Raw genomic sequence first — 72,089 nt, forward strand, 5'->3', positions numbered from 1 at the left:
AATAAGTAAGCAACATTAAAAACTATGTTTATTTGATTTTTGTTTTTATTTCAATTTTGTCATAAATACGTCTGAAAATTGTAGTAAAAGTAATAACTATGCATTAGACCCTAGAAATTTCATAACTTGTAGTTTTTCATTCATTATAAATTAGAATACATTTCCAAAATGTTCCAAGTTACATAATACTTTACTGACATTGAAGCAACTATTAAAAAATACAAAGCTATCAGAAACTGTAGTTAAAATTAATTACATCAAACTAATAATATGTATTGTTGACACGGAATCGATAGATGTTAAAAATTGTATATTTTAATAATGGTTTTTCTAAAACATTTATTAAGAATTAATTACTCATCCCCATATTTAATAATAAACATATAATAATAATTGATATACACTAAGTAAAATAAATGCCACTTGAATATGTATAAGCTTGCTGCCTAAAAATAATGATAAAAAAAAAATAATGACTATATTATTAAAAATACACCATTAATTAATGCTGACATAAATGTTAACTAATATTAATGTTAATTACTGTAAGACAATAATAATAATATTATTTAATATTACATATTATAATATATAGTATTAAGGTCATCTTGTGTGAATGGAAAGTAAAAAGAAATTAACGTTACGAAATATTTAGACAAACATCTTAATTAATTTATTAGTAATAATAATTGTAAATATATAATATTATATAACCAAAGTTCCACTATGAAATGGATATAATTTTATATAATTTTGATTACATAGAAAAAAATACGAATTTTGTCTTAGTTTTATCTTTACAAAGAATAATATTCAGTCTTAACTATCAAGAAATTATAAGAATCTTAATTTTTTTTTTGGTCTGTCTTGTTTTTCCATAAAATTCTTTTCTTTCGCAATACCTATTCATGAATTTATTTTATTGTCTACCAGAAATGCATAAGTGTAAACATAATCTGATGATAATACTTGTTTTTTGTAATAATTATATGATTTAATATTATTTGATATTATATTTTATATAACAGTGACGATAGGTGAGGTCGGTTGTTAAGATCCGACATAAATAGTGCACACTAAACTTTGTCAGTCATACTTATTTGTTTTCATTCATGCAGAGCACTAGTTAGTTTTTAAATTCCAATAAAACTCTGCCACAAACAATAATATTTTAGGTATGCTATGGGCGATCTGACAAAAACAGTGCAAACTTAAACCCACGTTAATTTCTTTTAGTAGAATTTAGAATACGTGTTACAGATGATGGTGTTTGTTAATTTTTTTTTAAATTCTTAAAGCCCTGCCTAAAACAAAACCATAATAGATAATATATTCATTTTATCTATAAAATATTTTTTAATTATTATCTATTATGGCTTGGTTACGTAGGGTTTATTTGAATTTTACCAGCAATATTTGCAATTTGTATTCTTAGTTCAATGAAAACAAATACGTACAATTAACAAAGTTTAGTGTGCACTATTTATTGTGGGATCTTGACAGTCTACCTCCACCCTTTGCCACTGATTTATGATTGTAATAATATATAAAATCACGATTTTTGTTTCAAGAGGATTATAATATTGTATATAAGTAGCTTGACAGACAAAAAGTAAGTATATATATATATATTTGATTACAGGGAAGAAAGCACTTTATTTCTATTAACAATTAATATTTCCTTTTACAATGATAATAGTTAATTGGATAAAGTAAGCTGGGGAGAAGACCATAATGGTGGTATAGTAAGTCCAGAATGAGATGAATACCGGAATTGGCAATAAAGAGTTTTAAATTAATTGTCCATTCATGGATGGTTATAAATTACAGAAAGAGAGATAAAACTTTTGGACTGGTAATAATTTGGTATTATTCTGGATGACTAATTTGACGGCTACAATCAAATATGAAGAAACACGCAGCCGTATTGGTGACAATAATACAATGCGAAATTGAATGCAAAAAAGATTTCTACACAGTACGACAGTGTCAGAAAATACCACAGTATCAGTACCAACGATAATAATAACATTAGAAAATTCTTTGATGAAGTTAAAATATATTTTTCCAATAAAAATACTTGAAAGAGAATTTCTTTATATTTTTTTGAATTTTGTGCATTTGATTATTACAGTGAAAGATGCTGACGAGAGAATGATTGTGTTCGACAATGTTGCCAACACTAATAATAATTAAAATTGCTATAAAAACTGTATTACAAAATGTAATCTGGCAAACACTATACCACCTTACTTACAGCGTTTTCACGAGAAGAATTCATATATAATTTTGACTTATTTAACACAACATCGAAAAATCATAAGAGTTAATATTTATTATTTGGTCTTTCCCCTTCCGACGATAAACCTTCAGTCGCCGCAAGCGATAAAATTAATCTAACATTCATGAATGTAAATTATATTTTATATTGTTCTCCGATGATTTGAGAAAATTTCCATACACTTCGAAAGGATTATACTACCTACACCACAACTTATATTTAATTCATCCATAAACGGATTATTAAAACAAATGAGATTCAAAATACGTTTATATTTTTTAATTTAGTTGATACTAAGAACAATAAAGCGTTAACTGTCATTGAAGGTATCCTTTAAAAAAGGGTCTAACTATAATGACACCAGTGTATTAAAATTGATTTATTATTATGTTGAACGCATCTATATTTATAGCATTTAATGTAAGTCGGATAACGTGAAATAGGAGCCTGTATATGTTTTGACAGGTTCAAAATACCTATACCTAGTGGAAAACCAAAATTTTATTATAGTAGTGGTGGAAGTTTTAAAGGAACCAAGTGTCAATTTTTTTGAAATGTATATTTTGATGTAGATAGAAGCTTCACAATTCTACTTATACAAGTAACCCTCGATTTTGTTATTTCAAAATCGATTTTTGATAATATTTCTTGTCCTGGACTTGTTTTGACATGTACCACGTGCCAGAAATTGTAATTGTTAAAATTATGCGCCTACAATCTGTCTTCCTCACTCAAAATAATGAAGTTACGAATGACAGTGAAATAAATGAAAGCCGAAAGACAAAACATTGAAAACTAGATTTGTTTTTGCAACACAAATTATTTTGGTAATGACTACTTTTTTTAAAAATCCCTCATTGATCACAAAATTTTGCTTATTGAGATATAGGTAAATATATTTTATAATTTCACCCGAACATTTATTTTTTGACATATATTTCTTTGTAATTATGCCACACTTTCTACATTGTTTGGTCTCAAAAGACAGCTAACATGCAATAGGGGTCTATATATTTATACAGCTCCAAAATGGTGTAGAGTCAAGTTACTATTTATGCTCAAAACTACATTGAAAGCATTAAACCCATGGCTATTATATGAAATAAAATAATAAATGATTGAATTTCATAACATTTTTCGAGTTCATAATTTACTAATAGACATCTTTCTATAGGATACTTTCAATTTAGATTTAAATATTGCAATGTTGAAATATAAATATGGCATATGTAAAATATTTTCGATATAAGCAAAACAATGTCATGGCACATTGGAAATTTTCTCAATACAATTTGCACAATAATATATGGATTAATTAATTAATAGAGTAGGTCGTATTATATTTGGCACAGGAAATAAACGTCTTGTGCACGCATTTTGTAACTATATTCATACTGTAAATGTTTTTTATCCGCTTTGATCGCTTCAGTTACGAGGTTAAGTAAGCTTAAACAATGTCGGCTACGATCCATTGAACGGCGGAATTCACACTGCGGAGTTCTTGCCGATGATGTCACCGGTTTTGGCGTGGACTCTTCTGCCGTCGAATTCCACCGAGGTGTTGCGCATCATCGAGTTGTCGATCATGGTTCTGTCGTTGCAGTCCTTCAGGGGCTCCTTCTCGTCTCTGCCGGGAGCAATCAAAACTTTCATCAGTTATATAATCGGTTTAATGATATTAAGCGTTACCATGCTTTTATTATTGAATGTAGCAAAACAGCAAACAAAAATTGTCAATCAAATGTCTTTTTAAGCACAAACACACAATACTTACAACAATTATTTTGATGAAGTAACAGTTATAAAAGAAGCTCGGGATCTCTAAAAGTCGTGTGGTAGTATTATTAAATATTGTCGCTTATTAAGTTTACATTCTTATTGAAAAATATTAAGACTAGAAAGAGAATGAGGGAATAAAAGAAAAGAATATTCCTACACCTATTTAAAATAGAACATATTTACAGCATTTAAAAACTCCATAAAATTCTGATAAAATTAATAGTCTAAATGTTTTTACAGAGACTTCCTAGATTATATTTGTAAACATATGTTTTAAGTATGCTAGAATCATAGACATAACATGCTACACAAGCTAAGAAGACGTAAATATAGGAAACTTACATTGTTTCAAAGATATTCAGTTGAGCCCTTTTCCAGAAAAAGAGCGTTATCATGATAAGGTTTTCAGTAACATAAATAGTGCAGTCAGATAGACTTTTATTTGTCGTCATTGAGCTAAGAACACGAATATAAAATGGTGGTGTTTAGTTTTTAAAATTCAATTAAGCCTTGTCTAAACCAAACCATCATAGTGGAGGTAGGCTGTGGAGATCCGACAAAAATAGTGAACACTTTGTCAGTCATATTTAATTGTTTTTTATTGATTAAAGAGTACAAACTGCGGATGGTGTTGGTTACTTTTTTAAAAATCGTGTTAAATTCATTACATTCATGCCTAAACCATAATAGATAAAAACTATTCTTCTATCTATAAAATATATAAAATTATATTATGATTTAATGGCATAATTTTAGATATTCTATAGATAGATGAATATTTTTTGACTATTATCTATTATAGCTTGATTTACACAGGGTTTAATTGAATTTAAAAAAATAACCAACACCATCTGCAATAATTATTTCTAGTCTTATTTCAATGAAAACAAATATGTATGAGTGACAAAATTTAGTGTGCACTATTTATGTCAGATCTTAACAGCCTGCCTTCATACTTCGCCACTGGTGACTTTAGATTAGCTAAAATTCATTATTTCATCTCAATAATAGATGACAGTGGAAGTTTAAAAATGGTGACACGTATTACACGCGCATTACATGATTTGCACTATCAATTTCAAGATAACGCAACTTTTACGAGGACGTGGTTAGTAGTTTTCTATCTCCAATGTTTCTATAAACTAAGTTAAGGTAATGGAAAGAAATGCTACTAAAATGGATTGAAATAATTTTATAGAGATTGTCTATTAAGACAAAAATAATTATAGTGTTGAAAATGACACAAGATAATGTTCATTTCTTATTGTATTCTGGTATCTACAGGATTAAGAAATAACATATTACTGTTTACTAAGTGAAATGAATATCATTTAATTCGTAATGAAAACAGATAAAGCACTCTTTTTAACAGGCAGGTCTAAAATATATGAAAAAGCAAGCCATTAGTTCATTCATAGAACAAATGCATTGAGAACACATTAAAATTTGAAAAATCATGCCTAAACACACAAAAAACTGAAAAATCTCAAGTACAGTATAAAACAAATTATGAACATCGACAGTAAAAATATTGTGTTAATAGAATAAATGCATTTGAAAAAGAAAATGGATATCGAGATATTGTGTTAGTTTCTTACATTGGCGTGGTGGGTACATAACTATTGGATGAGGTGGCGTGACACGTTGGAGGAAGCATAAAAGGGGAAGAGACAATAAAATACCAAATGAGTTTTAACATTGCAGATTGTACAGAAGAAATGTGTTATTAACGATTGAAGGTTATTGGGATTAATATACTTTGCTGGTTCATAATATACGGATAATCCACTCGTAATTCAAAATTTATTGTAATTCGAATTTTCAATAATTTTTAAATGCATCATACAATATGCAATTCGAATTTCGACATTTGTTTTTTATTCAATAAAATTGAATTTATTTTTAGTAAATAAAACCGAAATCTACCATCACTGTCCATTGTTTTACATTATTATAATTTTTGTATTACTAAATCAAACATTTTTTTAAATTTCTTATTTGCATGCACTGATCTAATTGATAGGGTTTTACTATATAAACAACTATCAAATTATAAACTTGATATAATTATTATCTGTTGCCTTGCATTTATTAAGAGAATAAATAGTATAGTGAAATGATCATTACGATCTTTACATGAAGAATAAAAAGTAAGGTTTCTTTTCTCTGATAATTATAAAGATTGTTGGAAATATGTGAATTAAATCATAATACTAAAAAATTTATTTCTGTTTGAACACCAAAGTTAAATTTTCAAATTCACAGATAGCTTGTCTAAAATTAAATAATCAAATAAGTTAATTTTTTGAAGGTTTAAAATACTGCCAAGAGAGTCCTGAAAAATTAAAATATCTTCGGGTAATAAACAAGGTTTCAATAATTGGCTTTACCTACTTAAATCATAGGCATGGTTATAAAAACTATGTTTTTTGTAGTCAAAATCATATGTGCAAAACCAATATATCATTAAAAAAAAATCAGAAGGCAAAACTAAAAGTCAAAAGCATGCTAAAAAGTAAAAACCATTCGCTGAATCTAACAGAGCAGTCTTCAAAGTATTACAGGCGTGCTTATACTTATGAATGATCGAAACGTATCAAAACACTGTCAATGGCATTTAAAAAATAACAAAATCTATAAATAATTTTCAATAAATATATGACATTCCGTTATTAATTTTACAGTTAATAAAATACCATTGATATGAAGTGTTTTAATATTCAATGAATGATCCGTTATTTCATGTGGCTTTCACAAAATCATTTTGTTTATTAACTAATATAACTTCAAAAATAAACAATTTAAAAAATTCTTGTAGGCATAAACGATTTCAAAGGGAGTTTTAAAAATTACGTCAAATTATGCACTACGAATGACTTATAATATTGGTTATCTAGGCAAGTCGAATGACTGAAGCGTAAATCAATCAAATTTTAGAAATTAGTATGTGCGTACAGAAGTTGAACCTTCACTGCTATTTTTTTTCCCGGTTCAGCGTCATTAAATGCGTACTGTTTGATGGCCGAGCGGCTTAAAATATCGTGGGTCCCAGGTTCAAATCCTGGGTCTGGCAAATAGACATATTGTTTTTCAATGTGTGTTTGGCTAACATCCATTTCTTGTAAAAAAATCTGTTTATATAAACCTCTACTCTGTGGAGGCCCATGTGATCTTCTTAGGATCGGACTAGGGTCATACGTAGCTTAAACCCATTCATAATTGGCTTCGTTTGTTTCTTTAGCTTGCGGAATGAAACCACATTTGTTTAATTAAATTAAATTAAAACAAAAAATTAACAAAAACAAATTAAACAAATAACAAATGATTTCAAGCAGATTTTAAAATAACATATAAAATATTTATATAATTTTAAATAAAATTGACGTAGCAAATTAAAAGTATGTCAATTTTTGCATAGCATTTCTAGTATATAAAATGAATATGCCGATACAAAATGTTAATGTAAGAGACAGCGAATGATTTTGGTGAAAGATAACATAAAACAGCAGCCATTTTGTGATTTTGTTAGTCTTACGTTGGCGTGGTGGCGAGCTTGACGGGGGGTGGCAGGGGGGCGGGCGAGGGGGGCGCCACTGGCTCCTTATTACTGCAATAAGGGAGCGGGAAGCGCCAACCGTATAGACTGAGACAAATATTTTACATTTACAAGTCATTCACGCACCCCAGATTTATTTGATGTAGCTAATTGGTACACAGTATGTATTAGTATTCAATAATAAGACAATAACGGAGGGTTTCGTAAAATTTTATATGTTTTACTATAAATCATTGAAAGTATTAAAAACATGGATATGACGGATCGATTTCATACACTTTCTGGCAAGCATGTACGTCTAAACTCAGCGATAAATTTTCTACTGTTTCAAGAATGGCATATTTTGGGGCAAAAGCAATTTTAGGCCATTAAAACGTTGAGACAACTGTAATTTTGGGGGGAATTATAATTATGAGACAAATGTTACATATCGCTTAACCTCAATTATTGAAGGGTATTGGGAGAAAATAATGATGGTCACATTTGTTTTTGTTTTGAGTTAAGTATGCAATGTGTTAGCCAAATATGTATATTTTCATTGTGCATTAACAGACTTATTGAAAACCATAAGAGTTCCAAGTAAATGTTGATATAAAAATTACTAGTATGGGAGAAAACAATAATTATTAATGTCCAAGCCAGTATGGGAGAGAACAGTGTATGTCCATCAATGCATGTTCTTCTCAACACTTTTTTATTTTTATCTCACACACTTACAAATGATATCTGTTAGAATTTGTAATAAAATATTACAATCTATAGTTAATATACAAGAGAAAGTAAGGCACTATTTTATCAACGCATTTTGTGGCAACTATAATATAATATTATGTAGTAAGATTTGCTTATATAAGAGAAATAATTGGTTTTATGCCTTCTATGTTATGACTATTTTCTTTTTTTTTGCTTTCTAGGTAAGTCCCAGACAGTTTGTCCTGAATACTTCCTGTGAGAAATGTGTATAAACTTGATATTTCGCTGTTATATGGAGCATGATATTGTGCCTGCCAGAAAGTTTCTAAATATCCAACCGAATAGTTACACGTCATGTACCTACACACACTGCACGGTTTTGATGTCACTGCTATATCAAGTAATGCAGTTTACCTCTATAATGAAATAATGCTTTTAAAACAATTCCCGTTGAAGAGTTAACTGCTTTACCGAAGGAAAAAGGATAGGATTGTAAACATATGGAATAAGTGATTTTGTATGACAGCTCTGGTATTTGTATAACTAAAACCTATATAAACCACTATTATAAACTAAAAACAAATAGAAAAACATGTAGAAGAAATCGACATCAATAAGAAGTGCCTAAATTATTGACATAATTCATGAAAAATGACAAAATGTAAAAAAAACGATGGTGTGCTAAAATCTAACCATCAAACATTCTATATTGAAATCTAACGATTACATGCTACGTATAGAGTTTTAAAATGTTAAAAAACACATTGAATTTGTGGGAAGAAATGCGGAGAAAATGGTTATTATAACAGAATGATAAGCCATTTAATAATGGTGACTGTTAAAAATACGTAACATGACACATTGCTTTAATAATATGGGTACAAAAAATTGAATTTAGAAGTGAAGAAAAAAATATTTCAAATGTGGAAAATTGTAATATAAAAACAATTGAATATAACAAAATTATTGCTATTCAATGAATGATATGGCAATATTAAATAATATTTATTTACTTTTAATGGTAGGTACATACAACTAAAACTGATTAATTGAATACATAATAAAATACTTGTTACGCAATATATTGTAGCATATATTTCTATTTCTGTAATATTTTAATTATTATTTATTTGGAAAGGTTTCTAGCAGAACCATAGACCCAAAAAAGCATGAACACTACAATAATATTCAGTAGCTTTTAATATTTATATGGCTAGAAAAAAAATAGGGGCTGGAAGGATCTATAGACTATAGAAAAATTAGTGAGTTATACAATGTTTACAATATTTTACAGTAGTTACTTGGTAGAACGGCAATAATAATAAGGAATAATATACATATTATTTATTGTTAGGATTGATACACTATCTGAAACTGTGGTTATAGCTGTTACAGAAATATTTGTAATAAGCTACACATAGCTAGTACCTACATTATCAATAATTGAACTAGCATTTACGTAGCAGAATGCCGTTATAATTTATCAAATTTTGAAACAAAGTATTTGTTAATTCTACGAGATTTTATATAAAGTAAAAATAAATAAATAATTATACTATTTCCATACGTAAGAGGTGTGCGGAGGCATTGCATTAAAAAAATGCTTCTTATACATGAGAGGTTGGAAAATAAAATGGCAATTTCCATTTTTGTTAAATGTTGGGTTGGCATGTTATTTTATGAAAACAATATTTTTTAATATTGTTTGTATATCTACTATGTAATAATATATAACATTTTATAAACCTTGTTTTAGAAATTAATCCTACAAGTTGGCCGCGCGGCTTAAGCGTCGGCCTATAGAGTCGTCGATCCCAGGTTCGAATCCTTGGTCTGACAAGTACACATATTGTTTTTCAATTTGTGTATGAGTCAGAATATGGACCTGATAGGTTGAGCAAGTGGCTGACATCCATTTCTCGTAAAAACAAAATCCGTTAATACAAACCATCACTCTGTGGAGGCCCATATGATCCTATTAGGATCGAACATGGTCGAAGAAGAAGAGAGAAATTAGAAAGTTTTATTGACTTTCCAACATTTTTCAAAAATGGAAACTGCAGTTTTTGTTTCTAGAGATGTCATATTTCAATAGTTTTACTTTTAATTATGCTTAAAAGGTTCTGATGATGGCTACAGAATTAACGAAAACTTTGTTTCAAAAGATTAAAAATATGTACATTATTCCTAACTATTCGTGAAAAACAACAAAAGAGAGGTAGTGATAATGATAATAAAATTTGAACTGACCTTCCCAACTTAGCTTCGTCTTCCTCGTGCTGTTTGGATTTCCTGTGACACAGCGTCGCTATGACTCCCTGTCTCCGGCAGCAGCAAAGCAGAAGGTCTACCACAATTAGCATGATTAGGACTCCGGCGATTACTATGCCAATGATGGCGGCGCTGGAGAGAGCTGGGCCATCGTGCCGCGGTACCATCGAATCCAGCCCTTGAAAAACACACAGTGTCAGTTGGATCGCAAAATAACAAACGTATCAAGGTTAATAATATTTTTGTGAAAATGTACAGTTTAAATGTGGCATAAAAAATAATTTGATTCATGACAATTTCGAAAACTTTCATAAAGCCATTAATTTACAATTAATTGAAGAAAGGTTTTTAAAAAATAATCAATAAGAAACATAACACCTAATGTAAAATCACAGAAAATCCAATGAATTATTTTATCAATAATAAATTGTTCTGTAATCAAAAATATTTTCTGCAGATAAATTACAATAAAAAATAATGTCTGAACAATCAATCTCTTACAAAAAGAAAGTACTATTAGGTATGTTCTAAATTTATTATTATTACGATTGTAATTTTTGATTATTTCATAATGAAAAGTAATGATATGAAAATAAGTTGTAAATTTAATATGCCAATTATTATTGAGATCAGTTATAAAGCTGTGTTAGTCATGATTATGAGAATTAATTAATGCTTGTGAAACTTTTGTGCCATTAATAAGGTGCATTCAAAATTAATAACAGTTTATTGCACTTTTGATTAATTTATGATTTATTTTTGAATTTGGAAAAGATAGTAATTAAAAATAAATAAATTATAGCCCTACCATCACCTTTCCTCATTTATTATAAAAATAAAATTAATATAATACAAAGAGAATGAGAACAAAAAAAATACATTATACATTAATTAATTAACATGTACTTTCATTAGTGAATGATAATAATTAATAAGTAAATAAACTTGGGTTTATTCATTTGGATGATTAACGCTCACGATGAAAGCTCATTAACGAAAGCTTCCGTAGTTAATACAGAAAGTTATAGAATCGAATTTAATAAATTGTGGTCAGTATAATTTGTAATCATTCTCTTTGCAAGTATAATCAATGTTTTATCAAGTATATATGACGCTGAAGTATGCAGTACTATCATAGTAAAGTGATAAGATCAGTTCAAAGAGGGATGATATCGATAAGAAGATATTAGCATATTATTTATTAACTGATTTGCATCTGATTCTTAAAGGTACACCATGTGAAGATTTGTTATTTATTTATTTTAATTAATAATGTGTATGGGTTCGAGAAATGTGAATTGAGTGAGGTACATAAATAACATATTGTGTGCTATATAGTATTCACTACATTATTGTCGAGCCCTTTTTTTGGTGCGTCAAATACATCTGGTGGTGGAATCAATACAAATATACTATTATTAAATTTTGTTATGATGACACGTTTGATAAAGCATTAATTATTATTGCGCAATGACAAGAAAAAGGGAGACAAGTCAAAAAAAACAACAGTTCTTTTTTTCTGAGAAATACAGATGAATAAATAATGTATAATTCCTTCGCCTTCTGCTCTATGTTGTTCTAACTAATAAATTGGTATCAGAAAATGCTATTTTTTTCAATATATTAACATTTAAATAAGGAATCGTTGAATAAATAAATATTTTAAATAAAAATGCAAGATTGATTCAATAAATAATAATTTTACCATGAATGACATCGACTGTCCCTATGTAAACTCCGACTTCTACAAAAAAGCAATTTTACTGGAGAGCTATTTGAAGTAGGAATTCTTAAAATGTTTTTATTACTAGCCACATGAAATTCAGTGAGTATTATAGATACTATTTACGCATTATTACGTTCTTTCTAAATTATATACTTTTGGCAGAATCAAACATTCATTAATAAGACAACTACCACATGTCTCACTTTACGTGGGAAGAAGTCATACCGATTATTAGCAACTTTAATTATTACTATTGAAATCATCATAATTCAAACTGTTTAGAGGAATATAATATCCAAAATAATACGCTTGTATCTCTAACGTTCGCTAACTGCTACCAGTACGGAGTACATAAAGACAACTGGTAGTTATCTGTTGATGCGACTGTCTGGTGCCCAAAGTAAAGATGGACATATTAACATATCCAAATTTACACACCACACAAAGATTAAGGTAGTATTTTTTTGAAATACGCCATTTCTATTGGCATTTTCCAGTGGTTAAGCTACAACATACAGAAATAGCCGTAAATTGACAAACAATAAATGAAGTAGGGAGCAAGAACATGTTAACGCGCGTGTTTGAACATATACCTAACCGAAAAAAAATCATTTTTTTGAAAACAGTACATGTTCAAACACGCGCATTAACATGATCATACTCCCCATTTATCGTTTGCCAATTTATGGCTACGGCCGTATGTTGTAGCTTAATCACTGGGAAATGCCAATAAAAATGGCGTATTTCAAAAACATACTACCTTATTCTTGGTCAATAATTATTATAAAACAATCATTATTCGTAGGATGTTTATAACGTTTAAATGGTCAAAGACATAGCTTATAATCAGTATCTTTAGAATTATCTTCAAATGTGTTAATTGTGCCCATTTTTTGAATAATAAAATGCCTAATTCTTGTCAAATTTGGGATCACAGAGATTATAAAATATAATTTTTTATCGTAAATATTTCACTATATAATGTTAACATTAATTTTACTAATGGTTTTCAAAATGCGTTCAAAAATTAATAAATCCAAAAAATCTTAACACCACTGCACATGGATGTACTGAAATATGACTATATTCTAAAACATTATATCGAGAGGTTTAAAAGAATACTATTTTATGTAATAAAAATACTTTATGCAGTCATCAAAATGAATAAATATAAAGGATAATAAGGCTTCAAAATTATATAAATAGATTATCTACAACGTTTAAGGAATGTACAGGATTATGTTCTGAAAATACCATAAAATCTCCATTTTGACCTACGTAGCGCACGTGGGCCTGTAAGTGTTTTGGCAGAAAAGTGTAAAAAATGCATTTTTGGTAATGTTCCGAGTTTACATAGGGACCGTCGATATGTACGAATCGATTGCAAGATGAAAAATTCAATCCTGACAGTTTTAGTAGGTACAAACTAATCTCAAGATTCATACTGTAAATTGGGCCGGTAGCGGGTATAGTTTTGACTTATTATACTATTTCTTAATTAAAAACAGAGATACCAGTGTTTACGTGTTTTTTTGACATGCCTCCTTTTCCTTTTGACGCAACAGAAATTTACATCGATTTAGATAATACAATGCTAAGTGAAAAACCATGTAACCGTAAAGAAATACATTTCACTAATGTCGAGTGTGAAAAATCTAAAAAGTGACCATGCTGAAAAATAATAGATAAAGGGGACCACTATGCCTGGAAAACAGTGTAGCAGAGAAAAACACCATAATGTTAAAGAGATAGTATGCCATGACAGGAATATAAAATACGTATCGAATAGTTACATTGTAATATTGTATGATAAAAAAAATGTGTAACACCAACGTGCATGTCTAAATATTATGAGGCGTTTCATATCAAAGACAAAAATATCCCATATATGTATGGGATAGTTCCGTCTTTGATTCCAAACGACACATATAATCGCTCATCATTCACATTCAAAATATTGCAAGATTTAATCAGTGAGTAGCATACAATTTAACCATAATAAATTATGAAATGAATGAAGGAAATTAAATAATAATTTGTATTAAAAGAAAATAAATTCATACATTGATTAATAATCCATAATATAGAGAACAAATAAAGCAACACCTTCAAGTGATTTTTTTATGTATTTATATTGCTTAGAACCTACATATTCCGTAAATATTTAAATAATTCTATTCCATGTCAAATTGGTTTTCACAAACACCTAAATAAGACAAGTCATGAAATATAACTGAGGAGCATTCTTGGCATGCTGTGTACTCTAAAAATAATATTAAAACCGCTAATTTTCTATAATAAAACACATTCAAAGGGAAATAATAAACATCTAAGTTTTAGTAGAAATTGTTAACATACGTTAATAAATATATTTGTTATGTTAAATTTGGTTAATATAGACAGGCCCTGCGATTCGATTAAAAGCGTAAAGATTTATTCTAATACAGTTATGAATATGTTGTTAATTTTCATTTAATTTATGAGTTATTAATTATTAAGCAACATTTACTAGATTGCATGACATGCTAAAGGTTAAATTAAATGATTTTTAATACTTTCAAACATATTATATATTACCTTTTTATTGACGTTTGGACATTTTAATAAGGGGGGGGTGTTGATTCTTGCAGTTAGTGGACACACAAGTTGTAGTTTTTTTCAAGATAGTTAGGTGTAAAATTATCTTTAAACATACTATAATCATCAAAAATATTGCAAATTACAATTTAATATTGCCATTTTTTGTGTTGACATATAATATTATATCCAACTCATACAAATAAATTACACAAAACTTTCACAGCCATTTGTGATCGATTTTGTATTTGGCTCGTGTATACATCCTTCTTCCTTCTTCAACGTTTCAGGCTTATTGAAAATGTCATTCTCAAGAAATGATGTAGTAAAGTGTATTGTTAGGTGTACGAATTACATATTACTGTTCATTACACTGTTTAATTAAATATGTTTGTTGAAAAATGTTAGAGTGAGCCGATGGCAATATCTTCTGTCGATTACAACCAAAGGAAGAGGAAGTACACTAGTGACAGTCCAAATACAAAGAATGACACACAAATGAACTTCTGTTTATTTAAACAAACAAAATAAATTAACACTAAAGTACCTATATTTAGTAATGAAACCTTCCTAATTAAGACATGAAATATAATAATAAATTAAAATTAAATTATTGTTTGACAAAGCGGATAATTTAATGGTTGTGTGCACATAGCATTAGAAAACCACAATTTGACTTCACCCCATGTGAATCACATTTTGAGGTTGTATCAACTACACAATTTTGCTGAAAATGAAAGCTCTGGAAACAAACACGGCAGTTTCCATTCTGGGAAAATGTTGGCAAACCAATCAAAATAATATTATTTCATTTCACTGAATTTCACTTCAACTTCTGAAAAAAGTATTCTTAAATGTCAATTATTATTATAAGAATACAAATAACATTTTATAAGAATTTTCTTCAAAAAATACACCTATTATAAGAATAAAACATTTTTATTGGTTTGCCAACATTTTTTCAGAATGGAATCCGCTGTTTTTGTTTCCAGAGCCTCCAAATATGTTGCAACTAGTATTATTCGACAAAACATGGAAGTTTAAGGGTTGTGTGCACATAGCATTATATTCGCCTCATGTGGACTGTATTTTAGGGTGGTATCAACTATATTGTCAATGAAATAGGTACCAGTAAATATGCTTAGAAAAAATAAAAGCCAAATAGAGTACATTGAAACAGGATTGCATTGTACAATCAACTGTAAATTGTGGCTTGTATGGGGTAGAAATTATACGAATATATGAAATTTAAATATATATATATAAACAACGAGATTTCAATAAAGCCAATCAAATTTTGTAGTGTCTAATAATAAAATATAAAAATTAAATTCTCCTATGAAAATAATATGTCTAAATTATTTTTGGAATTAGAAATAAAACTTGGGTAATTCAAATTTATTCCATCTTTTTATTCAATGCGCATTTCAATTGACTATTTACATTTGACATTGAAGTGAGAAAAATAAAAATAGTAGATAATGGATAGATATTATATTTCAAAATAATTTTAGATAACAATGTATATTATAATTATATCAACGATACAACTAAATTTAATATCAAAGCAAAGAACATTCTTCACTACCTACTATTTTGTACCAACATAAAATTGTGTAACATTTAAAAACCATTTTAAGGGTAAATATGGGTTTTTAAGTATAAAAATTTTGTAATCAAAATAAAGTTATTATTATATTGTATATACGCGAGACATTAAAAAAATAACATTGAATTTGAGGAATTATAAAATAAAGCTATCTAATATTAAGTAGATATTACATGGATGAATACGTAAATTGATTCATTCTAATGACGGGTGCACACTGGCAACATGTCGCCGGCAACCTCATTAAATTTTACGATAAGTATGATACGAGGTTGCCGGTGACATGTTGCCAGTGTGGACCCGGCATAATGTTTATGAATATCAGTTTAAGGACAAGGTATAAAATGAACTTGATTGCTGTTGAAAAAATCAAATAAAATAACCGTAGATACAATAAATATATATTTTTAAGTAATTACTTGTAAAGGACATTCAATTTTAATATTAAAGACAAACAGTTTTATAAAATCTTAAAGATATGATTACAACAGTGATACTATTATACGAGTCGTATAGAATCAAAAGAAGAAATATCCATCGTTCAATATTTGGATCTGTGAAACAAAAACGTTGTGTTTAATGGTTCATTGAGGTACTGAGAATTAAAATAAGTAACTGCTTCAGGTAAGTATTTTATATCCGTATTGAAGTATATTTCATAGATATGGTGTATAAAACGTCATTAGTATGTTTTGCCTCGACTCGTCCTCATTTGAAATTGAAGACATTATAAAACTTAGGTAAAGAAATATATTTAACTTTGATGTTGATTTACTCAAGTTTGTTACCAGTGCACTTGTATTAGTTTTATAATATTTTTCACATTTACAAAATAACCTTAACCTAAACATGCGTGCAGAAAGTTGAAAGATGGATAGTTCCATATTTGATTCGATTCAATTCATATGATCGATAAGAACATTAAAGTGATTCTTAATAATATTATATTGTATTCAAGTCGATACTAACCGATGTATGTAATACATAATACATTATATATCTATATAAAACACACTCAAGCGACATGATATTATAATTGTTGTATTAATTTGATTAATAGACAGTGGTCCATTACTAAATATATCAATGTAATAAACACTAAGTGACAATAATATTGAATAACGTGTTTTAATATTAATTTTATTATACGTTTTAACAAATAATTTTTTTTTAATGAAGTAACTCTATATTTACATTTGAATAAAATATATATATATAAAAAAAATATTATATTATACAGTGAGAAATAATTAATATCAATGCTTTCGAAGCGATTTTTTTTACTATGTTATTTATTTAAACTATTGATAAATCCTTAATTCGTTTACGTTTTCTAAACAGTGCAGTTTCGAGCGAATTTACTCACGATATATTAATAATTACATATATATAACAATTTAATGTATCTTAGTTAAAACATATGCCGATGACTTTAATGTATAAACGCCTATCTAACATGCTTATTGTCAATTTTTATTTATAATTGATACATTTATGTACTTTGAATACATTTGGTGGCATTTGTGTCGTAAATAGGCCATTGTAAAAAATAAATAAATTGGAGTCGATTAGCCGATAAAAATAAAATAATATGTTCCATATTATATCTGTCACAATATGAATGGTATATTTTCAATATCTGCCAACTACACATATCTGTCATAATAATATAAATGTTATATTTTCAATATCTGCTAACTGCACATTCAATCAATTTTGGCATATTTATAGCCAATGTATGAGCAAATAAGGTTTTCAATCAATTTCATGAAGAATAACATCAAAATATTACCAATTTTTTTTTCAATTGGCTCTACAATTCAGTGTGGATCTTGTCGACATCATGAAGAGGTTTCATAACATTTTATTTTACGAGAAACGTTAGCCACTTGCATAACTTATTAGATCAATTGGATTCAAACTATGACAAGAAACAATCGACCTCGACTTCAATTCAAGTGTATACATTACTATTCGGCTATCGTGGATGCCACATAATCAGTAATGAAATAGATAAATATGCCGAATTGTTGCTTACGTGTATAAACACACAATGTGGTAGATATTGGAAATATATTAAATATAACTCAGACATATTATATTTATTGATAGACTCATAGGCACTCAATATAAATTTGTATATTAAAGCAGAATATTCCATCAAATAAGAGAGAAAAACTCTTTACGTGGTATTACTAACATAAAACCACATATTATTTGAAAGAATTTTTAATGGTGGAGGTATTATATTATATTGACATATTGAATAATTGGGTACCTAGGCATAAATTTTGAAAAAAAAAACATTGTGCTCATTAGAATGTGAGCGAATTAGTATTTCTCATTTCTAGCCACCAATTACTAATGCTACTACACATGCACTATATTCAAAATAAACAGAGTCAAAAATATAAAGGCACTCCCCCAAATGATGCAATTTGAATTGTACAAACTTTCAAAGAGAATTTGTTAGGTGAGGACACTATGCATTCAAGTAGATTAAGCTGCACCAATTTAAATTCTACTTCATGAAAATACGTATGAATCAATGCATCATCAGCTGATGGCTGAATCAGAATAGAGTATATTATTGTAATACATATTTCCAACAAGCCAATACATTGACTGTTCCCTGTCTAAGTAGCTTAAAATTTCAGCCAATCATAGTTTGTTAATTGAGAGCATTTAGTTCATATAATTACATTTTACAACCGCAAAAACCACACAAATGGAATAGTACAAAACTTAAATCCATTAGAATTTAAATTCAAATTCCATCAAGTACCTTCAGTCGATAGTATTAATATTTTAACGTAATTATTAGACACAGATGATATAAAAAGATTTTAAGATATCATACTATTTTTACGACAGTTCCGTTTTGTTAAGGTCTAGAGATGACATGGCATCTTACTAAGCTTCAAGAGTCACGGCTTTTGAGCTTTGAGAATCGATGTCTCCGCAGAATCTTAGGGGTACATTGGTACGACCGCGTTACAAATATCCGAGTTCGTGAGCAGACACAACAGCCTTCGGTGATTGAAGTTATCACGAAGAGACGATTCACGTGGCTGGGACATGTATTCCGGATGCCGCCAAAGAGTGCGGCACTTCGTACCCTTGTGGCACAGCCTCAAGGGTTCCGTCGCCGTGGCCGGCCCTCCCTCACCCTGCAGCGATGCTACAAAAGCGACCTACGTGCTGCAGGTCTGACATGGCGGGAGGCACAGGAGTTGGCGATGGACCGAGGGAAGTGGCGCCAACTTGTGCTTGCCCTATGCCCCAATGTTGGGACGTGACAGGGTGAAAGAAGAAGAAGAAGAGATGATCAAGTAAGGAGTATCCACAAGGCGATGATCTATCGTGATAAAAGAAAAATAGCGGTTTATGTAGTCGCAAAAATGACTCAAATGGAATAGTACAAAACTTAAATCCATTAGACAAAATATTGAATTTTTTTTGACTGCCTGTTCCTTTAAACCCAAAAAACTACAGCACCAATATTGATGAAGCTGACACAACTTATTGGTACCAATGAAGTAAATTTTTAAGTAGACTTTTGGGATTCTCGGTCTTAGTTCAATTAATTAATAAATTAATAAATTATTCTTTGACACCTATATTATCGATTGTCGGTACTTATGTTTGACAAGATTGCTGCAGACCAAAACTGTCATGGAGAACATTTTTGCGTCTGAATAGTATCATCTAAAGTGACCTCCCGCTATACCTAAAGCACAGTATTAACCGTTGTGTGCTACCAGTGCTCACGTATGCATGTTAAACGTGGACCCTTTCTGTAAGAAAAATCCAAAAAGAGCGAGAAGCATAACGTAGTATGGAGAACCTTACGTTATGAATAACACAAAAATACCACAATAATATAAGCCAATATATAAGGAAGCTGACGGTATGCGATGTGATAGAGGGGACAAAGGGGCCATAAACGACCGCAGAGCTGCTATAAAACCCGCTGGATCGACGAAGTTACATTATAACACTGTATGGAAAGATGCATGCTGGGTATAAAGCGCATGTATCAAAAATAAATATAAATGACTAATAGCTCAAACAAATGACACCAATCCAATTTATTTGTAAAGACATTGAAGTAAAGATAGGCTGGCTAAATCGTTAAGCAGGTCATCGTTGGGAAAATCACATTTTACATTGGTGCTCAAGATATATTAAAATATGCAAACTGCGTCCAAGAGCCAGATAGATCGATGAGGTTATCAAGTACATGGCAACAATTGACAGAGGGTAAAGAAGAATGTTACAACGTAATGTATTTTTTATAACATTTTCCAAATAATAAAAGTAATTATGGTTAAGTACCTAAATATTAATGACAACTAAACGTATATATTTGAAATGTAAAAGCATTAATATGAAACAACTGAAAAACTAGTAAAAATATTGAAGGGAAAAGGTAATATAAGTACGTAACGTTTCTAGAATTTATCTGACATGAGAAAATAGATAAACTGATCGTCTTGGTAACGGAATAACAAATTCTATTATGGCAACTGAAATTATTTTTATATGGCCAGTTGGGGTTTTGGGGCCAGTTTTTAATTTAGCTTAAATATTTGAAATAACCAATAAACAAATTGAATATTGGTGTTATGTAGTTATTAAAAAAAATGTATTAATTTTATAAAGTATACCCGATATTTTAAAAGAATGTTAAGTACTATATTGTTAATAAATGGATTTGCGTACGTTCAATGTTGTATTTTTTTTTGTTAAAATTGCAATGCAATTGAACGAGAAAGAGAATATTTTCTATCATATTAGCAAGGATAAAAGATATGCAAAATTAGCCTTGTGCACATCTATTCCCTCAATAAACAAACGAACGAGTGCCGAGCGACGACAAGAGATTCTTGGAGAAGCCGTGTGGTGTCCATATGGAGGAGCAGGCTTGAGCAAAGAAGAAGAAGAAAGAAATGCAAGAACTTCCACCTCATGAAAAAATATTTTTTGAATAACACACGCAAAAGATTTAATATTAAAATAAAAGAATTTTATAGATCAAAAAATTCGATGTATCAATTACTGCTAAATAGTTTTGTAAAGGAAATTGAATTATGTTTCAACAATTAAAGTGCCTCAATAATCATTTTCCACTCTAATGTCATAAAATATAAAATACCCATTACCACCAAAAGCTACCAACAAAATTTATTTACAAACAAGTTATTTTTGTGTTAATTTGAATAATATGTAATAAGAAACAAATTGCAGTAACTATGTACCTATATATAATAAATTGGCTATTAATAATACAAAATTAGTAGTCGTAACATAAAGTGTAAAGAAGAATGACAGAATGTGGTCAAAATATTATTATAAATGCATAAACAAAAGAGTTGTTCATTTATTACTTCACAGATTTAATGTATTTTATAATTAATATAAAAAAACATCAATTTAAAAAAATTGTGTCTTTATAAGTTAAAATCGAATGGTGATTCAGTATACTCATATTATACTGATAAAAAGAAAAAAATCTATGTTTTCTATAGAAATATGTATTAGTATTATGCAGTGGCAAGGGCGGAGGGAGGTATGCTGTTAAGATACGACATAAACAAAGTGCACACTAAACTTTGTCAGACAAACGTATTTGTTTTCATTGAACTTAGACTACAATATTATGTAGATAGTGTTTGTAAGTTTTAAAAATTCAATTAAACCCTGCCTAATCAAAATCATAATAGATAAGAGTCAAAAAATATTCATTTACTTATAAAATATCGTCACCGTTTTAGCAAAACCATCTATGTGCACTTTCTCAAATTGTGCAGGAGAAGGATAAAACTGAATAAAAAAATAATGTTACATTTAAACATTAAAATTATGAAAAATGCTTTATTATAATCAGAAAATGGTCTAAGATTATTATTTTGTTTACAAAAATCTTTTATTTTTAATACAAAAATAATAAAAATACAGTTTGTGATGTCACATAAGTTGTTTTGACCGTTTTGTAAATACACATAGTTTAATTTATTCATCAAAATGTGAATAATAATAAACTCATGAAAAACTGTTACTTACATAAATAATAGTTGAAATATACATAGTGCGTTAGTGATAAATTGCAATATCATTTTATTAATTATTAATGCAATAGTGAGATGATATTATATTTATAAGTTCGTTTACTTTCTATTAGCAGGTTTAAATGTTAGGTTATCGTAGAAATAGTGGTGATTTTTCTCTATTACACTTTTTAATTCCTGAAGATGTATGTATTTCGACTGCGATATTGGCAATGATTCATTATATATATTACAAAGGCAGTCAAACGGTTGCACTGATAAAGTTGAGTTTGTAAAAGATTGTTCCATCTGGTAGATACTGTAACATTTTAATATCATATACAACAGGATCTCCGATTCGTTTTCCTGGTCTGATTGAACTTAATCCAGATTTAATCTTATCCATAATTCTTAAAAATTAAAAATCAATGACATTAATTTTATAAGGTTGTTTTGGTCTTGCTAGCCGCATACGTGCTATATAATCAGATGGTGAATATATTGGAGGCTTAAAATACTTTTCTTAGGTGGTTTGTGCACTATCGGCCTCTATCATGGTGTGGCCTTTTTCAAGAAAAAGCTGTTGAATCTCGATGTTTTTTCTCTCTAAAGATATAACTTAGAGCAGTAGCGAATAATTTATTTCGGTTTTGATATCCACACCCATCCGATATTAGAATTATTTCATTGTATTGTCCTGCTTTCGATGAGATGAGACAAATTCATTAGAAGATACATTATGAAGAATGTATATGGTGAAATTGTGTAGTTGCAGCTTTTGTTTATAATACATTTGTGCCTGTGTTTTGGATATAGCAACACACTTTGGAGATCCATTGTGATTACTAACCGTCCAGTAATACTTCTGGTACTCTCCTTCATTTCATTTTTGGTCTTCTTGCATCTTTTTTTTTTTTTTAATAATGTGGCTATTGTATTCCATTTCTGAAACATTCTTCATTTTATAACTACAGCAGATGGCAGTGATGGCACACTGATCTTTACGTGGTTGGTGGATACTGATTTTTTGATGGTAAATATACTGGAGTATATTCTGCTGCTTTATGACCATTTTCCAGAGACCATTTTTTATATTCATCATGCATTTGTATTTTGGATCGGAAACACGATTCCACATACACCCTGGAGGTATTTTCTCTGCAATAATGGCTGGGAACTTTGGAATTAGATCCAACCATAATGTAACATTTTTCCACAAATCTCTCCGTTTTGATTTTTGGTTGCACTACCAATTATTTATCTTCAGTCAGATTCTTATTACCTGTCATTGTTGCTTTCAATTGGCCACTGCCATCGAGACGTTTGTAGTTGTTTATACAACTTTTAAATTAATTCTCGCTTATACCCTATTGACCATGTAGGCATCTTCCAGAAATTATTGAATATTTCCTGTCTCTCTTTTTGGGAAAGCATCTTTCAAACCGTCGTGCAAGACCATAATGCATAGCATATAACATAGAAACAAACTATGTGTAGCCAGACTGTAAAAAAACATTACACTCTCGATATCGAAATACCATATATATGTTACTATAATATACACATAGTTGTTTTTGTGAACCGTGGTTTTTGAACCTTACACATAGCTGTTTTTTATTTTTTGAAATAACTTCGGAGCGAGTTTACCCAACACATAGATCATTTTACTGGCCTATAGAGAAAAAAATAAGGAATGAGTTGGTATTTAAAAGACATTTTTGATAAAAGTGACACATAGATGGTTTTGCTAAAACGGTGACGATATGTAAAATTATGTAATTAAAACGTACATAATTTTAGATATTTTATAGTTAAGAATATTTTTTATCGATTATGGTTTGGTTTAAGTACGGCTGAATTTGAAAAACCATCCAACACCATATTATTACGTATTCTTAATTCAACGAAAACAAATATGTATGACTGCAAAGTATTCGCTCATAGCATACCTAAACTTTACAGTTTGATTTAGGCAGTGTTTAATTGAATTTTAAGAACTAACCAGCACCATCTGCAAATTGTATTCTTAGCTCAATGAAAACAAATATGTATGACCGACAAAGTTTAATATGCACTATTTATGTTGAATCTACCTCCACCCCGCGCCCCTGTTATTATGTCATTGAATAAGTAATTATTGTAATATTGTGTTAAAGATATTTTCTTCTTGATGTCCTGTAAATCTGTCACTAGATGTCACTAGCAATTATTACACTCAAACTTAATCAGCAAAATTAAAAATAATTACATACTTAATACATTTTTATGCATGTCGATGATAATATAAATATGTACATATTTTTTATCAATATTAAATATTCAGAATTGTTTCATCAAATTTTTAAGTATTCCCTATAATTATCTTTAATACTTAGGAATACAGAGCTACTAATAATTGGGTTACGATTCGTTATTAAAATTATTCATAGCCAATGATGATTATTTAACATCGAAACGGTGAATTTTCCACACTTATTAATTACGACTAATCTATATTCGTAAACTTAAATATTGAAATGAAAAGTTTCGTAAAGAAATATTTAATTAACGACAACTTTTGACATTTGGTTGTCATTGTTGTGAAAGTCCAAAAATATTACCAAATCATTCATTTCAATAAAAGTTGCCACGGTTTAATATTCTGTATCATAATAATAATATTATATTTTACGAAATGACATTTATTTAATATAAACGTTGAAATACGTTGGATATTTTTTCGATAGAAATCTTATAACAATACTTAGAATTTATTTCAGGCTCGCCATTGCTTTTTAGACATCTAATAATGATTAATGAATAACAATAATTTTTACTATTTTTAGTAATTTATATCTGAATTATACAAGTAGTATTAATTTAAAAAACAATGAATGTAGTTTACGATTGATACGAAGATACTAATCAGTTGACAACATTCCTCCTCTAGTATAAACAACGTCGAATTGTTTTTTGCAATTATTTTACATTGATTAATTATTCATTACGAAAGCTTTGCACATTTGCTAACTAAAAAAAATCTATTTTTAATATCTGCTAAATCTACAGGCAATGTTTTGGCAAATGTCCATTTTAAATAAATTAATATTTTTGGTTTATACTTTAAAAACTCAAGACCCTCTCCACCCGTTTATTGGGCATGACGTCATATATAGACGACCGCTTAAGTGGATTTAGAATTGAAATAAATATGCAATACTGCTTGGATGTCCATGAACACGAATATTAAGAATATGATTTTTTTGCATTCATGGAATTAGCCTATTATATTCTGTAGATATTATATAATATGAAATCTGTAATTCTGAAATTCTGTAAAAAAAATAATATAATTAACAATTATAATATTGTAAAAACTTACAACAACCAAAATATATAATATATATGCGTTTATTTTAAATTTCATTTAGGAAGGAAATTAGTGTTTAAAATTATTAGATGGTCAAATATACCAAGTTGTATTATTATGCCAACGACTTGTATACATATATCCATACAGAAGGCTTAGTGAGCGAATTGGAAAGTGGTGGCTTTTGTAACTACGAGAAAGATACGCACTCCATTTCCATCCTCGGATATGTATATGAATGAGACATCTACTTTCATAAACTGAAAAATCCACGTTTAGTCAAAATTTAATAAAAAATACATCTGCTAAGTCTGTCGGAGAAAGGAAGAGTCAAAAGGATAAGTCAAATAAACACCTCTGAACTACTAAAATCCATACAGAAATATTGGAGTTCCCATACAAAGTGGTCTAAAAATTAATCTTCTTTTGGCTGTCCTGAAAAGTAGCAATTTAAGACTTAACGCCTTCTTCCTTTCACACACAGAATTATTCTATGTGTATTCACACAATATGTAAAAAACTTTCTAAATCTATGAAAAGCAAAAAAAGAATATACTCAAAAACTTAACGATTAGGTACAAATATCAATTCTGTGTGCAAAAGGAAGAAGGCAGTAAGTCTAAAATCGTTATTATTCAGGAGAGCCAAAAGAAGATTGATTTTTGTACCACTCTGTATGGGAACTCCAATGTTTCTGTGTGGAATTTAGTAACTCATGAGGCATTGATTCGACTCATCCTTTGTTCGTTTGTATTAACCCAATGCTTACGGGCCCTTTTAATTAATTTTGTAATTAACGTGTTAATTTGCATTTGAAAAGCAATTAGCAAAAACACAATTTTGTGCGGCCCGTAAGCATTGGGTTAAGAATTATCATTTGTCGATTTTTTGCTGTTGATGTGGCGAATTGTATTTTGCTTGTGTTTACTACAATAAAAGGTTGAAAAAAATGGGCATATTGATCTAGCTAAAAAAAGAAACGTTAAAATCAACCACTTTTGCTTGAAATGCGAAAACTTCACAAAAATATTCAATTGTGGATTTATCAGTATTTGAAAATTGATATATCTTAAAAAAACTGTATAAAACAATATTTCTGTATTTGGAAAAATCATAATATCAGAATACGACAATATTTAAAAACTTCAGCCGAGTTGATGAATGATTTATCGATGATTCTTTATACATTTGAATAAACCTATCGAGAATTTTGGAAGCATACCCATTGAGTTATGAACACAATATGTTTTCAATGAGAGTTATTTTTTTATCTACATTACGACAGCACAGTAGAATTTATTAAACCGTTGTGTAGATAATGTTATTCTTAAGATATCGTAAATTGTTGATAATGATTCCCACCACCAATGTAGATGCCGTCCTCGTTATGGTTGCACCTCCATAGTAACCACCTGAATAGGAAGACGTTTATATATATTTTACAAAAGAGATAGATACATAAATACAGAGGGAAGCAGGAAAATAATAATGGTAATATATTAAAAGATTGAGGCTTTTTTATATGCTTATAATAAAAATATTATATATATTATAAATATATATGTGGGGTCAGCTGTCATTAAAGTAGTATTGTTATCAGAGATGGAATAACATTCTTTATTCAAAACTAGTTTTAGTTATGAACGATGAAAAAGTTGTAATATATAAAATAAAATATTCATAAGTTTAAAAACATACAAATATGTACAGGTGTGCTAAAATGAATTTAAAGTGTGTAGTACAGTGATGCTAACCGTACTAATAATTATAGTACAATACTATAATTTTAAAGGATTCAAGATGAAAAATGTTCCTGCACTATATATTTTTCAGAAATACTATAATTTTTACGCCTCTGTACAATAATCAGCATAGAAAAAGATGGCAACACTGGTGTAGTACGTAACTTTATTTCAAAACAATTTATTAGATATTATTTAGGTAGGTACACATTGTAATATAAACATTACAACATTTAAACTGTTTGATTTAAGTTTTGTAATTTTCCATTAAAACTGTTTTTTTTTCCAACTTCGGTTTCGGCTTTTGGCATCTTCAAGCATTATGCACGCTCATCAAAGGTAAACAAACAACTGACATAGGTTATAATTACTTATATGCTTAATAAACATATTGACTACTTAATCTGCAAACCAGCTAACTGCCCTTTTCACCAAAAATGAGATTTTGATGATAATCTGTTATAAAGCATATTTTCTATGCTCACACAGAATTTCAAACTCCTAAGCCTATGAATTAATGCGTTATCGTTCTTCACACAAAACAGCCAACTGCAGGGCCAAATTTCCAATATCATAAATGAAGCAACCCCGGTCTTTATATATTTTTTTTATATATATAAAAGGGAAGCTAAATTAGTGTATTAATTCATAGTGTAGCTTATTTGTAAAAATATTTTTTTTTCTCCTTCCTGAACTGGAGTTAGCCAGTTTGATGATTAAGCAGTCGATATGTAAAAAAAAATATCCAGGCACGGGCAGTGTTGGTTAAATTAAATGTTACTTATGAATAAAAATGCGTGTGTTTATTCAATATCTAATTTAGTATAGGTATTAATAGTAAGTAACTATATCTTGCGTCTTGCACCTGTTGTACGTTTGTCATTGATGAGTGCTCATAGTGTCTGAAAATATGCCGAAAGGCGAAACTTCACAAAAAACAATTTAAAAATACAAAACTTAAACCAAATAGAATTTAAATTCAAATTCCACGCTGATAAATTTTCCATCTTTGATTGGCTAATGAACATATTATTATAATATTTATGTTTGGATTTCTAAATACGAACGTTTTGCAAAAAGCTATAGTAACAAAACACAGAAATTATAAACTGCATTCAATCTTACATTGAAGATATTAAGTTTTGAAAATTAATATGAATTATAAGAATGAGTACCTAGTTCCTCCTTTTAGAGTCGGAAATATTTATTGAATTTGACAGATTTTATAATACTATAGAAGTCTTCGTAATCACTAATATTGGATAATTGCTTAACTTGAATCTGCGAAGCTATCTATACAGAAGGCAGCTATCGACGGTAGTTTATCATATTTATGTAGTGATAATTGTTACAATATATTAACCGTCTAAACTGTCAAAAAGTGCTATGTTTTAACAGCCCCTCTCTAGGCTGTGTTACCTTTTAGAATGTGATATAAAGTTTTGACAATTTAGACGGCTATCTTATTGCAACAATTATAATACCTCAATATATAAATATGATAAACTACCACCACAATTAATGGGTTTATCCCCCTCTTAAAGGATGAACTGTAAAAAAATCGTGATAAGTGTGGAGATGATAAAGCACTAAATTGGTAGAATACTTCTGTTTTTGATATACGAGGACGATTTACTTGTAAAAGGGTTGTCCTAAAAAGCCATGGAATATAAGGGATCGATTGTTTTCTGTCTATGTATAATTCTGAAGAATATTTGGGAAAAAAATACAAAATAAATAATGAATACTAAGTATAGGAAAAGGTTGAAACACCGAAATTTTGCTGAAAAAAAATATCATTTAGAGGTAACAAATAAACCTACACCCATTCCAAAAGAATAGAGGAGAAAATAATTAATGACGTTAACTTCATGCTATCCACAACCATAAAACTGTTATTTAAAGAAGCGTTTAACTACGTATTATGAAAGGAAACAATAAATTAAAAACAAAATAATGTTAATACTACTTTTAAAACAAATAATTAAGATAATTACATTGATAAAAAATCCCTACCCATCGAAAAACCATTTGTCATTAATAATTTTGCAAATAAATTGTTTTATTCAAGTGTTGCTTTATAATGCTCAAAAACAAAAAAGGAATAAATAAATAAATAAAGAAATAAATGGGTAATGAAAATAATGATTGTCTTGTAAAATAAAATTTATTTCGTAAAAATGAAAAGAAATTATAAAATCATAAAAATAAACATTCTCTCGGTGGATTCTTAAAAACGAGATTATAAAAGTATAAATTCATACGGACATTAAGACAAAGATGAGATTAATAATTAATTATTCTTAAATTGACACTCACACGTCACAAAACACTTTTGATATCCAGTCAGACAACTTAACGAGGTGAAAAATTAAAATGTTTTCCCTAACCTGCACAGCACAACCAACAAAACAACGAAATTCCAAGCACAAGTCTACTGAATCGGGCGACGGTTTGGGCCCCGTTTACAGAAGCATGGCTGTAATACATGACATTGTAAAAGCCGGCTTTTTTGATCTCTTCCGTCTGACTCTCTAAGGACTCACCTCGGGCAGTTTTCATGAATATTTCTCCGGGCGGAGAGTAGCCGATTCGGTTGTGGGCTTCCAACCGGATGCGGTAATAGGTGTCCGGGACGAGGCTGTTCATTTCGAAGGCCGTGTTCTCGTACGCTTTCAACTCTTGCTCTACACAGTCGCTTTTCGAAATCTCTGTCCATTCTCCATTCACTTTATTAACCTGCAAATTAAAAGATATAACAGTCATCCATTATCTATAAATGCTAATGCTGTAACTATAAAATAATAGTCCTGTAAGTTATGGACAGCATACATATACCATGAGTCATTAACCTATTTGTTAAAAAGGAAAAAAAAGAAAATTGTGATTTCATTGGTCTTTAACTTGGTATTTTATGGGCTTACAATTGAAACATAATATGTTATTAATGTTTATATACAATTTTTTATTTACAACAGAATTAGTTTGTAATCAATTATTAATGTTTATTAGAAACTGTTTTCAGTAGGTATCTACACTGGGCTAATGACCATTGAAAATACATGCTCCATTATAGGATTATGTTGTATACCTAGTGTGTATTATAATATATTTTTAACATTTAAAAAAATAAGAAGACAGGTAGGTAGGTAGGTACACCAGACTTGTCTATTATAGGTTATTTTTGACATAAAAATAAAGAATAAGGCAGACTTCAGTTGTTTACAAAAAAAAATACATGGCAACTTGAACGGTCGCTTGGCTTGTCATATCAACGGTGAACGGTGTGACTGTTATTGTAAATTTTATAAAAATATATCAATATTTTCCCCACAGCAAAAGATGCCTAGCCATTGTCGATCAATGAACATTCCTTGTATTTTGTAAATAAAATTATTTAGTATAATTTATCGATATCCGTAATTTTGATATATGGAATAGGTAATAGGTATGTCTCAATTGTCTCGACATTAATAGGTTCGTTATCTAAAAGATTTATACTAATATACGTAATTGTTTTATAATCGACATGCAAACCAGAAAGTAGGTAGCTATTTTATTTGAATTAATACTAATATCACATAAACTCATTCGATTATCGATTTATTAGTTCGATCAATCATATTAGGTATTTTAATCTCATTCAAAATGTATGAAAAATTTGGTTGAATGAATAATAGGTATTTCACAATATAACATTTTTGGGTAAGAGCTACTATTATGGGCCAGCTTCAATTATTGGCCACTTGCAGATAAAATCTAGTTTTTTAAGATATTAAATCAACATTGCCATCTGTTAAGTTATTAAAAAATCTCGTCAATTATTCCTTCGTTGGTAAAACAGATAATTGTTACTTTTAGCATTATAAAACAACCTCAAAACCGCATTTGTATCTGACAGTTCGAGCGAAACCGTGAAATAAGTGCGATTTGTTGTAAATTGTACAAGGATATGACTTCTGTTAAGAGGTATGTTAAACATTTAATATCATACAAAATGCTAATCCAATTGACAAGTATCTATGTATTTGATTTATGTATACATCATTAGACATATATTTTGGAAAAAATATGTGGGTAGGTATATTATGATGGTGGCCAATAACTGATTCCAAAATACGTCGATTTTCCTTTATCGGCCGGCCTTGCTAATAATAGAATATGTGACTAATTAGTAAAGTATTACATTTATTTTTGTTAGGTAAATAGTGTTTTAAGAGTATTATTAATCATCTTTGTTTTTATTATATTTCTCCGACATTCGTAGATAAATATTGGCCACCTGGCCCATAATTGTAGCTTTGATGGCCGATAATAGAAACTTTTTTCTTGATTGTTCCAGAATAAAAATGCATCAAAATAAACGAATGAAATATAGTCAAGAACTGAAGAATTAAAGAAGCAATAGAGTATATGAAAGACCATAGTGAAGAGTCTTTGCGTTCAGTAACAAGAAGATTTGAAATACCAAGAAGCACACTAAAATTCAAAACTAAAATTCCTTCCGCAAAAATCCTCAACTGAAACTCGAATGATTCTCATTTATCCTTTATGCTACGTCAAGATGTTTGTTATTTCTATTAGCTAGGTATTAGATTTCTTTTGAATTTTTGAAATCAATTTTCAACAAGCTCTGCGTATTTAATTAAATATGCCTATCTCACTGTAACTCAATGTGAACGTGTTCTTTGTATTTTTAAGTAATATGTTACGTATGTCTAATAAAATGACGATAAAGTTGCATTAGGCACTTGATTGAAAACTTAATAATGATGTGTGTGTGTGTGTGTGAGTGTGATCATAATATTACATAAACTATTTTTTAATTTTTGTTTAAATAATGTTATTACAGCAATTTCGGGGTGGCCAATAATTGCATCTTTTGGTGGCCAATAATTGAAAAAAGTGGCCAATAATTGTAGATTTCTGCCTTTTTTTTTGATTATTTTTTTTAAGATGTAAAATATTTTTTTTTAAATGTTCTGATAATTGATTATTATAAATAAATAAACAATTTAACACACAATATTTTTTTATTTCACCTTCCTAATGATATCTGTCCACAAAAAATTAACAAAGTTGAAAAAATCCTTAACTGGCCAATAATTGTAGCTCTTCCCCTATTTTTTCATAATTACTTTCTTTAAAAATATTTAAGTAAGTATATTGGATAAATGTTGAAATAGTCCATTAACTATCACTTAACTTTAAGCTACTTAGTTATTTTGCACATAATTTCAATTGAAGACAAATTATTCATAATCGTTTCAATAGAATTAATTTATGAAATGGGTTATTTCAATTACATAATAATAGTTTAATAGGTATATTTTTAATTTCCATAATATTTATAAACCGTCAAATATCACTAAATTATTATATTTTGGGTTTAAAGTTATCGGAATTGAGGTTATCTTCTATCCTCTGTGTGATGTGCTCATAAAATTATAGCTCTTTTTGCTGCACGTTCGATTATTTCTTAGTTGGCGTTCTTTTAATAATCACAATAATGGTTATTTGTACCAAATATTCATGAATTTGGCGTACGAGCATAGACAAATATCCTTTACGCGCGAGGATGGTAACCCTAAATTGCTATGCGTTCCATATAAAATTGTTTACTTGTCAAATTATCATAATAATACTGGATATATGTTTTATCTACTGACAACACACATAATTTAAATAATGATTATTTAGTTTTACAACCGATTTTTTAATATTATTACTTGCACAAACATTATTTTACCCTCCACATTAAAACTGGCATCCTTATTCTGACACTTCGAAATAAATACTTACCAATGATTAAAAATTCTACCACTTTATATTTAAAAACTTTTCAAAATTGTCTATTAATACTTACTTCAAAAATACACGCCTATGTTTAACATCAAATTGAGACATGTTTAAGCTGAATATTAAACAAATCAGACGATATTCACAGACAATAGAATTTAGCAGTGGCGAAGGGTGGAGGTAGGCTGTTAAGATTCGCCATAAACAGTGCACATTAAACTTTTTCAGACATACATATTTGTTTTCATTGAAATAAGACTGCAATTTACAGATAGTGTTGGTTAGTTTTTAAAATTCAATTAAACCCTGAGAAACCAAGCCATAATAGATAATAGTCAAAAAATACATGTCTATCTATAAAATATCTAAAATTATGCAATTAAATCATACATAACTTTGAATATTCTATAAATAGAATAATATTTTTTATTTATTATAGTTTGGTTTAGCCAGGGCTTAATGAATTAAAAAAAATAACCAACAATATGTGTAATATGTATTTGTAATCCAACAAAAACAAATATCTATGAATGAAAAAGTGTGTACAATTTTGTCGTATTGCCCAAATTAGACCAAAACTATTATGGTTTCGTTTAGGCATGGTTTAATTGATTTTTAAAAACCAACTAACACCATCTGTAAATTGTAGTCTTAGTTTAATAAAAACAAATACATATAACTAAAAATTTTTAGTGTGCACTATTTATAGCGAATCTTAACAGCCTACCTCCACCCTTCGCCACTGGAATTTAGACTGTCTTTCTCTTGGAATTTAAGGACTTTTGGATAAATGTTGAAATACATAAGACTATACTATTCATCACGACAAAGTGCATAATTTATTTGATATTAGCGGCCTTTACACGTAGGCACTTTCGCTCATCCAGGGATTGCAAAAAGCTGTACTTATGTATTTAATTATATTTAACATCAATAGTTTTATAAAAAAATAATGAAATGAACTTACTGGACAATAATCTATTTTGTAGACGTCGATTGGCTCTCCGTTATCAGCAGGAATCTTCCATCTCAGCTCATAGTGGTCTGCGTACGACGATTGCACGGCGCCTGTTTCACTCGTGCTACCACCTAGCAGCAAGAGAGGGGGTGCGGGGTACGAACTGTAGAAGACAAAACATATACCGTAATAATATTATGAACATAATTATACGTATGAGGTATAGTCCGAAATCTGACAAAAATACATACATATTCCATGTGTAATTTCAAACAATATGTATGTAGGTATAGAACTCACAATCAGAGTTGAGGCGACGACAATACTCACACAGACGCATTGCTTACAAACAGGTGTTTCAAATTTTTAAATCGACTTTTACACACCCTCTCAGAAACAAAAGATCCATCAATATAATCAATAAAAGGACAGTCTGTGACAGAGTCTGGAATATTCTAAACGATCAACGTATACGCATGTTGTCCTCTTTTCGGTATAAGCGCAATAAGTAGGCGTAAGCAAGACAAACGGCTATTTCTCGTAGACATTGCGCAATGCCCGTTGCCTTAGAAATACACCAATACACACATCTTTCGTATCTGTGGATCGCCTCAACTTTCGGTAACAGACCTATAATATGATTTAGAAATTCGAAAACCCAGCAAAAGTAAAATGTTTAAAAACTCAAATGATTTACAAAATAAATGATTAATTAAAATGACAAAGTATTGTAATTTTCGACGGCCTCTTTTTTTGCAATTTACTTTTTCATTAGGGGGCCATTAGATATAATTAGCATGTTATTTAAATGTGGTAATTAAATACTCCGTGGTGAAGAAGTTAAACAGATAATTACATTACAGGAATAATTAATTCTGCAATGAAGGTTTCTCACATTTTAGGCATGGTGTGTTCCTGGGGTGCACCGAATGGCCCGATGCCTACGTCATTGATGGCGGCGAATTGGAAGTTGTAAGTGAACATGGGGAGAAGATTTTCAACGATGTACGGCGAGTCAATACTCCACGTCTTGTTCTTGGATAGGTTCCAGTCATAGTTCCTGGACTCCTTGTAGCGCACGATGAAGGCTCGCAGCGGGATGCCGTCGCTGCCGGGGCTGGTGATGGTGAATGACGCTGTCGTAGCCGTCACTCCTCTCAGGCTCACCTGCAATGAACAAGTGCATTAATGCATTAAAGAGAGCATGGCCAAATAGACGAAAGAAATAATATATATTATCATCATTCCAGTTCTATCTTATCTCAAAAGAAAATTAAATAATCTTTCTGACAATACGTCCTATATGACATACGCGCCATAATTTAAAAAAGGCTATTATAGGGGGTCCTCGTTATCCGAGGGTAATTGGAACCGGAAAAAAAACCTCTTAAAATGAATTCGCTTAAGCTTTTAAAAGGGGGACTAAAATTACTTAGTAAATGGGTTTAATTGGGACACATTTAGAAAAGTAAAAGACATGTGAGTAAGAGAGAAATAACGTAGGAGTGTGGGATTGAAAGAGACACTTGATGACTGAGCTAAAACGACTTGGATAACGATAATGAGGATCCCCTGTATAGCGATAAGCCATATATTGAGCATCGACTGTGAAAAGGAAAAAAGGTGTAATCCTCACGATATCAAATTTTAACAGGAGGCACAAAAACGTTTTTGTTATGGTTTTCGGTCAAAGTTAAAATACAAAATAGACATACCCTTGAAGTGATAACTAATGATTTGGTTTTTATATCCCTAATCTTATTAAATTATTGAGTTAAAAAAAATGATCATCATCATCATCAGGGGCGCGACAACTCGGTGTGGGTCTTGGCCTCCTCCTACAGCTTCCTCCACCTGTCCCTATCCAGTGTGGTCGCTTTCCAATTCGGTACCTCAAGAATACGGCAGTCACTGGCAGCTCCATCCAACCAGCGAATCTTTGGCCTGCCTCTTCTTTTACACCCTATTGGATTGCTGGTCACCACTCTCTTTGCCGGTTCATTGTCATTCATACGATGCACATAACCTAACCATCGCAGTCTCCCAATCTTAATCGATTGAACTGCGCTGCAATCTTCATACAGCCCGTAGAGCTCAACATTATATCTTCTCCTCCAATTGGTGCCGTCCCTGATCGGTCCATATATACGGCGGAGAATTTTTCTTTCAAAAATGTTCAGGGCTCGTTCATTTCAGAGTTAATGTCCAGGTTTCTGATGCATAGGTGAGCACTGGCTTTACAAGTGTCTTGTAAAGAGTGCTTTTAGTTTGGCGAGATAGTATGCGGGACTTAAAATGTCTTAACAGTCCAAAGTAGCATTTATTCGCAGACATGATTATCTTGTTCATTTCTTCTGTAACATCATTATGTCGAGTTACAAAAGAACCAAGGTATATGAAACTGTCAACCGTATCAAACTTGTATGTACCAATATCTAACTTTGGTGCGCCTTCTCGTGGTGACATAGACAGGCATGTATTTAGTTTTTGCCTCGTTTATTTGTAAGCCCATTCTTTTGGCAGGCATCTAATGCCGTGAATTCCTTTTTCAGCGCCAATTCTGATATGGCAATGATGTCGATATCATCGGCATACGCCAGCAGCTGCACAGGCTTAGTAAATATCATGCCGCTGCCACGGGCATCAATCTTTGCATCACGTATCGCCTTTTTTAGCGCAATATTGAAAAGAAGGCATGTCAGAGCGTCACCTTGCCTGAGGCCCTTCAGTGATATAAATGGCTTGGATATTGCCGCTGTATTGTACTGGTGTCATTGTCATCTCTACAAGTTTAATTATTTTCGTCGGAATTTCAAATTCTCACATTGCTTCGTATAACCAGTTTCGATTAATGCTATCATAAGCTGCCTTAACCCGGCACCTGCCTCAAAAATCGTATGACGCACCATAACTACGCATGAATTTCATTATCGTCTTTGTTCTATACTAAAAAAAGCAATAAAAAATATGTCACAGCTCCAGTCGAGAACCCAAAACCATTAAAATAATTTCGACACACTAAAAAACCGTAATAAATCAGTTATAATATCAGAAACACTCGAACAAACGAATGCTATCCAAATTTGAAAGAACTCACCGTAAGACGCCATTTTGTAGCCAATAGTTAGAGCTCTGCGCGGTGTGTACTATTTCGACACTTGTGCATTACGTTCCCACGAATTGAAGTGTTACTAATTTTCAAGTGCATATCGATAAATCACATATTAATGTCTTCGGGTTGAGTCGTAAACAAATATAAAGGGGACCCTTTTAATATATTTAAACTACACAAACACTTAACTTATTGAATATTATTGATAAATTAACACGAACTCAGATATTAAAAAAAAAACAAATACAATAATAAACCTATTTTAAAATTCTTTTGACGTGTGATATATTTTAAAGCAAGGTGACAGACATAACGCAACATCACACGTTGGGCACATATAGCGAGAGAGTTTTGTTTTTTTCGGATTTTTTTTAGAATTCCCGCATACGAAACATCTCCTTCTAGGCTTATCGGTATTTTGTGTCGGTAAAATGTATTCTGGCAAATGTCCCGTTGCACTTTTGGGCAATAATCGTACGGGATTATCGCTAGTTGACGCTGTCGGCTTGGGCAGGGGTGCATTTGAAATTCTCACACAATATTTGTTCACTAATTGTTTTATTACACAGAGTTGAAAATCGCCCAATGTTTTTTTGTCACATTTAATAAATTTATATAAATAAAAAGCATTTAATAAATATAAGTCGATCATGTGGAATGCGACCTTTTTATACCACTTGATCGACTTTCTCATACACGACAAGTTGCTAAGCATCATGTCGGACTTATCTACCGTACCCATATTTTTGTTATAATCTATAACACATTTTGGTTTTTCGATGTTTTCGCCAGTTCTATAGTTCACTTTTCCCGTTGGTCCAAATGATGCATCGTGGAGGGTGGATAGCATGTGAACATCCCTCCTATCGTGCCATTTCAGAGCCAAAAGTGGACTATTGTACTTAGACTCGGTATCTCCCTTTTTCAGTTTGCTGAACTCTGGCATATCTTTACGATTTTTTCTCACTGTACCGCAAGCATTCGTTTTGTGAGAGTGAAGGTATTTAAAAAGCGCCGGACTCGAATACCAGTTATCACACCATAAGGTGTGACCTTTCCCGATGTAGTCTTTCATTAGCGTTGTCACTACCGCACCGGAAATACCGAGATTTTCATTGTCTTGTATGTCAGTCCCTTCCCCACAATAAATTATAAAGTCAATAATATATCCTGTCATTACGTCACACATCACAAACATTTTTATTCCAAATCGATGTCTTTTGGAAGGAATGAATTGTTTAAAAATGAATCTACCCTTAAACACGATTATGCTCTCATCTATGCAAAGATTCTGATACGGTATCATCGTTTCCCTAAAAATTGTTCTTGTGTGTTCTAACAGTAATCTAATTTTAGCTAGTCTATCATTTGAGGCGGTCACACTAGGATCAGAAAAATGAAGCATTTGTAAAATAAGTTGGTATCGATTTCTAGCCATTATTTTCCCAAAAATGTCTGCATGCAGGTAAGGATCGGTACTCCAATGTTCCTCTATCGACGTGTGCTTATTTCGAGTCATCAGCATTGATACGGCAAAAAATGTATACAACTCCGGCACTGACGTGTCTGTCCAATTGTGTGATCGCGATTTCGGTCCAAGGTCTCCCGCACTGTACGAATGGTTAAAAAATGTATTCGTTTGGTTCACTATTTCCGACATTATATTTTTATTCAAAAAATGTTCAAAGAAAAGACATTCGGGAGAGGATTCGTTCAAGTCGTTCGATGTCACGCCAGATCGACAATCATTGAATTCGTGAACTATTGGAATATACGGGCCAGTTCTCCACGACCGCAAAAATTCAATTGGCTCGTCAGAGTCCGTATCGTCGACGTCATGATCAGTCTCATGCTGTTCCAATTCCTCTTCCGACATATCATAATCTGAGTCCAATTCCTCATTAGTACGCACATTTTCTTCCTCCATATTTACGCACTATAAAACTATGAAATGTTTTTAAAATGTTTAACTACAGTATTAGGGAACGCCAAATCACAGAAACCATTAAAGTCACACACAATAGTTATTGATATCAGTATTAATTTTCACATTCACTAAAATGGGACACGGTAGACAGTACAAAAAGTATTTTAAAAATCGCGGTAAAATAAAATCATACGTTCAATAGTTAATCATGCCAGTTTTAATGTGATAAGTACACCAGACAGCAAAAAAAGTATTTATCAACGATTGCGGTAAATATTCAACTTGTATGCGATAAATACAATCCCGCGCAATGGCCCGATGGCCCGCTCGGTTGAAAGTCTGTCGTATACTGCGCAGTCGCGGCGCGCAGTTCAAACTGATTTCTGTCGACCGGCAAAACTTGGCCGTACGAATTGGTTCGAAACTTTGGTGATTATTTTATATTTAGAACCAATGCTTTTAAAATATGTCATAGGTGGCAGGAGAAGGACAAATCAGGCCAAATTTACGTGAAAAAATCAGTCCCGTATGATAAATATGGACGCGGTGACATCGATTTATACACATGCGCATTGCGAATTTGGCCGATTTGTACAAGGTGTGTGACATCGGCGCCGGCCGGGTTAAAATCGATGAACAGGTAATACGTATTAATATTGAATTCAGTGGTCTTTTCTAGAATCTGCCTTAGAGTGGATTTTTGAGTAACACATGATCTCCCTCCTGGAAAGCCTCCTTGGTAGTGCCCGAGTATTCTTTCTACAATGGGTTCCAGTCGCTGGAATGTCAGAATCGACAACAGTTTATATGCAGAGTTAAGGAGTGTCACCCCTCTGTAGTTGGTTTCCTTTCTTGTGCAGGGGACAAATCAGCCCATCCTTCCACTCCTCTGGCATCTTCGTTCTTCTTTGGCATCTCAAGTCCATACTTGGTGGATTAGGCTATGCAAATGTTTGAGCAGGCTTTCCCCCCCACATTTTATTAATTCACTCTGTAGATTATCTATTCCAGGCGATTTGTTTGTTTTTAATTAAAAATTATGGTTAAGTCGTTTTTCCCACATCACTTTTTTAAAATTTAGATAATAAATTGGCATTTGCAGCTTACATCCTTTTGACACAATGTATATTTAGTCATGTACAACGTTATTATGTAATAAAACCTATTACATTATGTATTATGTTATGCCCTTTTACCTTTCTACAGTTGAATATAATATAATTTTATAATAAAACTGTAATATACTTACATGTGAAACTTGAGGGGGTATAGAAGCGAGTCGCAGTTGGATTTCATGTTCGTCAATACCCAATTTGTTTGTGGCGACACACTTGTACATAGTGTAGTACCTTTGGTCAACCGGGATGATCATCAAAGTACTTGACGGTCCTTTTCCAACGATGCGCATGTTACGCTCTTCGATAAGCGGCCTATCCCTCAGTCTGGAAACCAAACACGATTTTAAGAAAAGAAAGATTTATGTAATAACTCTAATAATTGATAGGGCAATATATCAAGTTAATGTACGTTAATGTAAAAAGCAGCCAATCACCGAATCCAATTCAAAAAATAACATATACTTAAATAAATAATGTGTCATAATACACAAGTAAAACACAAAAATCTCAATATTTCGAGACACTAACATGTTTCCATAACAAACATTTTATGAATACAACAAAATACATTGTAATTATGTTTCTTTTGAAAGTAAGATATTATGTTTATGTCAATATTAAGCAGTGGCGAAGGGTGGAGGTAGGCTGTTAAGATCAGACATAAATAGTGTACACTAAACTTTGTCAGCTTGTTTTGATTGAATTAAGACTTAAATTTGGAGATAGTGTTGGTTGGTTTTTAAAATTTAATCAAACCCCACCTAAAACAAGCCATAATTTATACTTAATATTGTAACTTACAATATTTTTTGACTATTATCAACTATGGTTTGGTTTACACAGGGTTTACATAGGGTTTACACAGGGTTGTGACAGACCTGGCTGCCAGAATACTCAATGTAGTAATATAGGGATCTTACCTCCATTCAATGGTTGCGTTAGGAATACTCTCAGCGATACAGGTGAGGTTGGCAGGTTTCTGGTCCCAGCTCCACACGTGCGGTTGGTCGATGGAAGCCTCGAACGTTGGCGGGAACTCCACTGTCACATGGCCATTCTTGTATGCGCTCTCCGCTTTATTAGTGGCCACGCACTCGTATAGGCCATCATCGGAACGCATCGTTTCGGTAAATGTGAGGGTGCCAGTGCTCTCTCCCTTTTCAACATTGGTTTGTACATCAACGATAATTCTGTAAGAGAGTAAACATTTCATATATTAATTGACAATACGGTAAGATTAACCCTTTTATGGCTAACCGAAGATGAAATATTAAAATAGTCAATTATTGACATTCATTTTTGGCTTGAGAGTTAATATGACATGAGAGTAGAGGTGGAAACATTCATTCAGTCATTTTTAAGTCATTTTTATTTTCTAGAAAAATCACTTTGAAAATAATAATAATAAATACTTACCCTAATTTTTGTATGCTATCAAATTACTATGTTTAATAATTCACCTGTTATCGTCACGCTGCGGTCCCGAGATGAAAAAATTTTCAGTTCTGTATTTCCTGAAAGCGATCGATGGAGCCGGTCTTCCGTTAGCCTTGCAGATCAGCCTCGTCTCCGTCTTAACGGGTGAAGTCACATTGAGCAATTCGAAAATCTTTGGCTTCATCAAAACCTATCATAAAAAACTCATTCAATTAATATTTCACATTAGCCAGAAACTGCCTTTATGATTTACTATGTCTTGTACTTTGAGACATAGGAAGTAAGAACTCATTCAATTCACACATTTTATATTATTATTATAATGAAAATTTGTGTTAGTTTGTTGATTAGTTGCTATTGCCGCTATAGCAGATATTCTCTGATATTGTGTTGTGACACACTGGTGTGTCGAACAGCAGTTCCTAGGTGTCATAAAATTTTTTACCATACTAGAAAACATTCACTAAAATTATATGGCAAACTTCAGTGTGTTATTTTAAATAGTATTTTAAAAATATGGATAGACTTTTGAACTGCAGAGTGGGGTGGTACAAAGGGCACTCCACTGCATAAAATCGACCGATTAGCAGTTCTCTGGAGAAAATATTGAGGCAATAAATAGAGGATATAGTTCACCTGGACATCAACCACGACTTCAGCGGTGCCAGCAGCATTTTTGGCCGTGCACGCGAATGGCCCAATGTCGGATTGATCCACCTTATTCATAGTTAGAACTCCAGTGTGCTGGTTCACTGTGAAACGATCTGCTGTGCCCAAGTTCTAAAATCAAAACAAACATTCTTACGGTGATGTTTTGTAATGTGGGGCAGAGCACATTGAGATGGAGCTCTGCAATTTTTTCTCCGCAACACAATATACATTGAGTATGTAGGGTACTGACTTATCATCCTCCGGGTTCAACTCACAGTGAAGTCATAATACATTTGTCATATTTTGAAAATTTTGTTGTTTATTATTTGATTGTTTTACTTTTAGGTTAGGTTTGGGTTTCATGGCCTATTGTTATGTTAAAAAAATAATATAATAATAATCAACATTTACAAGTGCACTACTGTTTCACTACACTAGTGTCATTGGGCCTCATGGCCTCTTGTTATGTTAACTTATTCTATGATTCACGATAGTACTATAGCGGTATCTGACAGACCGCAGATTTTGAATGACAAAATCGCTGTAATATCGATAATTTTTGGTTTAATATTTCATAATTATTCAAACTGATGTCACAGTGCATTTCATTATTTAGATTATGCAAATCAATCGACAGCGGCTAGTAATTTGAGTTTAAAGTGGGACAAGATAACTCGCGAAATTTGTATGTGCGGTCTGTCGATCATGGCCTCATAGAGCGAGAAAACTCGCTGAAGGTATAGAAACGGTTAAAAAGAGTATATGGGTCACTGTATCTATAGTACACATATTACATATTTTTATAATTTAAATACCGTTCAGGCATTCAAATGCGCTTAGAACTGTTGAACTGAGAACTGAGAAATATTCTGAGAACAATCTCGTCAATTCTACATACAATAAATTGCAATTGTACAAAATTATGAACCTCTCAAACTGAAAGTATTTTAATTTTTGCAACAATTAATTGTTCATTTCTGGCGAGAAAAAATAATTCTATTAATGCTAAACACTATTATGTGTTCTTGTCCAACGAGCATTAATTAACTTCATCCAGCACTGACCCCGGCTGATAATGACGATGACATAATATGTTTGAGCAAAACTTAGAATAAACCGTTATTTATTTTCTAATTTCATACCTCTTGAGTTGTCTGCTTAATCCATGTGAAGGTTGGTGGAGGCTTGCCTCGGGCTACGCACGTAATCGAGGATGTATCCCCTTCCAAGACTTCTACGGTGTCTGGCATGGCTTCCATTGTCGGCAATGTGTGAACCTAACAAATAAAAATGAGAAATATTGCATAACTGTTCATTGAAAACATTGTCGGTATAAATCGGCCACTTTTGCAAAATTTTTAAGACTATATTGTTATCCAGTCACAATTTATTATCATAATTCATGAATTCAGTATGAGTTTAAACATCTTAGGTAGTATGTTGTAGAGGTCCTATGTGCTGAATAACAAGTGGCCCAATACAATAAAAATTAAACCAACTTTTAGTAGGAATAAAAAAATCTTATATGCATTATTTTTGTTCATATTTAATGACAGGTTTGGAGGCCTTCTTGCAAATGCCTGTATTATAAGCCACCATTGAGTGTTAAAAGTACAAGAGATGATATAGTTGGGTTTCAAGGATTTTTTACACTTCAAAATCTCAAATTGTAAAAAAACATGTCTGTTTACAATCTTGGAAGATTTTTAAGAATTGCCTCTTCCCTCGTATTGATATTAAATATTTGGTGAAGAGAAGAAAGACTATGTACCTCGAGTTTGATGTTTCTTTCGGAAAGCTCTCCAGTGTGCATGACAGCTGCTCTGCAAGAATAGATGCCGTCATCTGATTCCGTGACATTCTTGATCAGAAGACCTTTGGATTCCAATACGTATCGCCCACTTGTGAAGATCTAGAAAACGTAAAATAATAATAAGATATAATAGACATTCGAATATTGTATATTTATTATTATGTATAGATTTAGGATCATTAAAAAACATCTTAGAAAAAATATTATTTAGTTCTATCTCAGAAGGAGTTTCCTGTTCGTCTTAATTGTAATTTTAAAATGGCCTAGCCATTTTACTGCTTGTCTTAATCAATACAAAATTTCTTATTATTGCATTCTTGAATAGGCGCCTATTTAAAGGGTTTGGTTTGAGGCTTCACTAAACCTTTGTCAAAATGAATTTAATTTGTAAATATTTCAACAGATGTCAGTGACAGATTAATAATTCAACTATCAAATAATAAAATTTTGCAACAAGGGTATATTACCTGGTCTTCATTTCTAATCCAACTAATAGTGGGGGGCGGTCTAGCAGAGACATCACACTTCACTTTGTAGTCCTGACCTTTGATAGGGTACTGGTTTTCGGGGGCATCTTTCCATGTTATGGCAACTGTAATACAACAGTAATTAGTACATTAAAAGTAGCATCGCGAAGGAATCCCCCCAGTGACCCATGTAAATGCACAATCCACGAATCATCATCAATTTTGTGTTCACTGCGGATGATTCCAAAAGTCCTGCGCATGCGTACTGCGCCCCTGAGTACTGTCATCATATTCCCCATGATATTACATCGCATTACCCATGTATATTAGTCTATGGTTTTATCCACGAATGACTTTTTTCCTATTCGCCGGATCGCACATAACAACTTGCCTCGTGTGCCTGACCGCCATAAATCAAAACTTCCGAGAACGGGCAGCCGTTCCATGATACAACCTCGCACATCTGCCTAGCAATATCGACATTCGCCGCATCGCGGCTGCTCCGAACGCGGCGACAGTCTGGAGAGAAATGGTCGATTGTGCGGCTGTGCGCATGCGCGTATTCGATATTGGCTGATGTCGACATGCAGGCTCTGGCCAACGCAACTTGACGCATGCGGCAGTGTCGCAGCGTTGCAGTTGCATCGGCCAATCTGCGAAGCTCCATTTGATAACGTTAGTTTCTTGGTTTACGATGACGTCACATCGACGAATTCGTTGTAAGACGCATGCGGCGAGTTCTGATGTGCGAGCCCTCTTCCTCTTTCTCTCGATGAAATTTCTGCATTCATATAACAAACAATCACTAATTGTTTGAATTCCAACCTGCAGCGTAATTTCATTTGATGCAATTTTGGATGAATTGTGTATTTCACTTTCAGTGACACGTGTAAAAAAAAAATGAATGCCTGCATTCAATTCACTGTGAATAATCATCCGCAACTACACTAAAACTAAAAACAACAGTTACTTTTGTTAACGGGAACCTTAGAGGAAGTGAAGATTATGAAAATGAAGATTAAAAACAAAAAGTTTTGCATGTAACAATTTCTAAGAGTCAATTTGCAGTTTCTCCTCGATAGTAAATTAAATATTCGTATTTAAAGTAACTCACTGATGACTTCAATCTTGACTTGGACGTGTAATCTTTGGGTGTTGGCGTAATTAGCGGAGCAGTGGTAGATGCCGGCCATGGCCTCCGTCAGCGAAGGGATGAACAGCGCCAAAGTCTGCTCAGGCATTGACTCGCTGTGCATACCTTGTCGGTTCGACTTGTTCCTGAAATTCAGTACAACAAACCATGCAGTATGAATAGAGTAAACAATCTCAATCGCTATAGCTATGTATTTGTGTTAGTGATATTATGTAATTATTGACGATGATTATTTGGCTATGATAATTCGCACCGTGAGTGTAAAACCAAGGCATCTGCAAAAGACATATTTTGGATATATTAGGGTTTGAAGTTATATTATTATTCTATTAGGAGAAATAGAGTTTCTAAAAAAAAAACCATAATATTTGGTTTATATCTACATTATATTGCATGTTCTTTCGGTTACTTCACTTGTACATTATCAAGTTCACGACTTTTGCAGTTGTTTTGCATTTAATCTCGAAATTGAAAAATTTGCTTATGCCTCGGTTTTACACTCACTGTGCAATATTTAAAACAATAATGCCCGGAATATAAAAAAAGTTTTGGTCAGTCGATATCAACTACACATAGACACAATTATTAGAAACACCTCAGATATAATATCTACTAGAAGAAAATATGACTCTGGGCAGGACTTGAACTTGCATACATTGGATTCCGGCTAATATGCTTTACCAACTTATTGAGCCACCTGCGTCCTACTTAATTAACTGGTGTTTTTACATGTGTCAACTCTTTTCTTGTCCCTAGTAGGAATTTCTGAGATGTTTTCAAATTACGTATGTTTAATATTATCTCATTCAACAGTTTCAAATTTCTGTGGTATAAAGTGTGGAGTCTAATTAATGTGCTGTCTACCGTTTGAAGAAAATTGGGATTTTTCCCGATGAGCCAATTGGCCCATGGTTACTCTTCCTACAATCAAATCAATCAGCTAATATGGATGACAATTATAACATGACTACACTCACTTTCCCGAGATGGTCCGGTTGGCGTTGTCTCTCCACTGAAGATCTGAGATGAGGCCGACATCCTCAACGTTGGGTCTGCAGGTGAGTAGTAATGCTTTGCCGACAGCTTGCGTCTGGATCTCTTGTGAAGGCAAAATCTCTAAAGTGGGATCTTTGTAATCTGCTGATACACCTGAAAACAGAGAAAGACGATTTGTAAAACTTAACTTCTGAAAAACATTGCCTGTCTGATGAATCTGACATACGATTGAACGAAACGGTCACAGAGTAATATTTTTATTGTAAATTATTGTCAGGCATGTGCAATTATTTATTTTATATAATATTCTATTTTTTTTATTAATTTCAGCCATCAAATTTGAGAGACAATGAAAAAACAAAATATAATATCAATAGTTATATTATAAATCCTAAACTTCTCGAACTCTTACAGGAGAAAGGCATCGATGCAAGAGACATTCAACTGATAGCTAACTTATATTGGAATCAAACAGCGAATATTAAGATTGAAAACGAAATCAGTGGAGAGGTAAAAATTTGTCGCGGTGTAAGACAGGGGTGTATATTGTCACATTTGCTATTTAACATGTACTCGGAAGCTATTTTCAAGGAAGCCTTACAAGGTGAATCGGTGGGTATTATGGTTAATGGCAAACATTTTAACAATATACGATATGCCGATGATACTGTGCTGATTGCTGATAGTTTAAAGAGTTTACATAGGTCAGTAATTCTTATGGTTTAATAATGAACCTCAAGAAAACAAAACTATCACTAGTATCAAAAACAGCGACACCAGACACCAACACAAATTTTGTCATTAGCAGCGAACCAATCGAACGTGTGATAAATATTTAGGTACATGGGTCAATGAGAAATGGGACCAGTCTCAGGAAATAAAAACTAGAATTGAGATCGCAAGGAGCGCCTTTCTCAAAATGAGACGCCTCCTTAGCAATCGAGATCTTAACCTAGGTCTGAGACTGCGTATGGTACGTTGTTATGTGCTCTCAATTCTTTTCTATGGTATGGAAGTATGGACGCTAAACCAAGAGATGTCACGGAGACTTGAAGCTTTCGAGATGTGGCTGTATAGACGCATCCTTAAAATTCCTTGGACTGACCGGGTGACAAATGTTGAAGTTCTCAATTGAATGGGGAAGGACCGAGAAGTTCTACGTAGTATCAAAACCAGGAAACTACAATACCTCGGCCACATTATGAGAGGACAATAACTAGCATTCCCCAACTTGTCATTCAAGGCAAGATCAATGGGAAGCTTAGCAGAGGACGGCGACGCATTTCGTGGCTTAAGAACCTCCGTGATTGGCACGAGTGCAGCTCCACCGAACTGTTCCGGGTAGCAGACGACAAAGATAAGATGGCCTTGATGGTGGCCGGCCTCCGCTAGGGGATGGCACAATAAGAAGAATATTATAAAGATCCGATAGGTACAAAAACCATGCTAGGATATTATTTCAACACAAACTTTTTTATTTCGTTTGCATTGGGTTATAAAATAACCTTTGAAAAATGTCAAACATCAAAAATATCGAAACAGAAATATTTAATACCTGTTGCAAAAATTGAAAATACCGATATTTTCAGTATTAATCAAAGCAGAAACCGAATTTATTTTAAGTAACATAAACAAGTAACAATCACTATAAAATTATTGACTGACGACGGTGATGCATTGTTCGATTTCTTTATCCTTAGTAGAGATAGGAAATCTGGTCGATTTTGAAGACTAAGTATATTTACTACCAGTATAAAAAAAATACTTAGTATAGAAACTTGTTCCAAAATACTTACTAGTATTTGGAATACTATATAGAGTGTTTGGCGTGCGTATGCGACATAAGTTTCATACTCAACTGAAACTAAAATCAACTCCATATTAGTATTTGAAATACGTATCGGCTCAGGGAACTCTGACTGTGTATCAGCTTCAATAGAATCGCTAAAAAAAAGGTTAGCCCTGCTTGTCGAAAAGTCCCATTTATTATAAAATTTTAAACACATTTTAAATTTATGATTTGTTTTTCTGTTAGGTTACAATATTCTTAACAAAAATGAATAACAGTGATTTTTTTTAAATTTTAGACATGTTTTGAGCAGTCATATATTAAGCCTAAGCCTGTGCATCATCTCACCACTGTGTTGCGATATAAATTTATGATATTATTATTCATACATTCGAAAGCAATAGACTAATAAATTAAATTGAAAAACAATATGTGTAGTTTGCCAGACCCAGGATTCGAACCTGAGACCCACAGCGTGATAGTCCAATGCTTAAGCCGCGCGTTAACCTGTTAAGCGCGGCCGTGTGTGAGTCAGGATATGGACCTAATAGGTTGAGCAAGTGGCTGACATCCATTTCTCGTAAAAAACAAAATCTGTTAATACAAACCTCTACTCTGTGGAGGCCCATATGATCTTTAGGATCGGACATGGTCAAAAAAAAAAAAATTAAATATACCTATATTCAAGTCCTATCTCGTTCGCACGCATTTAATGTCAATAGTGTTGAAAGTCTACCAACTGGCGAGTGCACAGAACAGCGACTCGCGATGATATCATCACAAGTTTTTTGGAATAAGTTTATTGGGCCACACAAACTGAGTATGGGTAGTTTCATCCGAAACTTGAGTACACAAACTGGTGACAGTATTTCCAACTCACCTCTAATCCTTAATAGTAACTAGCAAGTAGCACATGTCAATTTTCGGACAAAATTACATTGTAGGTAAATTCACCCAAATGCTTTCAGTCATGGATTTTAGAAGTTGTCAAGCGTACTTTTAGATTTATCTGAAATCGTGGTTAAATACCTTTACGTTTTTATTATTATTAGTGGCCCTAAGTGGCAAATATTTCATGATAAAATGCAAAGTGGAAATAGTCTGCAGCCGGACACGACGATAAGATCAACTCTTGATGCCTTTTGAGGGCATATTTCAGTTCAAATCATTAATCAATTCAAGGTATTCGTATTTGTAATAGTCATTTCCACTATAGTATTTTGTATACAATTTTTTTTAGATATACCTATTGATTGATAGATACTTGGTTTTTTTCTGTATATTTTAACGGATACCGGTATCCAATAATAAATACCGAAAAACCGGTATTGATATCTATATTAAGTATTACAATCCATACTGAAGACACAAGGATGGTTCATGAATACAACGAAAGAAAGCACGTCGGGACCTTACCTTAAAATCAGTGTTCAATCTGGATAAAACTGAAATTGTCCAGTAGCGGTAAACTGATGTTTTCATCTGGTGACAGTAAGTACCTGAGGAAACCGGTCCTGACCTTTATTAAAATGACGTAACACTATAAAAGCCAGTGCTCACCTACGCATCGGAAACCTGGACATTAACTCTGCGAAATGAACGAGCCCTGAATATTTTTGAAAGAAAAATTCTCCGCCGTATATATGGACTGATCAGGGACGGCACCAATTGGAGTAGAAGATATAATGCTGAGCTCTATGAGCTGTACGAAGATTGCAGCGCAGTTCAATCAATTAAGATTGGGAGACTGCGATGGCTAGGTCATGTGCACCGTATGAATGACAATGAACCGGCAAAGAGAGTGATGTCCAGCAATCCAATAGGGCGTAGAAGAAGAGGCAGGCCAAAGATTCGCTGGTTGGATGGAGCTGCCAGTGACTGCCGTAATCTGGGGGTACCGAATTGGAAAGCGGCCACACTGGATAGGGACAGGTGGAGGAAGCTATTGGAGGAGGCCAAGACCCACACCAGGTTGTCGCGCCCCTGATGATGATGATGATCACTATAAAATATAATTTTATTATAGTGAATATTAATACATTTCGAAGGATACATTAAATATATTTTAATGAAATGATTCCATACAATTAAACTTGCGAAAATTGAATTTTAATGACGGCATAAAAAGACAACGTTAAATGTATTCTTCCCCTGTTCAGACGAATAAAATATGACGTAGGTATAATATTTTTTAAACTTAATGATAATAATTTTTAATAAGTGACAACACTGACAATGGTATCTATGGTTGTAGGGATGTGGGGTAGAAATATAAGTATCAATATTGGTTTCGGTATATCAAATATCGACATTTGAAAGTGTCGGCTCAGATCAGTTCGTACTGAGATATCTTAGTCTTAAATCCTACTCCGGAGAGACTGTACATCAGTAGCGAAGAGTGCCTGTTGGGGGGTTGCATGCGATGGATAATCGAAAAAAGTGCATACTTGGATACGGATTACAGGACTTTTTTATATGAAAATAAGTTGTTTCTTCTTAAGGCGATACCTCAGCTGAGGCATGGTCTAAAAAGATCGTGACTAGGCGATGCGCGGATTGTGCAAATGACGCGAGCCGAACGAAATATAATTTGTCATAAATATTCGACACGCGTCCTTTTTATGTTATGTTTATTATTATATTCGTAATAATAATAGTATAATCATTGACATGTTTTCTTTTTCATGTACATGCGGAACGTTTTTTAGTCATCTTTACACGATTTAAGAATATATTCCTCCGACGCTATCACAAAACAAATTGACGTGCAAACAGGTCGACTGTCGCTCTCCGAATGGCAACGCGGCCGAAATTTCGTTCCACATACAGTTGAAAATTATTTTCCGTTTCACTTATGTATGCTCTTAAGCATTTTACTGACTAACATAGTATTATAAACAAGTAAATTATTCGGAAAGAGCATATTTTGCACTCACCATAGCCTAGTCCGTAGAGCAGCCAACTTTGTGTAAATACGAAGCCGTGGGTCTGCGACTTGCACTTTGTTTTTTCAATGTGTATTTGAACCAATGCAAGAACGCGATGGGTTGGGCGAATAGATAACAACTATTCCTCGTAAAAAGTATTATATTTTTTACAATTTATTAATATATATTATATAAGTATAATATGTAAATAATTACAAGATAAAAAGAACTTTTTATATACCATGTTTTTAAAATTTCGGTTGAATCGTAATATAAACTTGACAATTCTATGTACATTTTACACATTAGTAACACATGTATATATTAATAATTTTATTGCTAGGACCACCCACTTAGCAACCAATAATAGTTGATTGGATTACGGATTTCTTCCGAAATAACTTTTCATACAAAACAGAATTACCTGAAAAGGAATTCAATTCTACTTAAAGATGGCTAAAAGTATTAAAATAATGCATTGGCATCGTGTTCTGATATATTCTAAAAGTTTCAAATGTCTAGCTAGTCGGGAAGTTAGTTAAAAATCGATTGCAAGATTAGTACTGGATAAACAACCACCGGACAAGCAAGAATACGAGCTAAGAAAAACGTGGTAAACTACGTAATAAAAACCACCAGAATGAATACAAAAAAAAGAAAGAAGAAAATATGCAGGTAAGTAAATTCGAAATACAATCATATTATATTTTTTACTATGATAAGTATATAAAAAATTACTTATAAAAAAATTCAATAGAAGGTTAAGCAAGGGTTAGCAAAAAGTATGTATCAAGTCGTACCTATCAAATATTTGATAATTATAATTAATAATTATTGAATCTAATAAAACTGAAACATTACTGTATGCAATGCTCAATGAACAACTTGTCATTTTTAATGCTAATGCTATACGGCCATCTCTAACCGGTACGACAGCCCACGGTAAACTATGATACGGAAAAATAGGACGCGTAATAATATGTAACCGTAGATATCGATACCTACAAAAAGTACCAACTGAATATGTATTGTTACTTCGAAAGTATTGATAATGTTTTACCATCCCTACTTCACTATCGCGCGCACATCGTCTGGCTAACATAATTAAAAAGACCCTTGTGAATATTTCGCATATTAAAACATTAAAAGAACATCAATTGCAGTCATATGGAATTATTGGAGTTAATGACCCGACTATTAACAAAGATAAATTCGCCACGGCATATGAGACATTGCCCAATGCATCGGCTCACAAAATAATGGTTTTAAAATGACTTTTGCTAAATACTTACTATTGCAATAATAATTGCAATCGTGTTAATTAATAAGAATCACATATTGTGGAACATTGAAGTGAATGGCCTCGCCAATCCACGGCCGGCCCGCACCTCACGCGGCCTTAATCGGGCGTTTCACGGAACAAAACGTTTGATAGTGAAACATCCTTTTTACAACGTTTTTCTTAGTCCGGTTTTCCGGTGGCTCATTGTCCGGTACAAATCTTGCAATCGATTTTTAACTACTTCCCGACAAGCTAAACCTTTGAAACTTTTAGAATATATCATAACACGATACCAATGTATTTTTTAATACTTTTAGCCATAAAGAAGTAGACTTAAAGAGGTAGAATTGAATTCATTTTCAGTTAATTCTGTTTTGTATGAAAAGATGTTTGAGGCGTCGAATTACAAAAAGCAACAAGTCCACAATTCAATATTTTCGGGAAACAACGTTTTTATGTTTCAAGCTTCAATTATTTGTTTTAACGTGAGATTATTTTTTCGTTGTATTCTATGTCGAAATTAGAACCAAATGGCAATTTGTTTCAGCCGATAGACACTTAAATGTAATAAATATAGGCAAAATAAAATTGGACGTAGCGCTATTTGTACATCACTTTTTAATTTACTCCGCATAAGGCACATATTTCCGTGGCACTGTCATGAGTTTATCAGATGCTGCAGCATGAGAGACGCCCTTTTCAATATTGAACGTTCCCTTATTGGTTGACTTAAACACGCGCGAAATTAACCAAGCTTTAAATAATATGAAACACGGACTTGGCGCTTTTTGTAATAAATCGAGACTTAAAATATTTTTTTTCGTAGGGTTATGTCGCGTTTTGGAATTTATAGATCAATACATATTGTGTAAAATTATACAAAGAATACGTGCGTATTTTTCTCTCGATTTTGACCAAATGTGGACGTATCGCTTTTTGGAATTAGACGCCTCATTTCGACACCATTATTGGTTGCTAAGCGGATGGTCCTAGCAACTAAATTATTAATATTAATATATACGTGCGTTACTATGGAAATCAATATGAAGTGTCAAAATGACATTTCAGTAAATTTATTCAGTATTTCTATCAAGTACAAATTTTTTTGATCGTTTAAGCTAGTCAAGTCAAGTTTATATGATTCAACAGAAAATTGAAAAAACGTTGTATATACAAAGTTCTTTTTATCTTGTAATTATTTATTACTGATAATATCTCAGGGGCAGTTACCCAAGACTGAGGTCGCCATGCACAATAATTTACTCTGACTGCATTTATATGACTTTCAGTGAAGAGTACCTATGGTAGAGACACAGTTAAAAATTGTAGTAAGTAAGAAAACTAACACAAAACTGCCCAATATTCTTAGTGAAGAGTTTTTCACGTTGGCAGTATGATGCCGCAAAATTTATAAAAAGGGAAGCTCTTCCCTTTCTGTAGACATTTTAGGACATTCCCAGAGGATGTGGTTTGCACCCTGTATGATTAAATGCCACATATACCTACATGTTGAATGGGTAACAAGATCAAGCTCATATAGAGCCTGCCAGGTAAAGCACCATGTCCAGTCAAGAATTGACTGGTGTAATAATCTGGAGTCAAAGCGATTACTCCATTCGCCATTTGATATTTGGAAAACATCCAGCGCCATTAGACGGATAGTTCGCTTTCCATGAATAGTTTTTCACTATCATATTACAGAACAGTTAATATAACGCGAGTTTTGTTGTTATTTGGATCACGGTTTCTAGTCACACGGCAAGATCAGACTGTCATTATGATTTATTTGTTAACGCCCTTTTATGACTGCTTTTAATTAAGTCAGTACACCAATAATTCTCGCGTAAGCGATTCCATACAGTTAAATGTAGTGTCTTACAGCACGAAAAGTAGGTACTCAGAAAACCAGGAACACAAAACTGGGTGATTGCAAATAGTGTCAACTATTCATTCAACAAATTCGCACCCACCATTCGCGTGTGTCAACAAATGAGGGATGCGGAAACCTACCATCAATGCATGAATTTCAACACGAAGGCACTGATCCGTGATCCCACACACCCGCCATTCCTACCCACCCATACAGTCCATTTAGGACGCTTAACGTCAGCGTACAGCAGAGCCAGTCCAAAAACAAAAAAAAAACTTTCTTAACTTTCTTTTTTAAGCACTACGGCGCATGGTTGCAGCATCAGTCCCGTACGGCTCCGTCTCGGGACGGAATGAGCATTTAAAATCACTTCTTTCAGACACGTTTAAAGCGTCATGGAAAGCGGCTGTGCATATCCACGGCTGTGCATATACGAGTATGACGGGTGGTGGTGGGAACTTTATTAGTCCATTAATTAATTTTAACAGTATTTTATCAATATACTCCACGTGTCCTAAACCCACCACTAGTAAGTGCAATAACTTGGCTAGTTTCTTAAGGTTTAGATGAATTCTCTTCGAAGTTGTAAAGAACTGTTAGAGATGCTGTATTGTTGGAAGCTTACATACAATTGTTACTGCATGATACATTATGGAATCCTGTATGCCAGTCGACGTGATATTATATATAGGTATTATCACCATGTGAATAATGCACTATTCAGACAAGTGTATTATTATTCCACGTTTACAATAATACAGTGGTACAGTAGGTAACGTATCTGTCTCGGTGCTGCTATGTTTAACTTATATATACTCTGTTATGAAAGCACTTTGGGAGTCATTGATATAGACCAGGGGTGTCAATAAGGTCGATCGCCAAAAATATTTAATTTAATTATTCATAATTTGGAAGTATAGTGGGAATTTATTTATTATACATATTTCTATAAGTAATTCATTTTTTAAATTATCGACTTAATTAAAAACTGAATAATATGCTTGAATCCAAGCATGACAAATAAAATTTAAATAATCTTCCAAACAAACAACGTAACAACTCAATAGTTCGGTTTCTACAAATTATAACAATAATAAATACATCGAAGTCAATAAATAATCCACAGATTTTGAATAAGTTCTTTTATTTTGTTAACTGTCAATTCATGGTGGAACTGCATTGTATTGTTGTTTTTATTTAATAAAACGCATTTTTTTTTGTAGTACTTATTCCACTTTTAATCAATAGATTAGGACCGGCTTCGTCCGCCTCAGAGGAAAATGTTCCCCTGAGGCGGACGAAACCGGTCCTAATCTATTGATTAAAAGTGGAATAAGTACTACAAACAAAAATGCGTTTTATTAAATAAAAACAACAATTTGAATAAGTAGTTTTATTTATGAGTTTTCCATTTGATACCAAAAACAAAGAAGAATTAATTGCAGGAAGCCTTACGACACTTTTTCATATGCATATGTTGAAAATTAAAGAGGAAATAATTAATAATTACGATGCAAAATGATATTTACATTAAATCAAGGGCTTCGGAAGATAAATTTTGGAAATATTTACCAGCAAATAAGTATTCAAATCTATTAAAATGTGGTGAAAATCACCGTTTTCGCAAATGAAAATTATAAAATCGAAGTACAGATCAACTTTAACGGAGGAGCATTTGGAATCATGGTTGAGATATGGTTTGAGTAATTATATAACCGATTATACAAAAATTGTAGACACCATTTTGGGGAATTTGTTTACTGTTTCATCGGAAGTAGCGACTAGCGGTATTAACGCATGTTGTTTTTTTTTTAAATAAAAAAACACATTGTCCAAATTACATTTAGAGTCCACACTGAGACGGCCGTCGAGCCGTCGCAATACGCAGTCCGTGTGGAATATCGTGTCCGGAAACTTGTACGTATGCAGTTCGCCGTATAACACTTCACCGTGAAATGTTGTGCCGGAAATATATGGCCGTACCTATACTGTCAAACCTCTTTGGGTCGTATAGTACTGAAATAAAATCCATGTCTAAATAAAACACGGTTCTTGTCGGTTTATACTTCACAGAAAGCCAGCAGCAAACACATTTTGAAAATAATAGTCGATATACTGGATTATTTGTTATGTTAGGTTATGTTTCCATTCTTGAATTCATGAATTTTGTCAAAATCACCTATGAAAATTGAATTTATGTTCATATTGAATCTAATAAAATTGGAGACCGTATTGTATACGGTCATCTCTTTTCGATAAGAAAGCTCACGGCGAACTGTGCCACGGTGTAATATTTTACGTACAATTTACATATAGCCGTGGAATGTACATTGAGTGAGGTGTCATAGGGGTAATATGGAATCACTATGCGTCGAAGAGTCAGATGGTTAGGTCTAACTACTTGTGAGACGTGCTGCAGCGGCTGGCCGTCATAGTGGGCGCGAGTTATCAATTTGACAGCAATATTTGCAGGTATAGCTGTGTGTTAAGTTTCGACCAAAATAATCATTATGCACGTGAATTTGTGTATCTAGGTAGCGACATAATATGAAACTTTGCTCTGAAATAAGTAGTAAAATTATTAATATTCATACAATGTCGACGACATGACGGCTTTATACTAATATGTTGAGTTCGTAGAACTAATAATACAAAATAGGTAACTATATCGAATTCCTTCATTAAAATATATATATGTATTGACACTTTTAAGGACTTCATAGACATGCTGCCGTCTGAAAAATTAATATGGTCACACAAAATATTTATGTAGATAGATACCGAATATAATTTAAATATTTCTATTAGGTATTTAATATTATGCAAATTGTCTCGAATTTCGACAGACGTGTGTGCATCAAAATAGTTGTATGTTTAATGTACTCTATGCGGAAATAATTCAACCAGGTGTACCTACATATACGTTTATTCGATACATATATGAAAACCATTTGAAATCGCCGACGCGCCATTGGTATTACATATTATTATGGAGGTGTTGCCATTCTATGGCCTGCACGTACGTCCCGGTTCGCGAGAGTTGGTTGCTTAATGCAAGATACCTCGTATAAAACATTGTTAGAAATATGTATTACAACTCCTTTGATTAATACTTTCATTTCCGAACATGTCTGATCCTAATATGATCATATGGGCCTCCACAGAGTAGAGGTTTGTATTAATAGATTTTGTTTTTTTACGAAAAATGGATGTCAGCCACTTGCTCAACATATTAGGACCATACCCTGACTCACACACAAATTAAAAAACAATGTGTACTTGCCAGACCCAGGATTCGAACCTGGGACCCACGGCGTGATAGTCCAACGCTTATGCCGCGCGGCCACCGTGGGTGTTACTACTTTAATACTTTCATGGTTGCATGTAAATTGTACGTAATTTCACCGTAGCACAGTTCGCCGTGAGCTTTCTTATCGGAAAGAGATGACCGTATAGTATACGGTCTTCATATCCGATTTTGGGAAAATTCATGAATTCAAGAATGAAAACATAACCTAACCTAACAAATAATCCAGTATATCAATTATTTTCAAAATTTGTTTGCCACTGGCTTCCTGTTCAGCGACAAGAACCATGTTTTAGTTGAAAATTAATTTTATCTTAGTACTATACGACACAAAGAGGTTGGACGGTCTTAATATACGACCATATATTTCCGATACAATATTTCACGCTGAAGTGAGATACGGCAAACTGCATACAAAATTTGTGGTTTCCGGTTTGATATTCAAATTTAAGATCAGGATTCAAGACTTCCGGAAAAACCAACAATTAAGTATATTTGAGAATCTATTGTAAGTTAAAACTTTTTTTTAACATACATATGAGTACATTACCAATTTTTCAAATGTCTATAAGACATATATTCCCAGTGAATAATAATATTTCATATCTTCACATCACTCCATATTCATGTCATCACTTTTTGGTAGCACGCAGATTTGCGAGAAACTATTTTCAAGGATGAACGTGATAAGAGATACTTACTTGTATATTATTTCACTTTTTATGTAATATTAAAACTAAGCTTGAAATTTCCATTTTACCAATTTTATTTTTTATTAGCATATAGTAAATCTGATACTAAACAACATTTATTGTATTATTATGTGTATAGCTGTGTTTGAAATTTAAATACTTTGTGATATTTTTATATTAAATATCCGGGAAATTCTCAAAAAGCGTCATGAATGAAGTACAAATGAAAAGTGGGTGTTTATGTAAATTTTCTCATTCCATTTACGTACAATCGATAAAGAGATCGACAGATAGATAAGGGTACAATAACTGTTATAGCACTTTCGTCTCTTCATTAGCCGTTTGCAATCTGAAGATCTCAATAATGTCCAAAACCTGCCGAAAAACTTCCGGATGAAATCGCGTCATCACCGGAAGGAAGTTTTCTCGAGAGGAAAATACGTGACGATAGATTTTCCAAACGCCGAAGTGTCCCAGTAAAGATTTGTTGGTAGCGATAGGGAATCGCTAACACAACACGCTCGGCCAGTGGCGTCGTTCAAATTTTATAACTGCAGGAGCTTTTGCACACTGGTGCGAATTGTGAATATGAAGTTGTAACGTCTTGCGTTGAGCGTGCGAATCTGCAGCGAAAAAAAAAGATGAAAATGCTAGCAATAGCGATATAATGTGCAAGGGAGGAAAGTGTTCAAGGACCGCATCACAATAATTATGCCGTGCTCCAATGCAACCGTAACACACAAACTGAACCTTTTGGTCATTGGGAAAGCCAGGAATCCTAAACCATTCAAGAATATCTGCCTCACTGAACAACTGGTTGTGTCAAGTGATTTACTGTTTAATATTTAGTTAATAAACTTACGTTTATAAATATGTAAAATTTAGTAAATACGTGATTTTGATTATATTTGGTAGTACAAATTTCTCAAAAAAAAACTATTTTTACCAAATACCTGTTTTGATTTTTACCATATTTTGTATGTATACACTATAATCCGCCGCTTTCACTAATTGGACGCTTGTCTGGTTTTTGGGGTGGCGGATTACTGAGAGAGAATACCGTTATATAAATGGTTTGAAACATCATATTTATGTGGTGACTGCAAACTAGTGGCGAAGGGTGGAGGTGGGCTTAAGATCCGACATAAATAGTCCACAATAAACTTTGTCAGTCATATTGAGCTACTTTACAAGCTGTTTGTTGGCGAATTCACAATCTGCTTGTAAGCCCGCCCGGTGTCATCATCGAACAAGCTAACAAACAGATTGTACACAATCTACTGAGAAAAGTTGAAATCCAGTTAGGTTAGGTTAGGTAAGTCATTCTTGAATTCATGAATTTTGCTAAAATCAGCTATGAAAATTGAATTAACGTTCATATTGAGTCTAATAAAATTCATCTCTTTCCGATAGAAAGCTCACGGCGAACTGTGCCACGGTGAAATGTTTTAAATACCATTTACATGTAACCACCGTATGCGACCAACAGAAGTGTTGTTTCAATGATAGTAACCACAGGTTCGCATTAAAATATTTTTTAACAACCGCTTCTCTCTCGCCGGGTAAATGACACCACTGGTTGCTTATCTAACATAAAATAATGCCCTATTAAACTTCATGAGAAATCGATACGATGATTGATTAAAATGACAAAACTATTACTGTATTTTACAAAGGTCATTATTGGCATAAGCTATAAATTTAGGAAGGTCACGATACACATACTTGTCTAAGTTGATCGAAAGGTCATTGATAGATTAATATACTTTATGTGTGGCATGGTAATTGAAATATAAGATTGTCCTTTGTGGCAGTAGTAGGTACCAACAAACTGTACGCTGTTTAGATAATAATAATTATTATGAAATCTTGGTTATAATTTTGGAATTATGTAGGATTAAGTACTCATTCAATTATCCACATATAGTTAGTCTTCCGGAATAGGCCAAGAATAATTATCGGATAAAGCCATTATTATTACATTTAAACTGCTATGTACAAGATGTCATGTAGTTTCGTAAGTCATATTTGTTGTACGAATATTTGAGTGTTTTAGTGATTATAAGAATATTGCTCTGAGAGAACATTTTCAACATTGAAAATTTTATCACCAGATCAAGCATTTTAGTCATCTAGCTTGCAAAAATTAGATAATATTTTATAAATTGAAACGTTGAAGGAAAAAATAGCTTTCAAAAATAATAGTAAAACTACAAATATTTCTTCTCGTAAAAAACGATGCGAAACAATCAAACTTTTGAATTTAATGGAAGAAAAAATAAAATTGAACACATTATTAATTTGATATCGTGTCCGGAAACTTGCACGTCTGCAGTTCGCCGTATCACACTTAAAACCTCTTAGGGTCGTAAAGTATTGACATAAAATTCATGTCTAAATAAAACACGGTTCTTGTCGGTTTACACTTTACAAGTTTACAGGAAGCCAGCAGAAAACAAATTTTGAAAATAGCTGATATACTGTATTATTTGTTAGGTTAGGTTAGGTTTTCATTCTTGAATTCATGAATTTTTTTAAATCAGCTATGAAAATTGAATTAATGTTCATATTGAATCTAATAAAATTGGAGCGTGTATAGTATACGGTCACCTCTTTCCGATAAGAAAGCTATGGGATATTTATTTGTATCGTGAAAAGGGGATTGTGAGTAAAATAAAATTTAAAATCCCGTGATGGGTATAGATAGGGTGAAGTCTTACTACGTGCCGGAGTGGCGAATACTAGGCGCGAACATAAAATGCCCTTTGCTAAGCTAAAATTAAAGAGGCGACATTCTATTCTAGTCTGTGCGAATATACGCCTCGAGTGGCGCTCGAACCTGTCTACGCTACAAAGTGGCTCTATTCTATTCTCTTAACAACATTCTGTACGTAGACAGACACTCAGCGAGCGTCACAAAGCCGACACTGAAACTTATCGTTTCGCTATTATACATGGTGTCCGGAAATTTGTCATCAAAATTCAATTGGTGAGGATTTCAAAGAAAAATGTAAATTGATATTTACTACAACACAAAGTAGAGTATCTACATATAGTTTTGGTGTATAGAAGCCGCTTCAAAGGGTGAAATAATTTATGGGGATAAACAACTCAATCTGTGTCAGCATTTTGATCGGCGATATTAAATAACTGCTCGCAATTAAAAATTCATTAATTTCTATTTTTCGTAGTGTCCAATTATTGCAAACTCGGTAAATAGCTTACTACATTTATAATTTCCGCGATATCTGTTTTTCCACATAGTCAGCCATATCCAATAACGTTAACTCCATATAGAGTAGCTGACTCAATTATAATATATATTTCTAAATATTCTTTACAATGTGAGAAAGTCAATAAATAGAGGATCATACATAATTCATTGGACATTCCCGGTCTGTCAGTATCTCAGTCTTTGTATCGCTTCGCACAACATCTCATTCTACCGAGACTAGGACCTCGGAACAGTATCATAAGTATTGTAACATACTCTCGTACCAACTGTTTACGCTGCAAATAAAACTCGCTCCTCCATCCGTCGGAGCAATCACCAGATCTCGGCTTCCTCATCCACAATACCATGAAACCCACAGCGGTGAACCAACAAATGTATGGACATCTATCTGTCTTACTTATTAGTACCTAAGCTATGCTATGCCGTGTGTATTAGCCCTAAGTTGTATTATCAGCATTCTTTGAAATCTTTTTGAAAATTAAAAAAATCAGTAAAAATTAAAAAAGCGTATCTTTCTCAATTTGTAGCTACATGTCTCCAGTAATTCTACAATAACAGGGAATACAAAAATAATGGGAAGTGGGCAGCCTTCTGTAATAAGGTTTAATTCTTTAGTGTGGAGAAAAATATGGGATGCATGTAAAATAAAATGTTATTTCCAATAGTTAAATTTGTATGAATTATAGTTTGTTATGTAAATAAAACTCGCATTCAATATTATTTGTAATAATTGTGAGGACACTCGGGTCACTTTGTATTCCTTACATTTAAACTTAAGAAATAAACCGAATCTGGCTTCAACGGATTGGTTTATGATGACTGGCTTTCACATTTCGCGCTAATACCACCAACCTGAGCAAATTCTCTAGTTATTAAATGAAAGATTTTTTGCATGCATATCCGATACTATGCCATAGTGGCAATATCCTCTAAACAGCCCTTAATAAACTACCCTCAGCGTAAATTTTGAGTAAGATGACATGCGGTATATTCCGCTAGTGATCCCATTTCGAGACAATCGAGTTTGGTTTATTAATTGTTGGAGGGGAAACGGGGCAGAAAGGGGCCACGGGGGTAAATGTTGATTCTGGCTTCGTAGTGTCAAGGGATGACGCGGCTTTTTGTGCACGCTTCCCTCTTATTATCCTGCTAGGGGGTGGATAGGGGGCCTAGTAAGCGAATGCATATTCTACAGCTCACGTATCGGCGGCTAAAAGCATAACCTTTAAAATGGTGGATAAAAGCGTCGATGGGCAGGACCGTCGACAGGTAAAACGGCGAACGTAGCAAAATAAATTAAATATTAAATATTAAATAAAAAAAAAAAAAAAAAAAAAACAAATCGTGAGCCCAATTAGTTTGGACACGAATTTTCTCAGAATTCTATCTGTCCCATATTATTATTCTAAAATTTACCCACGATGGCCGCGCGGCTTAAGCGTCGGCCCCTAGCGACGTGGGTCCCAGGTTCGAATCCTAGATCTGGCAAGTACACATATTGTTTTTCAATTTTTGTATGAGTCAAAGAATGGACCTAATAGGACAATAGGTTGAGCAAGTGCCTGACATCCATTTCTCGTAAAAACAAAAATCTGTTAATACAAACCTCCACTCTGTGAAGGCCCATATGATATTATTAGGATCGGACATGGTCGGAATAATCTATAACCGAACCATTTTTTTTATTTATTCATATGCTATGCTCCGTAATCAACCCAGGTCAAATCTCTATGAGTCCGCTCGATAACGATGCCGGCCTCAAAGGATTTTGAGATAGATTTCCTTAAGAGCGTACATAAATGAAACGGCAAATAATTTTCAACTGCATGTAGAACGAAATTACGGCCGCGATGCCATTCGGAGAGCAATAGTCGAGGCGTCTGTAAGGCGAGGCGAAGTATTTATTTTATTAGGTAGAATAATATTCAAGGTACCTAAGCATTAGACAGTGTGCCTTCAGTGTGATGTGTGTGGCAAAAAATACCCTTTAGTTCAGCACTGTATAGATATTTACTCTTTTAATAGAGTGACTACGTCAAATCCTGGGAGTGCCTGCAAATATTTGCTTAGTATTAATTTCAATTCCACAGCTGCTTATGGTTCAACTAACCCGCGAATCAAAGTGCACGGGAGGAATAATGTTTGGTAATTAATACGACTTCTAAAAAAAAGACTGCGCTTACGCCGCTGGAAAAGGGGTTTATTCTGTTTAGTACACAGACAATGTTGCCACCATACATTCATCACAATACAAAGGAACGATTATTATTAAAAAGGTTTTTTTTAAATAATTGTGAACATTAACGACGCGGTCGGATCGTTAAAAGGTTGATCTATTAATATAGACAGATTATTTTCGGGCGATACCCTTTGGATTTAGAATGTGTTAATAATTGTACCGGATCCAATTTGTTAGAGATGGGTCGATGGATACGATACATTTATGGTCTTTATTGTCGATTGTTAACAGATGATAAAAAACACGCAAATATTATAAATCGTTTAACTATACGAACATTCTATTGTTTTGTTAATAAAAATAATTTAAAAACAAACGAATTTAAATAATACACACGTAGTAATACGGGTCGTTCCTATGTTATGTAAAACAAACATGGATTATGCACTGTATGTGCCTATAATGGAAAATTTAACATACGTAAATTAACGGTAAATTGAATCAGTTATCCATTCATGAATTATGAAGTAACCATAAAGCAAACAATATGGAATTAAAATATGTTTGCAGACAATTTTCCAGGATTTTTTTGGGACTTGTAATAAATAATTGTATTTTACAATAAATTCGCTAATTTGATTGTTGGTTTTTGCACAGTAACAAGCATTTTTTCGCCAATAAACTAATTTCCCAATACGCAGTGACGTTCCGTGGGGGTAGGCAGATTGAGCATCGCTTGGGGGCGGCAGTTACTCTAAGGGCGGCAAATCGAGGAAACTCATTTGGAATATATAGAAATAGCTACCTAAACTTAGCAATAACGAAAATATTTCCATTAAAAAATTCAGTTCACTGGTTTTGTCGGATGCGCGATTTCTAGTTTACTTCCGTTGCTCTTCTACGTCCTTATTATACTGTTATTTTTTTAGTAATGCATCCATACAACACATTTCTTAGATATTGGAGTCATGAAAGGATGATAAAAATAATGTATGAAAAAAATGAGGCGGCATTTTGGCGCTGTTTTTCAGGTGGCATTTTATCTAGGGACGTCACTGAAAATACGACTATTGATTTCGTTATATAGAGAGTTTAAAATTAAGCAACATGAGCATCATATATCATTCTAACAAATTTTAGGAAAAAGTACAATAATTACTTAGTATATTTATATGCAAAGTTGTACCCCGACTTACGTGAATTCGACTTAAGCGATATTCGACGGACCCACCTGTCAGGGTATCTGCGTAACTGCAGCCCAAGATACATCGGTACATGAACATACAAACATTGTATTCTGTACGAAAGTTGGAACTCAACGGTTTCCGAACATTGAATATATTATGATACAAATATAATGTGCGTGTATTTTTGTATTCCGACGCGGATGGAAAACAATGTTCTTGTATAGCTGATGTTCTTGGTCCGGAATAGGCTTTAGATCTCGAATGGTAAAATGTTTAATAAGATGTTAAAAAAATATTTGTAGATATAATCGTTCAATTTAGGTTAACACAACGATATTTTTAGATTCCATTACGTATCCTGCAACATGCAGAGGATTTTAATCATGCTAAACAGCTGTCATAAATTCTTGCTAAAAAGAGCGAAAAATAACTTCGCTTAATTTGAATACGCAGCGGAATATGAAAATATGTAGTTCCTAATTAGAATATAAAATTCATCACTACACGAATTGAATAATTCATCCGGGCAACACTAATCTACATAATATACATATCCGCGGGGTTCTGTTTTACGTTCCAAATTTGAATTTGTAGCGGAGCATTCTTCCGCCAAATAATGCAAATCATGAACACACGTATGACCATAGACAATCGAGCAGAATCAGGTAAGTACGTTGACATATCGGGAGCGAACTAGGAGCGAATGTACGACAAAATTAGAGGCACGCCGACTGAATGAATATTTATCGAACACGTTCCAGTGACACCCTTAAAAAATGTCAAGATTCGCTAAATGAATAATTGATTATCGGAGCTCTTTGATATTATCGCAAATGTATTACAAATTCACACAAAAAAGGAATTGCATGTAAATGACATTATCAATAACGGTCGTATTTTTTTTTGTTTTAGGATTTTACAAATCGTATTTATTAAAATTTTTGTAGAGACTATTGTCTGAAAACGTTTAGGACTGCGGTGGATGGGCCATGTAGAAAGAATAAAAGAATATTTGACGCCAAAATAACGATCAAGTAGGTGCCATAGAGGAAGAATGTGATGGGTAAGCAAGCCAAAGAATTGGGTTGATCGCTTTGATGAAGATTGGCGCCCCATGGAAAGGACTGGGAAATGGAGAAAAGTGTCGAGAGACAGAAGTCGATGAAAAGCTGTTGTGAAGAATGCTGAATCGGACAATGCGATATATATCTGATATAAAATTATAGGATATGAACTTTGCATACTCCACCGCCACGTATGTACAGAATCGAACATACATCAATAAACGGTGGTATTTCCTAATAGGTACATACAGAAAATTAATAACAATACATTTCTATCTACATGAAGACTGAAGCCCAGCCCATGAAATTAAGATCATGGTTGAGATGGCAAGAAACACTTTCGATAAATAAAAAATATCTTCTATAATCGAGACATGGGCACTCGATGGAGGGCGATCAGGTACTACACCAAATTCACACTGGTCTACACAGTCGAAGCAACAGACAATAAAAAGACTGGAGGTTTTAGAGATGTGTATGAAGATATCCAGGGCTGATCGCATTCTCAATGAGGAGGTTTTAAGACGACCCAATAAGAGAAGCGAAGAGAAAAAAGAAATTAGAAGTATGATTTACTTTAACTCATAATGAGATGAAGGTTGAGGGCAGCAAAAGCGTAGGTAAAAAGAGATTCTCTTGACTACGGAACTTCCGAAAGTGACTCAATGCCTAAGGCGCTGGGGATCTGATAAAAACTACCCGGGATAGGGAAGTTGTTCACCCAATATTCCATGGAAAACGGCACCAAAGGAAGATTTCCTACAAGTGAATAATTGTCATATCCCTTGTTTTTGGTACATTTTAAATTATTAAGTTTACATCAAGTATCGATTGAAAATGAGACAGGTTTTAGTGGTGTGCCGACAGCATTGACCGGCATAATATTGTGACGAATCGACCATTGTGACAGTTCACAATGTGGTTAAACTATAAGGGCATATTTAAGATATTTTACCTTTGCCAAAATTTCACTTTTAAAGGTCACTTTCTTTTTACAAAAGATGATAGTATAGCACGCCACTGCGACACATCGGAGACGGGAGGCTGATGATGAATGCTCCTCACGTATTCGGCGCAGCGGGAATGTGGACGCTAATTCGACAAAAGACTACGGGACAGGGCGATACAAAACAATACGACACCATAGGTACAGCTTCGAAATGACTATGACACGGCGTACCTATGAGCCGTACTGTAGATCATCTAATCACTAATGCGACCCTTCGTGCGTAAACTCGTAGTGGAATTTAATCGGATTAGCGATAATCTATTCAATTCTAATTATAATTATAGAGACATGGTTTGTAAGGATGTGCGAAGTATTAATTCACTAAATTAAAGGTATCCATCATGATCACTGCTGCCAACTTGTTATTCACAAAAATATACCAGATCGGGGAGAATATACCAACTACTATTCTATTATATTCTACTTAAAAATCAAAGTGTCTAGAAACAAGCACTTCAAAAAAAAATATTTCATAATTATCAACATTGGTTTTACAAGAACAAAGATGGAAGAAGAATTTCGTATCTTAGAACTAACTAAGATATTATGCAGTTACGAGGGGTGGAGGTAGGCTCTTAAGATTCAACATAAATAGTTCAGCAGTCATACTTATTTGTTTTTGTTGAACTAAGAATACAATTATTTTCAAATGGTGGTTAGATTTTTAACTTCAATTAAGCCCTGCCTAAACCAAACGTGGAGGTTTGTATTAACAGATTTAGTTTTTACGAGAAATGGATGTCAGCCACTTGCTCAACCTATTAGGTCCATACTCTGACTCATACACAAATTGAAAAACTGTGTACTTACTTGCCAGACCCTCGTATTATGGGGAATGTGTTAGTTAGATTTTTTAAATTCATTAAGCCCCCTATTGCAAACTATAATCGATAAAAAATATTCTTTGGTCTATAAAATATTTAAAATTATGTATGATTTAATGACATAATTTTAGATATTTTATAGATAAACAGGTATTTTTTACAATTATCTACTATGGCTTGGATTATGCCGGATTTAATTTAATTTTAAAAACTGACGAACACTATCTACTCGTACACACACATTGTATAGTCGTAGTTCAATGAAAACAAAAAAGTTCGACTGACGAAGTTTAGCGTGCACTATTTATGTCGGATCTTAACGGCCTACCTTCACCCTTCGCCACTGATATTATGTAATATAATAAAAATAAATACCTGCAGGTAAGAAATTTAGTCACCATTTTGTATGTAATATTTAATTATTTATTTATATTTATAATACGTATACAAAAGACCATGTAATAATACTCTAGATTTACTATGAAAAGTTTTAAGCTGTTTGACGCAGATGGTTAAAAATTGGTGAAGCACATCGACCAGAATTTGATGTAAGTATTCAAATTCGAGTTTTATCCGGCGCAAAATTTTGTCTAATATGTATGTCTGATGTTTTGCAAATCATAAATATTTTTATATCCTGACCAGTCAGTCAATTGAAACTATTCCTTGAAAACAATTCAAATCATTCCAATTAGATTTTTTCAAAACACACACAAGTGGATATAACATCACTGTATAGAAATCCACAGTTATATAATATTTAAGTAATGCTTCCTAATAAGTAATAATCTTAGCTACCCGAATCTGCTTTTCGTGTTTCTTCGGAAATGTGAAATTTAAATTTGCGGAAGACTTCAAGATAATTAACTATGTAAACCAAATTCTCTTCAGATAAGTTTAGTTTTTGTTATAAATGATCCAAATAATTGTAGGTACTAATTTTCGAACAAATACCTCAGCATGATACAGCAGAACTGATAGGAACGTTTTAATTAAATTTGTGAAATATTTTATGAAAACTTTCATCACGATAAGACAGAGAAAGGGTAGTTTTAAAATTTTACTTTCTCGCGCTAAATCGGCTAAATGTTAAAAGTTTTAAAAGTGCTTCCTGTTTTTGCTTTGTCACTATTGAAAACTGTCATACATCTGAATAAATACCTACTGTATTAAAACTATTAACAAACACGTTTAAAACACCGAGTATCGGTGCATGGTCTTGTCTTGATTATAGCAAATTTTGACGATGAGGACTGTCAAAACTACATATTTTGCTGTCGTTGAATTTCAAACAAATGTGTGTGGACGTGACATGGGTATAAAACGGGATATATAGCTGGATTGGAGGAACTGCGCGTATAGAGAGTAGAAGATTCAATATACTACAATATATTATGTAGATAAATCCTAAATTCATTTAAGTTATACCTACTAATAAGAGCTGTGAGTGGACACAGCAGCCTTCGGTGATTGAGGTAATCACGAAGAGAAGCTTTACATGGCTGGGACATGTGTTCCGGATGTCGCTAGAGAGTGCGACACGTCGTACCCTTGTGGCACAGCTTCAAGGGTTCCGTCGCAGTGGCCGGTTCTCCCTCACTCTGCAGCGGTGCTACAACAGCGATCTACGCGCTGCAGGTCTGGCATGGCAGGAGAGTTGGCGATGGATCGAGGGAAGTGGCGCGAGTTTGTGCTTGCCTTATGCCCCGATGCTGGGTCGTGACATAGTGAAAGAAGAAGAAGACTACTAAGAGAGATTTTTGAAATGTAGGCTTTAATTTAAATAACTGTCTGTATGAAATTGCGTAGCATGCGATTTCTTCTACTGCGCACGAATTATATTGGGTAAATTAAATTATTGTTAGCGTTATTATTTCCGACTACTTTTACAAAAAAAAGCTATTGCATCGCTTTCTCTCGCTCTAACTACGTCATATTTTCTGTCAAAACTATCGAAATTCACGCTTATGTAGTATATTTATTTATAATATGGCGTCTTCGCTACGGGTGGATAGAGGCTCTACATGTGTAACAATCTGCCTTGACAACATGTTGGAATTAATAGACCGGAAAAAAATATTATTTTAAGTAATAAAATCAAGTTATTTTATTTACCACTAGCGTTCAATGCTTGTTATAAGATAAATTCAATTGTAAAGAAGTCACTGTAAAATGTAATAAAATAATATTCTAAATACAACAATCAAAAAAATAGTTATATTAATATTATAGTATTAGTTATGAATGTTATGAATGTTATGAATGTTATGAATGTTATGATGAAAACGAACGGTGACTAACTACTTACCACATTAATTATTTATTGGCATTATTACGAGTTATTAATTAATATTATTTTAATCCCAAGAGCGAAAGGAAAACGTGAAACATAAATCAGCTGTTTGACATTTACAGCAGCTGAGAATAATATTAGTGTGTATGATGATAATTAAATTAACGAATTATAAAGGGGAGGAATTGATAGATATGTACATATTAAAGCCTGATCTACTAACAAAAAAAAACAGTAACTGAAAAACATCTGCACACTAATTTAATTGTCCATATTATAACAATATGTTATGCTCACGAAGGCTCTAAATTGCATGTTTGAAATATGTTGTTACATATTTTTAAAAGTGTTGGTGGCTGAAACATATTGTTACATATTTTTAAAAGTGTTGGTGGCTGAAACATAAAGTATTCGTAATAATAAGAAATAGTTAGAATTATTATTTGTTTCAACAATGGATCTATGTAAAGGGTTATAAAATTAGTACTATAGATTTTTAAAACGGCACACAATCCATTTTTTCTGATTCTCACCCAAATTGACATTTGTCTTCAGTATTGTTTGGCAAGCCATCATGGAAAGATGCACAATTGTACAGCGTATACAAATTGTTAAAATTTAGTTTTTAAATTTAATTAGTAATTAAATTTACATACAGTAATATATTGGAGGTACGTTTCGGGCATTACGTGAAATTTATGGTAAAAATAATCGACCCACAAAGCTTACTATTCGTAATTTAATTGGAAAATTCGAATCACGTTTGTGATGTTAAGAATACAATCTGTCAAAAACGTAAAATATTGCTGAAAATATCGATGTTGTGAATCAAATTGGGGATGAAAATCCAGAACAATTGTCGCTCCCAAGAACTTGGACTTTAATATGCCACTACATGGAATATTCTTAATAAAGGTTTGCAATTGAAGGCGTATAAAATACAGTTAATACCAGAACTTAAGGGGGGACATGCTCAGCGTACGTTAAAATGGAGCTTTTATGCTATTTTCAAGGCATGATCCTGACATTCCTTAAACGTTATAGATAATCTATTTACATAATTTTGAAGCCTTATTATCCTTCATATTTATTTTAAGCATTTGATGACTGCATAAAGTATTTTTATTACATAAAATAGTATTCTTTTAAACCTCTCGCTCTAATGTTTTAGATTATAGTCATATTTTAGTACGTCCATATGAAGTGGTGTTAAGATTTTTTATGTTTATTAATTTTTAAAAGCATTTATTAAACTATTAGTAAAATTTATGTTGACATTATTATAGTGAAATATTTACAATAAAAAATTATATTGATAATCTCTGTGATCCCAAAGTTGACAAGAATTAGGCATTTTATTATTCAAA

At 32.5% G+C, this 72,089-nt stretch overlaps 1 protein-coding gene across 1 annotated transcript; it reads right to left on the reverse strand.

Annotated features, from left to right (window-relative positions):
* Window positions 1-2,114: 2,114 nt before the first annotated feature.
* Window positions 2,115-48,742, reverse strand: Fas2 (neural cell adhesion molecule fasciclin 2). The gene is made up of 16 exons (XM_085949261.1): window positions 48,730-48,742; window positions 47,046-47,217; window positions 46,030-46,193; window positions 44,916-45,040; window positions 44,407-44,547; window positions 43,778-43,912; window positions 42,621-42,764; window positions 42,008-42,174; window positions 41,468-41,737; window positions 40,679-40,871; window positions 35,286-35,557; window positions 34,400-34,553; window positions 30,180-30,372; window positions 10,560-10,758; window positions 7,596-7,703; window positions 2,115-3,908 (listed from the first exon to the last, which is right to left on the reverse strand). Exons 1-16 carry the CDS (start codon window positions 48,740-48,742, stop codon window positions 3,767-3,769), a joined length of 2,592 nt encoding a protein of 863 aa, XP_085805387.1. The 3' UTR covers window positions 2,115-3,766.
* Between the last annotated feature and the right edge of the window lie 23,347 nt (window positions 48,743-72,089).

Source organism: Rhyacophila brunnea, unplaced genomic scaffold, assembly GCF_057557595.1.
Source record: "Rhyacophila brunnea isolate RB1 unplaced genomic scaffold, BYU_Rbru_1.0 scaffold_21, whole genome shotgun sequence".
NCBI classification, from domain to species: domain Eukaryota; kingdom Metazoa; phylum Arthropoda; class Insecta; order Trichoptera; family Rhyacophilidae; genus Rhyacophila; species Rhyacophila brunnea.

Bases quoted from the DNA above. Each gene is read 5' to 3' on its own strand.
- Fas2 (XM_085949261.1), bottom strand. The intron at 43,913-44,406 runs GTACATAGTCTT...TTTATTTGTTAG, and splicing joins AAAGAAACATCAAACTCGAG to GTTCACACATTGCCGACAAT. The intron at 42,765-43,777 runs GTATGAAATTAG...TTTTGATTTTAG, and splicing joins TTAAGCAGACAACTCAAGAG to AACTTGGGCACAGCAGATCG.